Source organism: Mesoplodon bidens (assembly GCF_964165515.1).
Source record: "Mesoplodon bidens genome assembly, chromosome: 11".
Classification (NCBI taxonomy): domain Eukaryota; kingdom Metazoa; phylum Chordata; class Mammalia; order Artiodactyla; family Ziphiidae; genus Mesoplodon; species Mesoplodon bidens.
Genome location: NC_138167.1, coordinates 16487765 through 16559853, shown reverse-complemented (window position 1 = coordinate 16559853; position 72089 = coordinate 16487765). Strand labels below are relative to the sequence as shown.

Below are 72089 nucleotides of genomic sequence, written 5' to 3'. Positions count from 1 at the left end.
CTCCTTGCAGGGAAGAAACTAGAAGTTAGCATCGGAATTTTCACTTGTATTTTGCTGCATAGATTACACTTAAGTGTTTAAACACTGTTCCTGCTACACATGGCATAATGTGAATTCAGTTATGCTTACCTAACCCTATGTCTTCATAAAATCCTAAATAATGAAATTCTCCAGAAACTGATATGCATTAAATATCTCAACCAGGTGAATGCTACCTGAATTGCACTTAAGCTTCTGCTATCCAGAGTAAGGAAACTAGGTGAGCAGTAGTTCTCATAGAGTTTTATTTTACCAGGTCCAATTTCTGTATGCTGTATTGACTCCAGAGAAGGAATTATTTGCCCCAGAGGAGGATCAATCCCTTTCTCCTGACTTCTTAGGCAGGTTTAAGGCGGTCGATTCTCCATGAGGATGTTTTTCAAAAGTATCATTTTGGCAAATAATTACCATCACTAACAAGAGTAAAATCCCTGTAACAATCTTCTGAATCTCTCAAAAAAAAAAATCAAAGGAGAAAGAAACTGATGCTTAGAACAGATAATAACTTTCTCTTCCTGTTATTCCACAAACTGCCCTGCTCCACACCGAAAGAGACAAAATTTTCATTTTAAACAATGTATTTCTGTAGAGGTGAATTTCTAAAATTCTACACAATTAAGATAAAATTATTAGTTTCATATATACACTCACAGACTGGTACACATGCCCCAGCCTGTCCCAAAAGCTCCTGTGAGGTGATGAACTATGGCAGGTATGAACCAATAGTTCACACAAACTTAAAAAGCCATTCTTTGTTATTCGTAAAATTCACTCCGTTTCAAACATAGTTTTTGTTCTCTTCTAGAAGTATTTGGATATCTTACAGTTCCTAATTAAGATTTGTATGATTTGAGACAAAACAAACTTTAATAACAACTTTCAAGGTCTTTTTCTATTTTTCCACAAGTGACCTTGTGAAAGTTGTATGATGTATTCCTGAATCAAGGCCTAAATTTAAGGAGATGCAAAGGTGAGGTAATAAATGCTTTCTGAGCAAACAGTATCTTTGAACTTCCATCCAGAAGTTGATTTGGTCTAAGATTGAAGGACTCAACATCAGTTTTTAATAGCAAGCCTCTAACCTAGGGTCCCCATGTATTTACGCATCTCTCCCCTGAAGGTAAGAACTGCTAGGCTAACTGCCAAAGAGATAATAAATTGCTTTTAATTTTAACTCTTCCTTGGTTATTTTAGAAGACATTGCGTGCTTATATTCTGATTATTCATTTTCTGAACCTACCTGAGCAGTATCTGCTTGTACTGCAGTTAGTTTATCTTCTCTGACTGGTTCACCCTCAGAAGTATGCTGTCCTTACAAAAGAAGTACTATTTAGCTAATTATGATGTTATATGATATATTTCCAAGAATAAATATTTTCATGAATTATGGGATTTTCTGAAGTCAGGGGCATAAATTAATTCTGTTCACATTCCTTTGGTGGAAAATTAGTTCCATGTCTACACCTGGTCTCTAGAAAACTGGGAAATGTGTTTCAACCAGGTGGCCATATACCCAAGATGAATGGGAAAACCAGTTTGGTACACAATCTAAAAAGTAAGCATTCTTAAAGTTTTCTTTTATCTAAGAAATAAACATTTGGTTTTGCAAACTAAGCTAAAGTTTCTAGGTATTGTCTCAAAAAAAAGAAAGTAAAAGAAAGATAGGAAGAAAGAAAGAAAGAAAGAAGAAAGAAAGACTTTTTTTTTTTTTTTTTTGCGGTACGCGGGCCTCTCACTGCTGTGGCCTCTCCCGTTGCGGAGCACAGGCTCCGGACGTGCAGGCTCAGCGGCCATGGCTTGTGGGCCCAGCCGCTCCATGGCATGTGGGATCTTCGCGGACCGGGGCATGAACCCGTGTCCCCTGCATCGGCAGGCGGACTCTCAACCACTGCGCCACCAGGGAAGCCCAGAAAAACTTTTTAAAAAAATCATAATAATGTTAACATGTCCTATGGATAGTACAGAGAGCAGCCTTATCTTTATCATTCACTTTCTTATTCATCTTTGATTTATTTATTCATGTGTGGTTTTAACTAGGCAGCTTTACACATGTTTGGTGAAATACTGACTTCATTTAAAACACTTGCCTGGGATCACACATCCAAGAAAAGAACAACACCAAGAGTCAAGCCCTTGTTCTTAATCACTAACATATCAATATACTGAAGTATATATTTGCCTCCTACAATACTTATCTTCATTGCACTGTGTTAGAAAGACCTTTGAAAACAAATAACAGGACATATTTGCCTTGCGTTGGCCAGCACATGGACTTAGAAAAAAAATCTCTTGGCATCTTCTAATACCGCTTTCCCCTTAACCTTCCAATCTAAATCAACACTAAAGAGTATTATAATCATATCAAGAGAGTGATTCCACAGTATTCCTTGGGAGCCATTTCCATGTTACAAGAACAACTTATTTTCTAGTCAAAGTGCACATGGAATTGCCAGTCACATAAAGTAATACGACTTCTCCTCCAAGTGCAGTGATTGAGACATAGCCTGGTACTGATCTTGTGAGAAATATGATGAAAAAAATACCTTTCAATATGAATATAATCTAACATTAAATTTTAAAATCCAATTTTCCTACAAAATTGTGTTTATAATAGGGCTGAGTGATGTCTATGACCGTGATGAATTTTCCTTAAGATCTGAGACCATGGCATCCAGGATTTGTGTTTAATGAGAACTTGTTTTTATGCCTGCTGCACACAAAAATGGAGATTTATTAGGTTGACAAAAATAGGTAAACCCCAAAATATGTGTTCTCAAGGGGACATTTGTTGAAACTTATTGGTGTTAGAGTTAATTGGGGTCCCATGTGTGGCTGGTCTCATCAAGGTTGGATAGGACTGATTCCCTGGTTCACCTAACTACCCTGAGCATTGACTTAGAAAGTAAAATAGGCAATTACCAACAGCCACTCCCCCTGGCAGAAATCACTTTAGTACAACGGCCGTACTAATGTCATTTTATTCAACAAAGAAATAAATATTACCACATCGACTATTTTCATAACACTGTTTTGGAAGAAAATCAGTTTAACATCACATATGTAACTTGTTCTCCTTGTCATATATATGTATTTTATAAGTGTCTGCATATACACATAAATATACATATATATATTTGGTATAAAATCACTGTGTAAAAAGATTTGGCCACATTTTACATCCTGATTTTGGTGGAGAATATCAGAAAAGTAAGCCTGTAACTTGATATTTCTAACCTCCACACCAGTGTCCCTTCATCCAAGTAGAGCTCAGAGAAAAGGGAGTCTCAGTGGCAACGAAATAATGGTTTCCTGAGTAGAGACCAGGGCAGAGGCAGCAGAGGCGGATTCATAGCTCGAGCTGGCCTGCCATGAGTCAACTTCATGCATCCTGATTGCAATCCCTGGAATCTGAGCCAAAGCAGGATTTGGCAGACACTGTACCAGGGACGTGCATTCATTCTCTTAACTAATCCTCGCAACAACCTCATGAGGTCAGTACTATCACCCCCATGTCACAGGCTAGTGAGTAGTTCAGTTCTGAGACTAGCCTGACTCCAAAGCCCTTTTCTGAAACAATTTCACTATGCTACCTCTCCAGCAGTCTGGTAAACACACAGTATCATCAGGCTTTGGCTTCTGCTCTTGGCAGATTTTGTTCTCAACTCCACACACCTTTGCTCTGGATTCTGATTATTTTTTTAACTGATAACGTTTTTTAAAAGTGGTTATATTGATTCTATTGAAGTTTGTTTTTTGTTTTTTGGTTTTTTTGCGGTACGCAGGCCTCTCACTGTTGTGGCCTCTCCTGTTGCGGAACACAGGCTCCGGACGTGAAGGTTCAGCGGCCATAGCTCATGGGCCCAGCCGCTCCGTGGCATGTGGGATCTTCCCGGACCGGGGCACGATCCCGTGTCCCCTGCATCGGCAGGCGGACTCTCAACCGCTGCGCCACCAGGGAAGCCCTCTATTGAAGTTTTAATGGGAAAAAGGAGGAGGGGTATACATTGACAAAAGCATCATAAAATTTGATTGAACTTCTCGGGGTGACTTACTCTCTCCCCAGAGAGATATCCCTCTGCCTTCTCTCTCCCCCCAAATCCCATTCTTTCAGCTCTTCACCCACAGGGGCTAAAGCTACTCTTTTTAAAATAAAGCCAGGGAAGAGAGCACAGCAAAACAAAATCTCTATTCCAAAAACAAGTTCTGGGTGTCTGAGCAAGACTCCATTTATGCTGCCACTAAAATAATCTCAATGGTCAAAGCCAAAAATCTTTCTCATTATCATCAATGCCATGGGTGGGAATTGTCAACTTAGATTACAAGGTTAATTTTAGAATAAATACTTCTTTCTTTGGCCATTTCCTGATCAGCAACTCCAAATGTGCACAGTAAAAAATTAAATCAGAAGCTTGAGATTCCTGTGTTTTTAGGGAGTCATTTACAGTTAACCTAAATGAGTAAAATAGCCCTGCAGAGACTAAGGTAACTATGGTGACTGTTAAGAAGACAGATTTCTCCAGCTCCAGCTGATTGTTATTGTGAAGGTATGCAAATAAGATCTAGATTTTTCAGGAGAAAATAGAAACCCAAAGTTTTATATGAAATCTCCCTTTTTTGAGAAATCATTGCACATTTTGTAAATATTAAGCACTATATGTACCAAGTAAAATTCAGGTGACCATATTGTGACCTCTGCTATAAAAGCTGAATTTTCTGGAGTTCTGTTTCTGCACCCTGCACTCCCTCTTCCCAGGATCTTACTAATCCTGTGGCCTCAGTTACCAGCTGTGTCCCAGATCTCTCCTCTGAGGCTCTGAGTAGGGAGAATATCTAACCTTCTACTGGACATCTGGCTGGTATCTCAAACTCACCATGTCTAAAACTGAAGTTATTACCTAATCTCTCAAGTAGATCTACTCTTCCACCCAGTGTTTCTGATTTTAGTACACTGCATGACCATATGCCTAGGTGCCCAAACTAGGTACCAAACTACTCTTCTCCACACCCAATCAACTCCAAGCTCTCCACACCCAATCAACTCCAGGTCCTGTGAAGTCTTTTTTTTTTTTTGCCAATTGTATGTATGTATGTATGTATGTATGTATGTATGTATGTATGTATGTATTTCTATTGAAGTATAGTTGATTTGCAATGTTGTGTTAGTTTCTGGTATACAACATAGTGATTCAGTTATATATATATATATATATATATATATATATATGTATATATTCTTTCCCAGATTCTTTCCCCCTATATATTATTACAAAATATTAAGTATGCAATACAATAGTATGCAATACAATAATATGCAATACAATAGGTCCTTGTTGTTTATCTATTTTATATATAGTAGTATGTATATGTTAATCCCAATCTCCCAATTTATCCCTCCCCCCACTTTCCCCTTTGGTAATGGTAAATTTGTTTTCTATGTCTGTGGGTCTGTTTCTGTTTTGTAAATAAGTTCATTTGTATCTTTTTTTTTTAAGATTCCATATATAAGCCATATCATGATATTTGTCTCTCTCTCTGGCTTACTTCACTTAGTAAGGTTTATCCAGGTTTATCCATGTTGCTGTAAATGACATTATTTCATTCTTTTTTATGGCTGAGTAATACTCCATTGTATATATGTACCACATCTTCTTTGTCAACTCTTAAACACATCTCACTACCCACTTCTCTCTAGTCCCATTGTTACCACTCTAATGCAAATTGCCACCATCTCTTGAATAGATTACATTGGAGTCGCTTTTTTTTTAACTGAGGTTGGGTTTTATAGCCAGCATATAAGTGGAAAATCTTCGTCAAAATGTATGTGTCAACCCTCAGGCACATTCACAGTGAGATACTCAGACTATGGAAAGACCAACTGTAGGAAATGCAGTCCTCTAGTTCCTTCTCATTCTAAGGCATCCTCTCTTCTCACTGAGTGGATCGTCTCAAGCTATTTAAATTTTTCTCTCTTGTTCTAGCTTTTCTGTGTCTAGCAGATATAATTTAATTTTCAGAACTTAAATGTTCATATGATGCATATCCCAAAACTGTAAACACATCATCTTTAGTCTCATCCCTTCTTTCTCATGATTGAGTAATATTTCATTGGGCATATGTATACCACATTTTCTTTATGTATTCATCCATCAGTGGATACTAAGGTTGTTTCCACAACTTGGCTATTGTAAATAATGCTCCAATGAACATGGAGGTACAGTTATCTTTTCCAGTTAGCATTTCTATTTCCTTCAGATAAATACACAGAAGTGCAATTGCTGAATCATATGGTAGTTTTATTTTTAATTTTTTGGATTGTTTTCCATAGTGACTACATCAATTTAGTGTACAAAGATTCTCTTTTCTCCACATCCTCACCAACACTGGTTATTTTTAGTCTTTTTGATAATAGCCATTCTAACAGGTGTGATGTGATATCTTGTGGTGGTTTTGATTTGCATTTCCCCGATGATTAGTGCTGTTAAACACCTTTTCATATACCTGTTGGCCACCTGTATGTCTTCTTTGGAAAAATGTCTATTCCAATCCTCTGCCAATTTTTAAATCAGATTGGTTTTTTTTTTTTTTGCTATTGAGTTATATGTTTCTTATATATCATCACATATATGATTTGCAAATATTTTCTCCCATTCATAGATTGCCTTTTTATTTTGTTGATGGTTTCCTTTTCTGTGCAGGAGCTTTTTAGTTTGAAGTAGTCCCGCTTGTTTATTTTTGCTTTTGTTTTTGTTGTTAAATCCAAAAAAAAACGTTGCCAAGACTGATGTCAAGAAGTTTGTTTCCTATGTTTTCTTCTAGGAGTTTTATGGTTTCAATTCTTATGTTTAATCTTTAATCCATTTTGAGTTAATTTTTGTGTATGATATGAGAGAGTGGCTTCGTTTCATTCTTTTGCATGTGGCTGCCCAGTTTTCTCAACACAATTCATTAACAAGACTGTCCTATCCCCATTGTATATCCTTGGCTCCTTTGTCATAAATTAATTGACCATATCAGTGTGCATTTATTTCTGGGCTCTCTATTCTGTTCCATTGATCTATGTGTCTGTTTTTAATGCCAATACCATACGTTTTGATTACTATAGCTTTGTAACATAGTTTGAAATCAAAACGTGTGAGCCTCCTGCTTTGCTCTTTCTCAAGATTTCTTTGGCTGTTTGGGGTCTTTTGTGGTTCCATTCAAATTTTAGGATTATTTGTTCTATTTCTGTGAAAATGCCATTAGAGTTTTGATAGGGATTACATTGAATCTGTAGATTGCTTTGGATAGTATGGACATTTTAACAATATTAATTCTTCCAACCCATGAACACAGACTATCTTTCCATTTCTTTGTGTCTTCTTCAATTTCTTTCATTAATATCTTACAGTTTTCAGTGTATATGTCTCTTACCTCCTTGGTTAAATTGATTCCTAGTATTTTATTCTTTATATTGATTTTTTTATCCTTTAGCTTTACTGAATTCATTTATTAGTTCTAACAGTTTTTTGGTGGAGTTTTTAGGATTTTCTATATATAATGTCATGTCATCTGAAAATAGTGACAGTTTTACTTCTTCCTTTCTGATTTCCTCTTATTTCTTTTTCTTGGGAGATCATTCTCTATATCTAGTTGTGTTAATTCTATTATTACATGTATTTATTGCATCACTCTCAAAGTCCTTTAATTACTTGTTTCATAGTGACTTTCCCTGCTAGAATGTAAACTTCACAAAGTCAAGAATTCTGATCACAGTACCTGACTTACTACATTTAATTCTCCATTTTAATCTTGTTTCTGTAGTCACAACAAACCATGCATAATACACTACAGACAATGGACAAGTGAGAGCATAGAAATGAGCTATATAGGGAAAGGCATTCTCTTTACCTTAAGAAGAAAAAGATCAAATATTAATAACATGTTCATTGCTGCTCTTATAGCATTGAGAAGAAAACCGGAGATTATCTATGGAAGGGATAAAGTCTTACATTGAACCTTGTGGTTCAGAGTTCTTATTTTTTTAAACCATTTTTTAAATCAAAGTATAGTTAATTTACAATATTGTGTTAGTTTCAGGTGAATGGCAAAGTGATTCAGTTTTATATATATACATATATATATGAATATATATATTCTTCTTCAGATTCTTTTCCATTATATGTTATTATAAGATACAGAATATAGTTCCCTGTGCTATACAATAGGTCCTTGTTGCTTATCTATTTTATAGATAGCAGTGTGTATATGTTAATCCCAAACTCCTAATTTATCTCCCCTCCCTTCCACCCTGCTATCTCCTCCGGTAACCATAAGTTTGTTTTCCATGTCTGTGATGTCTGTGAGTCTATTTTTTTTTTTTGTAAATAAGTTCATTTATATCATTTTTTAGATCCCACATATAAGTGATATCATATGATATTTGTCTTTGTCTGACTTACTTCACTTAATATTATATTCTTTTTTTTTTTTTAAGTTTATTTATTTATTTTTTTAATTAGTTTCTGCTTTATAACAAAGTGAATCAGTCATACATATACATCTGTTCCCACATCCCTTCCCTCATGCATCTCCCTCCCTCCCACCCTCCCCATCCCACCCCTCCAGGCGGTCACAAAGCACCGAGCTGATCTCCCTGTGCTCTGCGGCTGCTTCCCACTATCTATCTACCTTACGTTTGGTAGTGTATACACGTCCATGCCTCTCTTTCGCCTTGTCACAGTCCACCCTTCCCCCTCCCCATATCCTCAAGTCCATTCTCAAGTAGGTCTGCGTCTTCATTCCCGTTTTGCCCCTAGGTTCTTCATGACATTTTTTTTTTAAAATTCCGTATATATGTGTTAGCATACGGTATTTGTCTTTCTCTTTCTGACTAACTTCACTCTGTATGACAGACTCTAGGTCTATCCACCTCATTACAAATAGCTCAGTTTCGTTTCTTTTTATGGCTGAGTAATATTCCATTGTATATATGTGCCACATCTTCTTTATCCATTCATCCGATGATGGACACTTAGGTTGTTTCCAGCTCCAGGCTATTGTGAATAGAGCTGCAATGAACATTTTGGTACATGTCTCTTTTTGAATTATGGTTTTCTCAGGGTATATGCCCAGTAGTGGGATTGCTGGGTCATATGGTAGTTCTATTTGTAGTTTTTTAAGGAACCTCCATACCGTTCTCCATAGTGGCTGTACCAATTCACATTCCCACCAGCAGTGCAAGAGTGTTCCCTTTTCTCCACACCCCCTCCAGCATTTATTGTTTCTACATTTCTTGATGATGGCCATTCTGACTGGTGTGAGATGATATCTCATTGTAGTTTTGATTTGCATTTCTCTAATGATTAATGATGTTGAGCATTCTTTCATGTGTTTGTTGGCAGTCTGTATATCTTCTTTGGAGAAATGCCTATTTAAGTCTTCTGCCCATTTTTGGATTGGGTTGTCTGTTTTTTTGCTATTGAGCTGCATGAGCTGTTTATAAATTTTGGAGATTAATCCTTTGTCAGTTGCTTCATTTGCAAATATTTTCTCCCATTCTGAGGGTTGTCTTTTGGTCTTCTTTATGGTTTCCTTTGCTGTGCAAAAGCTTTGAAGTTTCATTAGGTCCCATTTGTTTATCTTTGTTTTTATTTCCATTTCTCTAGGAGGTGGGTCCAAAAGGATCTTGCTGTGATTTATGTCATAGAGTGTTCTACCTATGTTTTCCTCTAAGAGTTTGATAGTTTCTGGCCTTACATTTAAGTCTTTAATCCATTTTGAGCTTATTTTTGTGTATGGTGCTAGGGAATGATCTAATCTCAAACTTTTACATGTCCCTGTCCAGTTTTCCCAGCACCACTTATTGAAGAGGCTGTCCTTTCTCCACTGTACATTCCTGCCTCCTTTATCAAAGATAAGTTGGCCATATGTGCGTGGGTTTATCTCTGGGCTTTCTATCCTGATCCACTGATCTATCTTTCTGTTTTTATGCCAGTACCAGACTGTCTTAATTACTGTAGCTTTGTAGTATAGTCTGAAGTCAGGGAGCCTGATTCCTCCAGCTCCGTTTTTCGTTCTCAAGATTGCTTTAGCTATTCGGGGCCTTTTGTTTTTCCAAACAAATTTTGAAATTTTTTGTTCTAGTTCTGTGAAAAATGCCATTGGTAGTTTGATAGGGATTGCATTGAATCTGTAGATTGCTTTGGGTAGTAGAGTCATTTTCACAATATTGATTCTTCCAATCCAGGAGCATGGTATATCTCTCCATCTATTTGTATCATCTTTAATTTCTTTCATCAGTGTCTTATAGTTTTCTGCATACAGGTCTTTTGTCTCCTTAGGTAGGTTTATTCCTAGATATTTTATTCTTTTTGTTGCAATGGTAAATGGGAGTGTTTTCTTGATTTCATTTTCAGAATTTTCATCATTAGTGTACAGGAATGCCAGAGATTTCTGTACATTAATTTTATATCCTGCTACTTTACCAAATTCATTGATTAGCTCTAGTAGTTTTTCGGTAGCATCTTTAGGATTCTCTATGTATAGTATCATGTCATCTGCAAACAGTGACAGCTTTACTTCTTCTTTTCCAATTTGGATTCCTTTTATTTCCTTTTCTTCTCTGATTGCTGTGGCTAAAACTTCCAAAACTATGTTGAATAAGAGTGGTGAGAGTGGGCAGCCTTGTCTTGTTCCTGATCTTAGTGGAAATGGTTTCAGTTTTTCACCATTGAGGACAATGTTGGCTGTGGGTTTGTCATATATGGCCTTTATTATGTTGAGGAAAGATCCCTCTATACCTACTTTCTGCAGGGTTTTTATCATAAATGGGTGTTGAATTTTGTCGAAAGCTTTCTCTGCATCTACTGAGATGATCATATGGTTTTTCTCCTTCAACTTGTTAATATGGTGTATTACATTGATTGATTTGCGTATATTGAAGAATCCTTGCATTCCTGGGATAAACCCCACTTGATCATGGTGTATGATCCTTTTAATGTGCTCTTGGATTCTGTTTGCTAGTATTTTGTTGAGGATTTTTGCATCTATGTTCATCAGTGATATTGGCCTGTAGTTTTCTTTCTTTGTGACATCCTTGCCTGGTTTTGGTATCAAGGTGATGTCGGCCTCGTAGAATGAGTTTGGGAGTGTTCCTCCCTCTGCTATATTTTGGAAGAGTTTGAGAAGGATAGGTGTTAGCTCTTCTCTAAATGTTTGATAGAATTCACCTGTGAAGCCATCTGGTCCTGGGCTTTTGTTTGATGGAAGATTTTTAATCACAGTTTCAATTTCAGTGCTTGTGATTGGTCTATTCATATTTTCTATTTCTTCCTGAGTCAGTCTTGGCAGGTTGTGCATTTCTAAGAATGTGTCCATTTCTTCCAGGTTGTCCATTTTATTGGAATAGAGTTGCTTATAGTAATCTCTCATAATCTTTTGTATTTCTGCAGTGTCAGTTGTTACTTCTCCTTTTTCATTTCTAATTCTATTGATTTGAGTCTTCTCCCTTTTTTTCTTGATGAGTCTGGCTAATGGTTTGTCAATTTTGTTTATCTTCTCAAAGAACCAGCTTTTAGTTTGGTTGATCTTTGCTATCGTTTCCTTCATTTCTTTTTCATTTATTTCTGATCTGATCTTTATGATTTCTTTCCTTCTGCTAGCTTTGGGGTATTTTTGTTCTTCTTTCTCTAATTGCTTTAGGTGCAGGGTCAGGTTGTTTACTCGAAATGCTTCCTGTTTCTTAAGGTGGGATTGTATTGCTATAAACTTCCCCCTTAGAACTGCTTTTGCTGCGTCCCATAGGTTTTGGGTCGTCGTGTCTCCATTGTCATTTGTTTCTAGGTATTTTTTAATTTCCTCTTTGATTTCTTCAGTGATCACTTCGTTATTGAGTAGTGTATTGTTTAGCCTCCATGTGTTTGTATTTTTTACACATCTTTTCCTGTAATTGATGTCTAGTCTCATAGCATTGTGGTCGGAGAAGATACTTGATACAATTTCAATTTTCTTAAAATTACCGAGGCTTGATTTGTGACCCAAGATATGATCTATCCTGGAGAATGTTCCATGAGCACTTGAGAAAAATGTGTATTCTGTTGTTTTTGGATGGAATGTCCTATAAATATCAACTAAGTCCATCTCGTTTAATGTATCATTTAAAGCTTGTGTTTCCTTATTTATTTTCATTTTGGATGATCTGTCCATTGGTGAAAGTGGGGTGTTAAAGTCCCCTACTATGATTGTGTTACTGTCGATTTCCCCTTTTATGGCTGTTAGTATTTGCCTTATGTATTGAGGTGCTCCTATGTTGGGTGCATAAATATTTACAATTGTTATATCTTCTTCTTGGATCGATCCCTTTATCGTTATGTAGTGTCCTTCCTTGTCTCTTCTAATAGTCTTTATTTTAAAGTCTATTTTGTCTGATATAAGAATTGCTACTCCAGCTTTCTTTTGATTTCCATTTGCATGGAATATCTTTTTCCATCCCTTTACTTTCAATCTGTATGTGTCTCTAGGTCTGAAGTGTGTCTCTTGTAGACAGCATATATATGGGTCTTGTTTTTGTATCCATTCAGCCACTCTGTGTCTTTTGGTGGGAGCATTTAGTCCATTTACATTTAAGGTAATTATTGATATGTATGTTCCTATTCCCATTTCCTTAATTGCTTTGGGTTCGTTATTGTAGGTATATTCCTTCTGTTGTGTTTCTTGCCTAGAGAAGTTCCTTTAGCATTTGTTGTAAAGCTGGTTTGGTGGTGCTGAACTCTCTCAGCTTTTGCTTGTCTGTAAAGGTTTTAATTTCTCCATCAAATCTGAATGAGATCCTTGCTGGGTAGAGTAATCTAGGTTGCAGGTTTCTCTCCTTCATCACTTTAATTATGTCCTGCCACTCCCTTCTGGCTTGTAGGGTTTCTGCTGAGAGATCAGCTGTTAACCTTATGGGGATTCCCTTGTGTGTTATTTGTTGTTTTTGCCTTGCTGCTTTTAATATGATTTCTTTGTGTTTAATTTTTGACAGTTTGATTAATATGTGTCTTGGTGTATTTCTCCTTGGATTTATTCTGTATGGGACTCTCTGTGCCTCCTGGACTTGATTAACTATTTCCTTTCCCATATTGGGGAAGTTTTCAACTATAATCTCTTCAAATATTTTCTCAGTCCCTTTCTTTTTCTCTTCTTCTTCTGGAACCCCTATAATTCGAATGTTGGTGCGTTTAATGTTGTCCCAGAGATCTCTGAGACTCTCCTCTGTTCTTTTCATTCTTTTTTCTTTATTTTGCTCTGCATCAGTTATTTCCACTATTTTATCTTCCACCTCACTTATCCGTTCTTCTGCCTCAGTTATTCTGCTATTGATCCCATCTAGAGTATTTTTCATTTCATTTATTGTGTTTTTAATCGATGCTTGATTCATCTTTAGTTCTTCTAGGTCCTTGTTAACTGTTTCTTGCATGTTGTCTATTCTATTTCCAAGATTATGGGTCATGGAAATAGAATCTTGGATCAGCTTTACTATCATTATTCTGAATTCTTTTTCAGGTAGACTGCCTATTACCTCTTCATTTGTTAGGTCTGGTAGGTGTTTATCTTGCTCCTTCACCTGCTGTGTGTTTTTCTGCCTTCTCATTTTGCTTATGTTACTGTGTTTGGGGTCTCCTTTTTGCCGGCTGCAGATTCGTAGTTCCCGTTGTTTTTGGTGTCTGACCCCAGTGGCTAAGGTTGTTTCAGTAGGTTGTGTAGGCTTCCTGGTGGGGGGAACTAATTCCTGTGCTCTGGTGGTTGAGGCTCGATCTTGTCTTTCTGGTGGACAGGTCCACGTCTGGTGGTGTGTTTTGGGGTGCCTATGGCCTTATTATGTTTTTAGGTAGCCTCTCTGCTAATGGGTGGGGTTGTGTTCCTGCCTTGCTAGTTGCTTGGCATAGGGTGACCCGCACTGTAGCTTGCTGGTCGTTGACTGAAGCTGGGTGCTGGTGTTGGGATGGAGATCTCTGGGAGATTTTCGCTGCTTGATATTATGTGGAGCTGGGAGGTCTCTTGTGGACCCGTGTCCTGAAGTTGGCTCTCCCACTTCAGAGGCACAGCACTGGCTCCTGGCTGCAGCACCAAGAGCCTTTCATCCACCCGGCTCAGAGTAACAGGGAGAAAAAGTAGAAAGAAAGAATTAGTAGAAGAAAGAAAGAGAGAGGGAAAGAAAGGAAGAAGGGAAGAAAGGAAGGAAGGAAGGAAGGAAGAAAGAAAGGAGGGAGGGAGGGAGGAAGGATGGAAAGAAAGAAGGAAAGAAAGGAGGGAGGGAGGGAGGAAGGAAAGGAAGAAAGACAGGAGGGAGGGAGGAAGGAAAGAAAAAGAAAGTGGAAAGAAGAAGGGTGGGAGGGAGGAAAGAAAAAGAAAGAAGGAAAGGAGGAGCGGAGGGAGGAAGGGAGGAAGGGAGAGTAGGAAAAAAAGAAAGAGCAGGTAAAGTCAAATAGAATAAAGTATGAAATATAGTAGCGTTATTAAAATTAGAAAGTAATTATTGAAAAAAAAAAAAAAAAAAACCGGACCGATAGAACCCTGAGACATATGGTGGAAGCAAAGCTATACAGAGAGAATCTTACACAGAAGATTAACCATACACATTCACAAAAAGAGAGCAGGGGGAAAAATCAAAAATCTTGCTCTCCAAGTCCACCTCCTCAATTTGGGATAATTCGTTGTAAAAAGAGGAAAAGGGCGAGAAGTCTGAAATCTTGCTCTCTAAGTCCACCTCCTTAATTTGGAATAATTCGTTGTAAAAAGAGGAAAAGGGGGGAAAGTCTTAAATCTTGTCCTCAAAGTCCACTTCCTCAATTTGGGATGATTCGCTGTCCATTCATGCACTCCACAGACGCAGGGCACATCAAATGGACCGTGGAGCTTTAATCCGCTGCCTCCGAGGCTGCACAGAGAGATTTCCCTGCCTCTGCTCTCACAGCTCCCGGGTCTCAGCCTTGGACCTGGCCCCGCCTCTGCGCGTAGGTCGCCGGAGGGCGTCCGTTCTTCGCTCAGACAGGACGGGTTTAAAGGAGCCGCTGATTCGGGGGCTCTGGCTCACTCAGGCAGAGGGGAGGGAGGGGCGCGCAGTGTGGGGCGGGCCTGCGGCGGCAGAGGCCGGCGTGACGTTGCAGCAGCCCGTGGCGCTCCGTGCGCTTTCCCGGGAAAGCCGTCCCCGGGTCTCGGGGACCCCGGCAGTGGCGGGGTGCACAGGCCCCCCGGAAGGCGGGGCGGACAGTGACCCGCGCTCGCACACAGGCCCCGCGGCGGCGGCAGCAGCGGCGGCGGCGGGCCGCGGCGGGCGGCGGCGGGCCGCGGCGGCGGGCGGCGGCGGCCCACGCCCGTCTCCGAGGTCCGTGCCTTACCCGCGGCTCGTGCCTGTCTCCGGCGCTTCCCCAAGCAGCCCTCTTAATGCCCTCTCCTCGCGCACCAGGAAACAAAAGGGAAAAAAGTCTCTTGCCTCTTCAGCAGCTCCAGACCCTTTCCCCGGACTCCCTCCGGGCTAGCCGTGGTGCACTAACCCCTTCAGGCTCTCTTCCTGCCGCCAGCCAATATTATATTCTTTAGGTCCACCTATGTTGCTGCAAATGGCATTATTTCATTCATTTTTAGGGCTGAGTAATATTCCACTGTGTATATATCCTACATCTTCTTTATTCATTCATCTATCAATGGACACTTAGGTTGCTTCCATGTCTTGGCTATCGTAACTAGTGTTGCTATGAACATGGGGGTGCATGTACCTTTTTTGAATTACAGTTTTCTCAGGATATCTGCCCAGGAGAGGGATTACAGAATCTTATGGTAACTCTATTTTTAGTTTTTTAAGGAACCTCCATACTGTTCTCCACAGTGGCTGCACCAACAGTGTAGGAGGGTTCCTTTTTCTCCACACCCTCTCCAGCATTTGTTATTTGTAGACTTTTTAATGATGGCCATTCTGACTTGTGTGAGGTGATACTTAACTGTAGTTTTGATTTACATTTCTCTAATAATTAGCAGCAGAACATTCTTTTCATGTGCCTGTTGGCCATCTGTACATCTTCTTTGGAGAAATGTCTATTTAGATCTTCTGCTCATTTTTTGATTGGGTTGATTGTTTTTTAGATATTAAGGTATATGTTACTTCTTTTTATTGAATGATAAAATGTTGGTGTGAGTGTAAAATTAGAGCTCAGGACCTTCTGAAAGTCTTTCTCCCATCTTGGAGAAACCCCGCATCCCTTTCTGTCTAGATAACTGTTCTGTTTCGTCTTCCAGCTAATCAGTTTGTGCTTTTAGCATAAATCTTAAAAGACAGCATTCAGGGATATAGGAAATAGAGAACTTTCTCTGATTCCCCTCCAAATCTTATTGCATAAATGACTGTCCTTCTTTGCACATATATCTGAAGGAAGCAGATTCATCCAGATAACATAGATCGATAAACATATATCCCATGGACATCTTTCAAATGGTTCCATTATTTCACTTCTGTTGACTCAGGGAGCAGTTTTGAAAAAGTGATTCACCACTAAAAAGCAAAGAATTGGCAAAATGTGTTCTCATGTCAGGAATAATAGGTTCAAGTGTTATATTAGTCTACTTTGAGGGGTCATTAGGAGATGATGTGTTGTTGAGAGTGCTTGTCCTTGAGACAAAACCCCAGGTGAGAGCCAAGAATTTCAGAAATTCAAAGTAATGAGAGTGGGAATGAGTGAAACAATCAGGAGGTGATCTGATGACACTTTAAAAAACTGTTTACTTGTCCTGTGTGTGGTATGACTATATGTACACATTTATAGCAGAAAATTTGTAGAACACAAATAAACAGAAAGATCACATAAATATTAATCATAATCACTACAACCTAAAGAAAACCATTGTAAGAAATTTGTTTATACCTATTCCAGTCTTCTGTTTATATATACTTCATGAGTATAAAAATTCAAGAAAAGTAAACTTCATTTTTACTCATCTTCTCTCCAATAGTAACCACTGCTCTTAGGGGAAGCTTTTAGTTGACCACTATATGTCTTATAAATAAGGCTGGAAGTTATTAAAGAGGTCAGTATAGTGCCAGGCACTATACTAAGTCCCTTACACAAATGATCTCATCCTCACTTTAGTAAGAAAAGCAAAACTTAGTTAAGCAATTGGCTTGAGGTTACATAGCTGATAAGTGGCAGATTGGACTTGCCTTCACAAGTGATGAACTTACAACCAAGCATGTGATACCTGGCACATACTGTGAATAAATAACATCTCACAGTGTAATTTGGATAATGTGAATCAGCTATTCTTGGGCTTGTTCAATCCTGGAAGAACCAGTCTCAGGGTTGCTGAGACTAGACACTGCAAACTTCAAGCTCTATCACAACCCTGTCACCCTGTTCTCACTTCTTGTCAACATGTCCTTCTGCTTGGTTTTATTGGAATTTTTATTTGCAGGGCTCACAGGGGTTATGTCAACACAAGCAAGTCGTTTTGTGAAGCAGAAAGTCATTTTCGATAATTTGGGCTCCTGTTTTTATTATTCTAGTACTTGAATTTTTTGATTAGCCATTTAACTTTTTTCCCACCACTTGAATGAATGGTTAATAAACTATATACTTAAATTTACAGACAAAGATAAGAATCAAATACGTCACTGAATCATGGAAGAGATTTTTAATCTACTTGATTCACATTGATTTATTAATATCAGATAACGAAATATGGTTTTCCCTATCTTGAATCATTAAAATATGCTTAAGTAGGTAAGGCCACCTGTACAACAAATGGCTAAAGACCTAATTAAAGATTCTAACCTTTCTAACTCTAAAATGTTAGAATCTTTCATTAGGTTTTAGTACTAAGAAGTAACAAATAAGATGAGTTATAATAAATAGTAAAAAATTAAAATAGTAAAAGTGCTAACAAGTAACAAACTATTCTATGAGAATTCTGCTCATAATTCTAACATGAAGGATATTTCGTGTGAATTTCAATTCTGCTGCTATATGGAATAATAATGTAAACATATTGATTGTAGGCTAAAACTGTAAAGTAAAAGGTTTCAAAACATTCATTTTGTGAATGTCTTTACTCCCTTTAGGAACAGTATGGAGTGTAGCTGTGTGTGTAAATAAATTAGCACATACTTGCTTATATACATACAAACACATGGGAAAAAATATATTTATAGCATTTATTGACAGGCTGATCCTGATCATATTTCAGAACCTAATGTCTTTTGCAATTTTCTTCCCATATTTGAACACTTTTACATCCATTGAATTATTTTTTATCAATTTGATAATATTTGAGGTAATTGTACAAATATGACTAAAATTAATTTCTACAACCTCATTAAAATGATAGTCTGATGATAATGGGTCAGTCAAAATTACATTCTTTCTATGTTATACTCAAAGACATCCTAGCATTTTCATAGGGAAATTTTTCAGAAAAGTAATTAAGGAAAGGAGGAACCAAGATCGATGTCTATCATCAAAATTCGATTTCTCAAGGTAGAATAAAATAGGTAGAAATAATTTTTCTTAGTGATCTAGAAATGGAAATCAAGAGAAAAAATCATACTTACTTAGGAAACCTAAAGGGATTTAGAACTTAGATATACATCCCAGTCAATTCTACGTGTAACGTACAACGGTCTGCAAAATTTATAAGGGGAACTGCTACCCCTGGATCACTTTGGAGGTGATGAAATAAGTACTGGTGACTGTGTGAGTCTAGGAGTTTGGTCAAGAGGACAAGGGCTAAATGTCCGGACTCACGTCATGATCAGCCTGTGAAGATTCTATTATCCAGGGGGGTGCTTACTTAAGCCCCAAACTGGAGGGTTTTACTTGTGATTGCTCTGGGTTGTTTGGGTAGATATTGATCGGAGATAGTGTCCTCACTGGACCTTCCCAGAAAGACTGTAAAAGGAGCCGAGAATTCTGCCTTCCATTGGAAATTCTCTGGGAAGGCCATGAGATTTCTTTCTGCTGGTTTATTCCTATGAGAAGCTACCAAAGCCTGTGATCTACCAGCTCTGAACCTCTGAGTCCCTAACGTGCACCACTCCTAGGATTACAGTTCATTGAAGAGGAATTCAAAAGTGCCAGAGAACTGAAGGAAGAATGCTCCGAGGCCGATCCCTATCTGTGACATCCCTGGGTGGGCTTCCTCGGTGGGAAGCCGGACTCCCTGTGGAGGATTTACTGCTCTTTGAAGTCGCTTGGGAAGTGACCAATAAAGGTTTGTACTGCCCCTGAGGTGGTTATTTACCAGATTCCTGAAGAATGTAGATTAGGATTTCACAGAATGCTCTCTAGTAAGAATGAATTGCCAGTGAGTGAGGAAAGTATTCAAACCGAGTATGTTTAGATTACATTTAACCTTGTCTATTTTGACGAGGTTGAAATGAAAGGCAATGAAAACTTAAACTGGTGTATGTGTTGAAGGAAGAGAAAATTGAAAATATTAGTCATGGCCAGAGAATGTGCATTTAAATTAAAATTTGAAATCCGTGTTACGACAAAACAGGAATATAGAGTTAATATTTAACTTTCTGGTCTTATGATTTTTCTCAGCAAAGAAAAGCACAATTTTGTACTTTATTTTAGGAAGAACTGTGCCTGATCAGGACCAATTAGAAACTTTAACCCCACACTCCATTAGCGATTTTATGAAATATTTAACAACATTTCTAATAATTCAAGATTATCTTGGGATTAAAGTTTTAACTTAGAACCAGTTCAGAAGGCATAATACTGAGCTCCTATTAAGAAGAATGCATGTAATTTTTTTCTTCAATACTGTATAAACATAGAAATTATAAAATAAGAAAGGAAATCAAATTGCTAAAACTAAAACAATTTCCTAATAAGGTATAGTATCACTTATGCTGGATTGGAGATGGCAAGGCAGAGAACTGTGACTTAAATGATTTTTATGATAAAGGTATCTGTAAAATTATTAAAAAACAATTCCTCGTGGATTGATATTGTCTAGTTTAAAAGTGTCGGGCTTCCCTGGTGGCGCAGTGGTTGAGAGTCCGCCTGCCGATGCAGGGGACACGGGTTTGTGCCCTGGTCCGGGAGGGTCCCACATGCCGCGGAGCGGCTGGGCCCGTAAGCCATGGCCGCCGAGCCTGCGCGTCCGGAGCCTGTGCTCCGCAACGGGAGAGGCCCCAGCAGTGAGAGGCCCGCGTACCGCAAAAAAAAAAAAAAATTTCTTTTAGAAAGTTAAATAAGCCCTTGCGCTTGATGGATCCCAAATCCTAACTTAAAAATGAGTACAAACCCAATATTGTATATCAACTATACCTCAATAAAAAAATGTTGGCTTAAGTAACATAGAAAACAATGAAGACTCGTGTCCATTCCTTCATCACTTAAAATGAACTACTAACCTGAATGATAATGGGACCTTTTCTTTTTAACAGTTGGTGGCATCTATACTGTGATTCAGACAAAGGCCAAAACAACAGCAGATGAATGGGGAGACAATTACTTTCTGCTTGGTCCATATTTTGAGCATAATATGAAGACTCAGGTGGAACAATGTGAACCTGTAAATGATGCTGTGAGAAGAGCAGTGGACGTAATGAACAAACATGGCTGCCAGGTAAAGAATACTGTCTGACACTTCATTAAGCAAGCCTTAGTAAACTGTTGTGGGAAAATGCCACCATTTACATGAACTCACAAGAAAAGGCCACTCATCTTCTTAGGGGAAAAGAGTTGGTTTAGAGAAAGATGATGAACTTGATTTTAAATAGGTTACATTTGAGGCACTTTGTGAAAACCATAATATATCCATCTAGAAGTATACTAGGTTTGGAACTCAGCAGAGGGTATAGAATAGAGATGTTTGGGGCAAAGTGATTTGTGTCTAAACTGTAATTGACATTATGGGTGTTGATAACATTATTCAGTGGAAGATTATAGACTAAGAGCAAAGGTTTTGAGCCAAATCTTGGGCAATGTGAACATGTTAGAATATCTACACAAAAAGAAGTCAGAGACTGCAAAAGCAGAAGTTCAGCTGGTGATTAGAACCAAGGATGTCCAAGTGTTAATCCTCAGAACCTGTGAATATGTTACCTTATAAAGCAGAAGGACTTTGTATTTGTGACTATGTTAAGGTTCTTGAGATGAGAAGATTATCCTGGATTATCTGGGTGGGTCCAATGTAATTACAAGGGTCCTTATAAGAAGGAGGCAGTAGAATTAGAATCAGAGATGAGACGTGACAATGGAAGCAGAAATTGGAGTGATGAGAGCTTTGAGATGGAGGAAGGAAGGGGCCACAAGTCAAGGAATGCAGGTGGCCTCTAGAAGCTGGGAAAGGCTAGAGAACAGATTCTCCCCTAGGGACTGCAAGTGGAATGCAACTCTGCTGACATGTCGGTTTTAACCCATGAGACCCGTTTCAAAGGACTTGCTCCCAAATCTGTCAGATTACAGATTTGCGTTGTTTTAAGCTACTAGGAAGGCAGTAATTTGTTGCCATCACAACAGGAATAGAGATGTCAAGACAAGGAAGGAGAGAGTTTCAAGTATAGAGGAGGGACTGAATCAACAAAGGATTGAATCGGGGTCAGCTTGGTTTAGCTATATTCAGGCCATTTGTGGTCAGCTTGCTAACTACAGCTTCAGGGTAAAAAGGAGAGTTAAATCAGATTGCAGTAGCTTGAGGAGTGAATGAGTGGTGAGATAAAGGATACAGAAGTGTGGCTATGAGATTTTTCTATGAAGAGGAAAGATAATTAAGTTGTTTCAGAGTGACATGGTTTTGAGAGTTGGTATTTTCTTAAATATCAGTGAGCACATTTATATGACAAAAGGAAATATCTAGGGGGGCAGAGAGAAGCTGAAAGTTCAGAAGGAATGGATGATTGAAGAGAGTAAGATCACTGAGGACAGGAGAGGAAACGAGATCCAAAGCGCTACTAAAAGGATCGCTCTTCACTCCTCTCACTCAAACTGGAAACAAAGGATGAATGCAAACAGAGATAAGCTGATGAAGAATTCGGGATGGTCTCACTCAGTGTTTCTGATGGTCTTAAGAGCTAAAGGTCATCTTCTGAGAGTCAGGAGGCAAGTGTTAAAATAAGAGAATATGACAAAAAACATTCAGAAAGTGTTCAAGGAATAGGGAAAAGAATTTCTAGACATTTTAAAGGTTCAGTCGTGACCTTTTTTTTTTTTTTTTTTTTAAGCTATACAGGCAAATACTCTCTTCAGAGTATAAAGATTAATCATTTTCTTTTTCTTTTCTTTTCTTTTTTTTTTTTTTGCGGTACACGGGCCTCTCACTGTTGTGGCCTCTCCCGTTGCGGAGCACAGGCTCCGGATGCGCAGGCTCAGCGGCCATGGCTCACAGGCCCAGCCGCTCCGTGGCATGTGGGATCTTCCCGGACCGGGGCACGAACCCGTGTCCCCTGCATTGGCAGGTGGACTCTCAACCACTGCTCCCCCAGGGAAGCCCAGTTGTGATTTTTTAATGGCACAAACATACACGACTGTGACTTTCTCCATCAGCTAGAGTGAAAGTGAAGGAAGTAAAATAGTTGGAGATTTGGTGTTGTTTAATTTCAGCATTTGTGCAACGGGGCAAGGTGGCACAAGTCTTAGAGGTAACTGTATGATTGACTGAATTAATTGTTGAGTTGATGAATTGTTAGCTCTGAAATGGATAGGAAAGGAAGGATGAAAGGAGAAAGATGGGGATGATGTAGGAGAAAATGGGAGGTTCCAGAAACTGGAGGTCTTGAAGGGAGGCATACACTGGGAGAAATATAGTGAGAGAAGTGGAAGTATGGTCGTTGTGGTCCAGGGATACAATACTAAGGTTGAACATTTCAGAGGAGGAACAGCTTGGATTTTGAAAAGGATAAGATTGTCATGAAGTTCTTTGAAGTCAGTAACATCAAATAGCTATGATGTAAGTGTGTAGCATACAATCCTGGATCTTAAAGTTGCCCAGAATAAGGTAGAAAAGTAACCAAGAGATTTGTAGGACAAGGAAAGTAACATTTTGCATAATGAAAATTTCAGAGATGTCTTTATATACGAATAAAGAATAAGGTTTTAAAAGTTTCAGTGTAATTTAAAAAATCCTAACTTTCCTTCCTACTCACCCCAGGAATATAGTTTCTGGGGGTGAAAAAATGAGAAGTTCTTCCTGAGATGTCCATGTGAGTGGTGATGTCTAGGAGATATATACAAGGTTTAAGGTGCAGAATATTTAGTTTAAAGGGGAACTTGAGGTCCCAGAGGGCACCATGGAAGCATATCACCGTGTGAGTAACATCGAGAATTAGGAGAGTAGGGAAGGTTGCATGTTGTACTGTTGGGATGAAATGAGTGAGATGTTAGAAGGGGTTCGCATTTGAAGCACTTGCAAAAGAAGAGGGAGGTGAAAGCCATGGTGGAACTGACTAGTCTCAAGATTCTAAATGGATTTCTGATATAAGTATGTTTCCATGTCAGGGCTGAGAATGCACTGCAAGTCAAGACAAGCTAGCTTACATTCTCTGTTCAGCACTTCACTGTGTCTTAGCTCACTGTATCATATGTCACATATTACGCAGCCAGTAGCTATTTGTTAACTGAATACATAAATCAATGAGTGTCCCAAAGGGAAAACTATTGAAAGGTTGTTTGGGGCTCAGGAAAACTCAATCTGAAAGAGTGATAAATACTGAATTACAGTGGAAGCGACTGACACATAATAAGGGTCTTTCAATGTTGACTGAGGCATGGATGGGAAAGAGACATCACCATACATTCCTGAGTCCCAAGCAAGGGAATGGTGATCAAACGGGCTTTCACGCTCTGTAAAATTCAGCCTTGGGTGGAGTCATAATGTCAATGTAAGCAGTGTAGACACATTCAGTTTACTAGAGAGGTCTGGATACCCAATGAGAGAAGCTCTTAGCTTCTGCCAACTTCAAAAAGGGTTTGAAGTGATTTATGGAATTGCCTTGCATGTAATAGGAGAATAAACATAAAATAAAGAGCATGAGTAAATTACTATAGAAAAATAGAGACCAAAGGGGAAGTTAAAACTTGGATATACAAGTGACTAAATAATTACAATTGGAAAAAATTTGAAATAGCTACTGCATTAAAACTTGCACAAGGTAAAACATTTAGGAATAAAAGAATCAATTTGATGAATGTAATAGAATTAGGTCTTGAGCTGCTAGATTAAAGAGAAAATGCATCTTGGGTAATACATTTAGTTGCGACCTCTGGCAGCAACCATATTGGGAAACACTTGGTGTCACATTTTCTTTGATAGGAGGAATAAGGGAAACTATACACATTTGTCTAGAGAAACAACTTTTTTTCTGGCAGGAAATATTGTAAGTCCTGTTGCATAAAGGAAAATAAGTGACATGGTAGACATACCCAACTGTTGTCTAGAGAAACAACTTTTTTTCTGGCAGGAAATATTGTAAGTTCTGTTGCATAAAGGAAAATAAGTGACATGGTAGACATATCCAACTCCAGGTTGTTAAAGATACAGAGCAGTTCACCTTATGACTCTATCATAAAAACATAGACCATAATATTAAATCCTAAAACCATGGGCTCAAGGTCACAGGAGGATAATGAGGGACAGAAGAACAGAGATGACATGATCTAAATACTTCATTTTAAAATAACCAAATTTAATGAAGAGCAGGAGCTTGGAGATTCTAGATGAATGGGTGCCAGCCCATTCCCTCTTCGGGCTCAAACATCAGATGCTCTGTGTTTTCATTATGGTTTCCTATATGGCTTGTGTGATCTGCTTTTGAGTTCTAAATACAGTTTTTAGCTTCTAAACCCCAATACATTGTTCTCCCTTGCCTAGTATTACTCCATGGCTGTGTGTTCTTTTATGGCAGGTGCACTTTGGAAGATGGCTCATAGAAGGGAGTCCTTATGTGGTGCTCTTTGACATAGGCTATTCAGCTTGGAACCTGGACAAGTGGAAAGGTGACCTCTGGGAAGCATGCAATGTTGGTATCCCTTATCACGACCAGGAAGCCAATGAAATGCTGATATTTGGATCACTAACTGCCTGGTTCTTGAAAGAGGTACTGTTTACTGTAGAGTCATACAACAGAGGAGAAGCACAGTCACTCTCTGTGCCCAGCCATGATCCTCTAAACTTTAAGCCAATTTTGAGATGATGCCGTTATTAATTGTCCTAAAACATTTCAAAGGAATCTGAGAAAACATTCAGCCTTCCCGTAGCTAAATACCAGCTTTTGGAACAGGGTGATAATAATGCTTATTAATATTTACCTCATGTCAGGTTCAACTAGAATGATGTGGATAAAACACCCAATTATATTCCCTGTTACGTAGATAATATTCAACATATATGCAAGAAAAAACAGTATACATCATGCACTATGTAGTTGAGTTCTAGCATCATGGGAGTAGAAAATGGCCTGAAATCTTTGATTTTGTTTATGTGTGAGTGCTTGTGTGACTTCAGTGGCTCTTAGATCTTTTAATCATTTGCTAAAGGCTGAAGTGGTCTCAGCAGTTGCTAAGGAATCCACAGCAGTGAAATAGTCCATAGATGTAAAAAAAAACCAAGAGCATTGGAAATCAGTCCTTGTTAAATGAGCCAAGCCTGTACTCAATTCCTGAAAGCATGGCAGTAGGATTTCTTCATATTCCTTTCATTACCTCAAGATGATTATGCCTCACTTAAAAATCGGAGAATGAAGAGCATCCCTAGCAAAGTGGGACTGTGGTCTAAGGACAAATCACAGAACTGTATGTTGGGAGTGTGTCCCCTTGACCAGTATAACATCTTTCTGATGAAGTCAGTCCAACAGCCATAAAGGGCTGCTTTGAGGTGAAGGGGAAGTGAAGGGGTGGTCCTATTGCTTTGTCTTGATGACACCGTAGGAGAAGAAGAGTGAGGCTGCTGACAGGATCTGGCCTAATGACAGATAGATGCAGGCTTGTTTAACATCAGTTGCTGAAACCAACTCTTCCTCTGCCAACTGCCCCAGGGCTGAGGCCAGCCTCCAAGAGCACCCACACGTGAGTGCATGTCAAGCCTTCCAGGTGATTCTGATGTACCCTAGGTATGAGAACCGCTGCCTTAGGTTAACTCTCCAGACTTCCCAATTCTCTGGGCAGGCTCCTTGAACACTGGTATTTTTCATTATCAATGCTACTCCCCCACTAGGGAAACAGTCATTAAGGGGAGTGGAATGTAAATATTAATTTTTTGTAAGGGTGAAACAAAGTAACATTTTTTTTGAAGTGCAGTTGATTTAAATATTGCATTAGTTTCAGGTATACAGCAAATTGATTGAGTTATATATATATATATTTTTTCCATTAAAGGTTATTATAAGATACTAATATAGTTCCCTGTGCTACACAGTAAATCCTTGTTGTTTATCTATTTTATATATGGTAGTGTGTATCTGTTAATTCCATATTCCTAATTTATCCCTCCTTCCAACCCTTTGGTAACCATAAGTTTGTTTTCTATGTCTGTGGGTCTGTTTCTGTTTTGTAAATAAATTCATTTGTATTATTTTTCAGATTCCACATATAAGTGATATCATATAATATTTGTCTTTCTCTCTTTGACTTACTTCACTTAGTATGATATTCTCTAGGTCCATCCCTGTTGCTGCAAATGGAAATATTTCATTCTTTTTTTATAGCTGAGTAATATTCCATTGTATATGTATACCACATCTTCTTTATCCATTCCTCTGTCGATGGACGTTTAGGTTGCTTCCATGTCTTGGCTACTGTAAATAGTGCTGCAATGAACATTGGGGTGCATGTATCTTTTCGAATTATGGTTTTCTCTGGATATATGCCCAGGAGTGGGATTGCTGGATCATATGGTAGCTATATTTTTAGTGAAACAAAGTAACTTTTAGGTTAAGAAACTGGTGCCCTGACTAGTGTTAGAATTAGACCTGGAATTAGACCTGGATCCTCAGTGTGTTATTAAATTTCTATTTGATTCTAAGCAAGTTATTAATCTCTTTCCCTAGTTCCAAATTCTTAAAATAATAGTATATCATTTAAAATGTTTTTGGCTTCAAGGAACAGAAAGTCCAAATGAGACTGACTTAAAACATGAAGTCATTTATTGTTTATTAAATAGAAGCTTGTAAGTGGGTGGTCCCAACTAATTCAGCAGCTCAGTGAATCTTCAAGGATAATATTGCTATTATTCATTCATCCATTTAATGAATATTAATTGAGTGCCTACTGTGCATTTATTCAGGAGTCCCCTCTGTGGATACAAAAATAAATTTGATCCATATTGAAAGAGAGGATTATGCCATAAACATATATGGGCTTTATGAACATGCAGCTAAATTCTATAAAACCGTTATATTTGCTAAATCTGCCTGCTTTATCTTTAGATCCCTTTAAATTGTGCTAAAATTTACAGGCATGATAACTTTCCTTATGCTATGGGCCATGAGCAAGATCAAACTACACCACCAACTTTTCTAAAAGCTTCTTTTCTGGTGTAGGTGACAGATCATGCCGATGGGAAACACATCATTGTCCAATTCCATGAATGGCAGGCTGGGACTGGACTGATTCTTTCTCGAGCTCGGAAACTTCCGATTGCTACAGTCTTTACCACTCACGCCACACTGCTTGGGAGGTATCTCTGTGCAGCAAACATCGATTTCTACAACCATCTTGATAAGGTAATTAGTCCTTCACCTTCTCCCCTCACCACCTTTCTTTCCGCTCCTTGAAGCTGAAGGATGGGATATATTGACCTTCGTCTTTCATCTGTCATCCAGATGGCAGAAATGCCCTTTTAACCAATCAATATTCATGACAAAGCCTCCCCTGAGGTGACTGAGAGCTCATATAGTTTAACTTTGTTCAGAGTGCAGTAGAGTGTAGCAGGGAGAGGCCAGACGGCTGTCCACTTTGGAGCAATAGACCCAAGATCCAAAGAGATCTTGTGGGAGTCAGACACTGAGGATGTGAGGTTAGGCTGCTGTCTACTCTGAAGCTTGGAAAATGCTGTGAGGACCCTGGATCTGCACACAGATCTGAGTGGCAGATGCATGGCAGGGAATCTAGTCATCAACTTGTTCTATGAGCCTTACTTCCTCCACCCTTCAAGTGAGCAAAGGTCAGATTTCTGCTGTGACTCTGCAGTGAGTTATAGGTGGAGCTTTGTGGGGGTCTAGTAAAACAGTTATCAAAGACAGGGATGTGGGGCTTCCTTGGTAGCGCCGTGGTTAAGAATCCGCCTGCCAATGCAGGGGACACGGGTTCGAGCCCTGGTCTGGGAAGATCCCACATGCCGCGGAGCAACTAAGCCCATGCACCGCAACTACTGAGCCTGTGCTCTAGAGCCCATGAGCCACAACTACTGAGCCTGCATGCTACAACTACTGAAGCCCACTGGCCTAGAGCCCGTTCTCCGCAACAAGAGAAGCCACCACAATGAGAAGCCCGCACACCACAACGAAGAGTAGCCCCCGCTTGCCGCAACTAGAGAAAGCCCGTGCGCAGCAACGAACACCCAACACAGCCAAAAATAAATTAATTTTTAAAAAATTTAAAAAAGAAAATAAAAGAATAAATGAAACAAAATAAATGCAGAGAGTATTAAGATGAAATTAGTACAAGATAATAAAAAAGATGAATGAAAAGATCTATGAGTAAGAAATATATCTCTGAAGAAAAGAAAAAACAGGGATGTGGATCCTTGGTGACTAAACAGTTGGGTTTGCTTATCTTAGAAGACTGCCTTATTCTATGACCCAAAGTCATTCAGTTTTGACTTCTTTCTTCTATTTTCCATCAGTTCAATCAGATTAATAAAAGTATGTTTCTCACATCATCCTGTCAGTAATAGTGATCAAGCATTTGAGTACCATAAAGTCAGGAGTTTTGCAGATTTGGTATCTATGTTGCCAATTAAGTCAATTTAGTATTTTAGGGTTCTGTTCCACTATCAGGAACATTAGGAAGTTGGAAAGTTGATTTCTAAAGACTCCCCCAGTTTAAAAAAGTTCTAGAATTCTATGAAACAGAATGCATGCTTGTGTGAGTGTGTGTAGGTTGGTGTGTGTTTGTAACATATGAATAATACTACTCAGATAACGAGAGCAGAAAAGTATCCTATCATCTCAGAGATATTTTGAGCTCAGGAAAGTTCTTTCAGACAAACTTTAACCTTTGCAAAGCAATGAATGGTCCTAAGGAGAGCCTGCCTATAAAAAGGCCAGCTGAACCTGAAGGTCAAATTGTAAACATTAGATGTATATTTAAAATAAAGTCACCAAGGAATTCAAAAATTCAGGAGATCAGGGAGATTTCCTAATGGTAGACTAATAAGGGCAAACCATGATCTGTGATAAACTCAACCACCATGTTTACTGGAGAAGAGCGGACTTTGATTTTTGTGAAAGAGAAAATATTACAGAGGCATATCAAATATTTCACAGCAGAATACTTAAGAGCATTGTATAAACAATTAATAAAAACAACCAATAATATTCATCAGATTTTATTCATCGTTTTTAAGGAACAAAACCATTATAATATATAGCTATATATTATAACTGTATCTGTTCAGTAAAAGGTCAGTGTTTATATCACACTATCTTCAAATATGATTATATATCTCCCTAGCTTAAACCCTCACTTGTTGAAATATGGAAGCTTAGTCAGACCCCAGCCCACCTCTCTAGTAAGAAGTCCTGCTCAGCAGTGACTAGTAAATAAATAACAAGTAATTAAGAACTAGGTTTTAAGTTAAAAACTCATAATCATTATTCACAGGAAAGGTCCCCATATCAATTTCTACAGCAGACCTTCCAATGCTCACAGTAGGTTTAGAAATTCAGTGAAACAGCAAAACACCAAATTATATGTATGAAAAGTTTTTAAAAGTTCAACATAAGAAATGAGTCAGAAATTAATCTTTGGTACAGGATCCACAGTCAGTTTCAGTGAGCTCGGACTCAGGCAAGTAGACATCGGGTGAAAATGAGAACAAGGATGAAAGCATTTAACTTTGATAAAAGCAGAAAGATTAGAACTATTTTACTCAAAGATATTAACTGAAAACATTTTTGGTTAATAGCCGATTCATAAGGACCTTGATGTTTGTTTATGTTTTGGCTTAAATGCATTAGTTAAAATAACATTGCAACTATTTTCAGCCAGCGTATGAATTTTCTGAGACTCTCCACGAAGATATTTCAAAATTCATTCTTATCGGTCCTGCCATTGGTCAATCGTCTCCTCAATGATAATGACTAGATACCTAATGCTTTAAATAAAAGGGGGATGGGCGTTAGTTTTCTTATGTTTAGGCCTCTCTTTTCTTGATAGCAATGGGATTTCATAGATGGGAATGTGAGGACAGGGCTGTTTTGGATTAGAAAATGGTGAAGAAAGCCATAGACAATTGTTTGGTGGATTTTTTTTTTTTTTTTTTTTTTTCTGGGTTCGCGGGCCTCTCACTGCTGTGGCCTCTCCCGTTGCAGAGCACAGGCTCCGGACGTGCAGGCTCAGCAGCCATGGCTCACGGGCCCAGCCGCTCCGCGGCATGTGGGATCCTCCCGGACTGGGGCACAAACCCGTGTCCCCTGCATCGGCAGGCAGACTCTCAACCACTGCACCACCAGGGAAGCCCTGTTTGGTGGATTTTAACTCTTTCCTCTGACCAAGTTTTGAGCCGGTCAACTTCAATTATAGGGGATCACAAGGCCTCTGCTATCCTCTCCCTGTATTTTTGCATACTTGGTTTCCTCATTTAGGAATCCTATCTTCTCACCTCTAAATAGTATTCAAATGTTAAGTGCTACCCCTATGTGAAATCACTATTCTCTACAATAACAACAACACTACTACTAAATAATAACAATAGCTGAAATTATTGAGCCCTTTCCATATGCCAGACACTTTTCTAAACATTTGATATGTGTTAACTCATTTAATTTTCCCCAAACTTAATGAAATAGGAAACATTTCATTCCAGAGTTATTTTTCTCAAACATAGACTATGTCTTTACCATACCTCTAACTGAGCCCTTTCAGTGCTTGCCATTGTATCCAGGACAAAGGCTGAATTTCTAGCCTTGTCTTCAGGGACTTCTGGGATCTGGTCCTATTACCAGGATGTCTCTCTATTATGTGCCCCATATTCTACACCCAATGCTATAGTCACATCAGATGTCCTGCTATTTTCTGCACATACAGTTTGACTTTATATATTTGTTCTTTGGGGCAACTAAATTTTTCAGTCCAAAATAACCTTTCCCCAAATTAAACTTTCATGCCTCAGTCCAAATGTCATTTTATTTATCTAATCAACTTAGAAATACAAAGATTAATAAGTCATGTTCCTTGCCCTTGAAAATCGTACATTCTAGAGGTGATATTGACAATATGAACACTTGCATAAATATGAGATACTTTTCTCTCTCCTCAGCCAGGATGAATCAGACCCTCTCTGATTCTGTACCTTACTCAGACACTTATTCATTTCTGCCCAATTTTTACCTGCTTTCTCATTCATAAGCTCTTTGAAAGCAACAAAAGTATGTAAATTACTAAACCAAATGTAGGCTGAATGAGAGATTTGGTTGAATGAATGAGACCAGCTATATAGAGCTGATCTAAGCATGCCATATAGAGCCTTGATTCAGACATTTTCAGAGAGATGGTTGCAAATATTACAGTCAAGAAAGAATGCTCTAGGAATGTCCCTGTTGTAATCTCTAGAATCATCTAATGAGTCTCTTTTAGTACATTCCTCTATATGGTGCAGTCATTATTGGGATTGCCATGTTGATTGAGCTGGAATCTACTTGATATAAAAGCAGGCAAGAGCCCAGGTGTGGAGTCAGACTGATTTGGGATCAATTTAAGGCTCTGCTAAGATACTTAATAGGAATGTGACCTTGGACCAGTTTCTTAACCCCTAAAAGTTTCCATTTTCCCCTCTGTAAGATGAAGACAAAAAATGTGTCTCTGGTTTATGAGGATTAAAAATGATATCGCTCTTAGAAGTGTCTGATATATAGACTTGAGCTTCTAATAATCTTTATTACAAAAAGCACCCTACTAATACAATGCCAGAAACTTTATATACTTTTTTGTCTTAGACACTGCTAGTTTCATATGCAGCTATAGAGACATAACATTCAGTAACTAAGCAAAATGGCAAAAGCCCGCAGCGGTTGCTAACTGTGTTAAGTAACTGTTGGGGATTTGGCTTTTTTTTTTTTTTAAAGTTAAGATACCCAGAATAATGGATGATTACACAATCTAACACACCATCTAATTAAAGTAACTCTACACTCCTTGAAGTTTCACGGTGTTGGGACTTATATAGCATGGAAAAGCATTTGTCTTTTCTCTTTGTCAGGTTTCCTTTAGTGAATAGGAAGGATAATACTTATCCTTACTTTCAGTATCAAGTTTAATGTCAGCTTTGTTTCATTGCTTATGGAAAAAATATGATAAAGACCTTGGGGAAAGGAATTAGCTCAACATTTATAAAATAAGTAAAAGGATAATTAAAATGCCAAAAAAATCAAGAATTCTCTATGATTATAGCAAAGGGGAAATATCATTTACGTAGGGGGTTAAATGGCAGTTTAGAAGCACAAATGAAGTAAACAGCACTTTCTGTAAGCGTAAGTAGCTATGTGCTTTAGTAATGGGTTTAATAGAAATTTATCATTATTTCTTTTGTAATCATAAAATTTCACACAGCCTTGAGGAAAAACAATATGAGAAATATGTGATTTTGTTTTGCTCGTGTAGAAAGATCGGTGTAAGCAAATGTGTATGTGCGTGTGTTTTGTTTTGTGTTCACAGTTTAACATAGACAAAGAGGCTGGGGAAAGGCAGATTTATCACCGGTATTGCATGGAGCGTGCCTCAGTCCATTGTGCTCATGTATTCACCACTGTTTCTGAAATAACAGCAATAGAGGCAGAACACATGCTGAAGAGAAAGCCTGGTAATTATTATCCCTGAGTTTGTCACCGATCTATGAGAATTTTGTTTGAAACAAAAATGTGTAAAATAATAATAAGAGGAAAAATTGCATTCACTATTACCACTCAAATCTTTACACTTTTTTTTTTTTTTTTGCCGTAGGCGGGCCTCTCACTGTTGTGGCCTCTCCCGTTGCGGAGCACAGGCTCCGGACGTGCAGACCCAGCGGCCATGGCTCACGGGCCCAGCCGCTCCGTGGCATGTGGAATTTTCCCAGACCGGGGCACGAACCCGTATCCCCTGCATCGGCAGGCAGACTCTCAACCACTGCGCCACCAGGGAAGCCCCTTTACACATATTTTAATTCTCATTTTCAGTAGCTTTGTTGAACACTAAGCTATATCTGGAACATAGTAGTGTACAATCTGTGCTTGTCGAATAGTCTATGCTTAAAATGCCCTAGTTCTGAACCGGGTTGTCATAATGACTTCCTGTGTGTAAGCAAGCTGAGTTGATTTTTCTATTTTAAGAAAAGGAAAGTCCAGAAAATATCAGAAATGTGAGCGATGCTACCCTAGTCCTGCATCTTAGAACATCGCCTCATTGGTCCTGTTTAGTAGAAACCTGTTGTTTTACTTCTCCCAAGATTTTCTTGTAAGTTTTTCTAGGAACTATCCCCAGACCCATCCAGAGGTTGCTAGGCCAAGAGGCATGTTCATAAGACATGACACTGTCACCTGACCACAGCTGATTGGTCCAGAGGTAGACATCTGACATAAGCTGGACCAATCAGAATGCTCTCATAAGAAGGAGTCTAAACAGATGAGTCTGTTTGAATGCACTCTTGTATAACAGAAATGTCCCCTTGGAAGCTGTTAGCAGTGTCCATTTTCCCATTATGTTGCATGAGATGCAAAAGAAGTTAAACTATAGTGAAGTACAATTAGAGACAAGATATTTTATTTATTTTTATTCTTTTAATATTTTTTAAAAATTTATACAACTTTTAAAGGTTACTTTCCACTTACAGTTATTACAAAATATTAGCTATATTCCTCTTTTTTTTTTTTTTTTTTTTGTGGTATGCGGGCCTCCCACTGTTGTGGCCTCTCCCATTGCGGAGCACAGGCTCCGGACACGCAGGCTCAGCGGCCGTGGCTCACGGGCCCAGCCGCTCCGCGGCATGTGGGATCCTCCCAGACCAGAGCTCGAACCCGTGTCCCCTGCACCGGCAGGCGGACTCTCAACCACTGCGCCACCAGGGAAGCCCCCTCTTATTGTATAACACATTCTTGAGCCTCTCTTACACCCAAGAGTTTGTACCTCCCAATCCCCCACCCCTATATTGCCCTCCCACCTCCCCATTGGTAACCACTAATTTGTTCTCTACATCTGTGAGTCCAAGCAAGAGATTTTAGACTAGAGTAGTTCTGGTTTCCACAATGCAGTTGTTCTTCAGTTTCTACAATGTTTTTCATTTACAAAATCTTTTTATAACTCAGGTGCTTTACTACCTAGAGAAAAAAAGAGAGGATCCAAGGAGCTGGATTAGCTATATGTAATTAAGAATATCAAATTTCTGGGCTTCCCTGGTGGCGCAGTGGTTGAGAGTTCGCCTGCCGACGCAGGGGACACGGGTTCGTGCCCCGGTCTGGGAAGATCCCACATGCCGCGGAGTGGCTGGGCCCGTGATCCATGGCGGCTGGGCCTGCGCTTCCGGAGCCTGTGCTCCACAACGGGAGACGCCACAGCAATGAGAGTCCCGCGTACCACACACACACAAAAAAGACACATACACCCCAATGTTCATTGTAGCACTATTTACAATAACCAGGTCATGGAAGCTACCTAAATGCCCATCCACAGACGAATGGATAAAGGAGATGTGGTACATATATATAATGGAATATTACTCAGCCATAAAAAGGAATGAAATTAGGTCATTTGTAGATACGTGGATGGATCCAAAGAGTGTCATGCAGAATGAAGTAAGTCAGAAAGAGAAAAACAAATATCGTATATTAACGCATATATGTGGAACCTAGAAAAATGGTACAGATGAACAGGTTTGCAGGGCAGAAATAGAGGCACAGATGTAGAGAACAAATGTATGGACACCAAGGGGGGCAAGTGGCAGGGGGGTGGTGGTGGTGATGGGATGAATTGGGAGATTGGGATTGACATGTATCCACTGATGTGGATAAAATGGATGACTAACAAGAACCTGCTGTATAAAAAACTAAATAAAAGAAAAAAATTAAATTATATAAACTTACAATTAAATGTTATACTAAAAACAAAATTAGTACTCAAAAGGCATCAATTCCTAATTATTTTACTACATTTTACCGTGATCAATACTCTCGTTCATGTCTACTGCATTTGTACGGTGGAAATAGTATGTAACGGTGTTACTTTGTATCTCTTTCTGATTCTGAATTCACATTATTAGCTTGAAATCAGTCATGGTGGGAGTATTTACGCCATGGAGATGGGCAAATACTACTAATAAAACATCTTTCTCTCTCTCTCTCTCTCTTTTTCCTGGAGTGCTGGATACCACTGCATGTAGGCCTCTATGTGGGAGGTTATTCTGCACTAGAAATACAGATGTTAAAAGACCTCATTGACCTAATTCTTTAGGCTAATAAACTGAGACAATTAATTTCAAGACACACCTTTTTTTTAAACTTATTTTCTTGAAGTATTATTGTTCGTTTCTGCTGTATGGCAAAGTTATTCATATATATATATATATATATATATATATATATATATATATCTTCTTTTTCACAGTCTTTTCCATTGTGGTGTATTATAAGATATTGAATATAGCTCCCTGTGCTGTACAGTAGGAACTTGTTGTTTATTCATTCTATATATAATAGTTTGCGTCTGCTAATCCCAAACTCCCAACCCGTCCTTCCCCCACTCTCCACTCCCTTGGCAGCCACAATTCTGTTCTCTATGTCTGTGAGTCTGTTTCTCTTTCGTGGATGAGTTCATTTATGTCATATTTTACATTCCACATATAAGTGATATCACACAATATTTGTCAAGACACATCTTTTGTTTTTAATTGTTTGTGAAGCAGTGAGAAAATTCCAGAGGAATTAAAGTCATAATAATGTGGGATTCATATACAGTCTTGCCTTCTCCATCTTTGTGAACAGTGCAGCTGCCTGACATAGAGAATAAGGATGTAGACACTGGAGCTAGGCTGCCTTGGCTTTAAATCCTACTTCTGTTACTCTGTACTTAATTGACCTCTCCGCAGGCCAGTTTCTTCATCTGCAAAATGGGGACAGTGAAAAGAACTTACTTCATACGGTTTAATGAAAATTAAATTAATAGGGTCTACCATAAAGTCTGGCTCAAAGTAAACCTGAGATAAATGCTATAGAAAGAGATACATTGTAAGAGGAGTTTGTCCGCTATCCTGATCAGTAGCAAATGTCCAATTACTTAGTAAAAAATCATAAGAACAGCAGTTCTTAAAAAAATTTTTTTTCACAACAAATGACCAAGAAGCCTGGGTTGATTTTGTGGAAGCATTTCAAGGGAATAACCTGTTAACTGTAAAATATTCTTCAAAGTGATAGCATACTTATACTTCTAGCTCAAATCTCCACTGCAAAAATCTTCATCGCCATGTGCTAATTTTTTTATTCCTTTTGTTTTTACTGCTACTAAATACAATAACCCATGAATTCAACTCAGTAGGTGATTTCCACCATATACTCTGAGCAGTGTCCCTCTTTCTTATCACAGACCAATATTCTGGAAAACCAAAAATGTCTCCCTGCCCAAGCAACAAAATCTTCTAGGTAGAAAGACTCAGTTATGTATTAGACCTAAAGGGCTACTTTTCCAATGTTCCATATGGACAGATCACTTCCCACACATTTGACCAAAATAAAATGACAAGAGGTAGTTTAGTGCACAGCACAGTTAAAGCTACAACAGGTGGAAGCAGACCGCACGGACACTACTGGTCCTCCTGACACGTGTGCTCTGGAACAGATTCTATGGACAACTCTGTGCCTCAGTTTCTGCCTCTGAAAATGCAGATAGGTATCCTGGCTTTATTGGTTGTTGCAGGGATTAGATGAGTTACTTGCAAGGTGTTTAGAGCAGTGCCTGGTACACAGCAAGTGATCAATAAATGAAAACTCTAACAATGACTATTTTTGCTATTCGTGTATTTCATAATACCCATCATTCAATGTTATTTCAGTCAGATAGTCCTGATTTTCTATGTCGGCAATTTATTATAAACTTTTATGAATTTTCAATTCTATGATAGTCAGTGACTAGAAATGTTAATATACACCTAACTTGATAGATTTAAAACTACTGTTTTGTTTTGTTTTTTTAAAATGCTACCCTCTCTCAAAAGAGCTTTTTTGTGATGATTTTACTTTGCTTTTCCAGATGTAATTACTCCAAATGGCTTGAATGTTAAGAAATTTTCAGCAGTGCATGAGTTTCAAAATCTCCATGCCATGTACAAGGCCAGGATCCAAGATTTTGTTCGAGGTCACTTCTATGGGTATGCTTTTCTTCACTGAAATAAAATTAGAGTGTGATGTTAGGGATCTGGGGTATAGAGAAAACAGGGTTACTAAAGTAAATGTTTATCTTTCCTAGTCTCCTTTGTACTTTAACAGAACTCATGTGTACATTTTGTTGCTGTTGCTTTATTTCATTGGAACCTGTTTTGTTTTGTTTTAGTCATCTGGACTTTGATCTTGAAAAAACGTTGTTCCTCTTCATTTCTGGGAGGTATGAGTTTTCAAACAAAGGAGCTGACATCTTCCTAGAATCCTTATCCAGGCTAAATTTCCTGCTGAGGGTAAGAATGATCTAGAACGCCGTACAGTATTTTTTTTATAGGAGGACTTTCTTCTGTGGGAAGTAAAGAACTTTCTGGCTTCTTAAATAGATTTCAAAAGAATATACGATTTTGAAGACTTAAAATGACAGCCTTATTCTAAAAGTGACTTTGGTCTTTCAATTAACATATTAGGATTGCCACACTGTTCGCTTGTGTATTTGTCTATGATATCAGGTATTTTTTAAAGAGAGCCACAAGCTTATCACATATGTGCTATTTTTTTCAAGAATCATAGGAGCAAAATTTTATTGGAAATGCTCCTAAAAGAATATTTTTATGTTAATTTTAACTTTTTCAATTTTTATTGAAATATAGTTGATTACAATGTTTCAGGTATACAACAAAGTTATTCAGTTATACACATATATAAATATATATATTCTTTTTTTACATTCTCTTCTATTATAGGTAATATATGTGCTATTTTTTTTTTTTTTTTTTTTTTTGCCGTACGTGGGCTTCTCACTGCTGTGGCCTCTCCCATTGCAGAGCACAGGCTCCAGACGCGCAGGCTCAGAGGCCATGGCTCACGGGCCCAGCTGCTCCGTGGCATGTGGGATCTTCCCGGACCGGGGCACGAACCCGTGTCCCCTGCATTGGCAGGCAGACTCTCAACCACTGCACCACCAGGGAAGCCCCTGTATGTGCTCTTTTTAAGACGACCATATAGCATCCCTTTTCCCACCTGTCCCCAAAGAATTTGTAAACAATTGAAAGATAAATATAGAGAAATCAAGCAAACAGAGAACAAAGAGAACAAAACCTCACCTTTTTTAAAACCAATAAAAACTATAATGGAAGATATGGCTTGGGTGTATGGCATCAATAGGCTAATATTGGACCTTGGTATTAAACTTCTTGGTATTAGACATCCAATCACAGGCAGCTCTGGCCATTGCCATCCTCCCCAACCAGAGCATGTCTTCAGAAGAACATGTGCAACACGGCTGACAGCCAAGCAGTTTTCCTCTGTAGAACGGGGAAGACACTCACAAAATCTATTCCTATCCCAACTGACTTGCCATACCTCTTCCTTGAGATTGAAAGTCTTGAACTGTGAAACTAGGAGAGGTCCCATCATAAAAAAACATGAAAGAGGGAAAGGAGATTCCCATCCCAACAAGGTGGAATCATTTTTTTGCTCAGGAGGGTGGGGCTTTATAGGTTCCAAACTAATCCAGCAATAAAACCTGTGCAAATAGAAGTACCGTGTCATAGCTACTGATGAAAGTTATTGGCTTATATTCGAATCCCATCACATAAAAATATAGAATAAGTAACAGGAAAATAGGGGAGACTAGTGTAGAAGTCCAATCTTATTGAGATACTGAGACAATCTAAACTTTCCTGAGCTCCATACTGCTCTCCAGTTCAGTTTTTATTTCTTGGACATAGATTTAGCCTTGCCTTAGAGCAGACATTGTACCAAGTATGCTAAAAGATTTACTAAAACCACATTAATAAAAATGCAAGCCTGTAAAATAAGATTGAAGGTCAGAAAGATTATTCAAGAATAAACTGCAGTAACCTTATTTCACAGTATTTCTTGATACGTATCTATTCAACAAGCTTTACAGATGGACTCACAACTCTATCAAATATGTATTGTGTTTAGAGACATTATTAATCAATTTATCCATACCTTTATTAATTATTCACTTTATTCTTAGATGTCAAGAAAAAGCCAGTTTCTCTTTTTCTAGACATCGAAGACAATTAGTCTTTGGAGAAATTAAAAGAAGGCATTCTCTTTCCATATAGTACATTTATTCTTTAATGGCACATTGGCTACTTGTGGGGTGAGTTTCCTATTCTATGGCTCCTGTAAATGTTCAAATAGAATATCAGGTCCTAGAGGGCAGAGACCACAGATTAGATGGTAAAGTGTCTCACATTCAGGAGTGAGTCATTTCAGAATACAAAAGCATTCATCTGTTCACAGTTTTAAGTTTATGCTTTCATTCCCACAGCTGTTTGGCATGTCATTTCCTTCTGAGAAATTCCAGGTCAATGGTATTTATTGGAATAGGAAAAGTAAGCAGATTGTAGAGTCAAAAAAACACCAGTTGACTCCCAGTTTTGCCAATAACCTCTGATAGGAGCTCAGACAAAATTTTGAAACTCTTGTGCCTCTCTTTGAAATTAATGAGGATAGTGATAGCTATTGTGCAGTTATTACCAGGCTTGGGTTAAGTTATGCATTTAAAGCACCCAACACAGTGCCTGCCACACCAAAAGTTCTGGGCACATGCTCGTTCCCTTACTTTAGGGCTAAAAAACCCAAAATGCAACATCATGAGAATCAAGACATTTAACAGAAAAATGTAAATAATCTATTTGTGCAAATCCATATAAATTAGCTATACAAAATAGAATAAACCCAAACGAAATTCTCATTAACTTTCCAACCTGAAATTTTAAAGAATATTAGCTCACATTTATGTTATTTTTTTAACCACAGAAAAGCACAGTGATATCAATAGCAATTGCTCTATATTTTAGATGATCTATGTCATGAAAATATTCTATGTGTGGATCTTTAAATTGTTAATTGACAAATCTTGATTGAATGCCATATTTAAATTAAAACTTCTGAAAAAGGCTCAAGACAGTGGGTGTAATTTTTTTGTCAATCATAAATAAGTATTCTTGTTATCTCAAGATATTCAAAGCACTCTTTTTCACGGTTTAAGGTCCATCTGTCACATGGTTTATTTTATCTTTGATAGTTGACTCTGTTGTGTTTTCTAATCCTTCATTAGGTGCATAAAAGTGACGTCACCGTGGTGGTGTTTTTCATTATGCCTGCCAAGACAAATAATTTCAATGTGGAAACCCTGAAAGGCCAGGCAGTGCGAAAACAGCTATGGTAACCTCACATCTTGTACATGTTCTCAAGCAATAGACCTAAAGGGATTTTTTTAAGTGCATGATTTCTGATCTGTTTCCTTAACCTGTTTTTTTTTTCATTAAGATTATTATAGCACACATACTACTTGGTTCTCTTCTCATTGGGCTACTAAATGTTAGATTATGTCATGCCTATAAAACTGTGTTAATATAGAAACATTGGAATGAGCTACCATGGAAGGATAAGCCCTCTATAGCTATTTTTAAAGATGGGTTGAATTTTTTTTTTTTTTTTTTTAAGGCTTCTGTTGGAAACTTACCTCCGGGGCCTCACTCTTTTTTTTTTTTTTAATTTTTTTGTTTCTTTATTTATGGCTGTGTTGGGTCTTCGTTTCTGTGCGAGGGCTTCCTCTAGTTGTGGCAAGCGGGGGCCACTCCTCATCACGGTGCGCGGGCCTCTCACTATCGTGGCCTCTCTTGTTGCGGAGCACAGGCTCCAGACGTGCAGGCTTAGTAATTGTGGCTCACGGGGCCAGCTGCTCCGCGGCATGTGGGATCTTCCCAGACTAGGGCTCGAACCCGTGTGTCCTGCATTGGCAGGCGGACTCTCAACCACTGCGCCACCAGGGAAGCCCCAAGATGGGTTGAATTTAAAACAAAATTTTATTATGGAAATGTTAAAACATATGCCAAAGGAATGAGATTAGCATAATGCTCCCCTACCTGCCCACAGCCCAGATTCAACAATTATCAGCGTATTCCCGATATTACATCGATACCTCCATCCACTCCCCTTCCCTTCCCCCCACCCTCTCCTGATTATCATCAAGCAAACAAATGTTACATTGTCTGCACTGGTCAGGGTGTTCAGCTGCCTCAGCTCTGGAGGTTTTAACTCAGGCTAAACTGGCAAATAGGAAAAGAACAGAGGAGGTGATACAAGAGAGACCTGTAATTTCAAAGACCACACTGACAGAACAGCAGCACTGTCATGACAAAGGAAGACTTAACATGGTGACGTTGTTTAAGTTGTGAACCTTTCTGCTCCTACAGGGACACTGCACATTCTGTGAAGGAAAAGTTTGGAAAGAAACTGTATGATGCATTATTAAGGTAGGGACTTGGAACGCTGAACACTTCAAACGTTTAGGGCTTCACTATTCAGACTTAACCATTTAGACATTGTATTTATTTTGTTCCAACTATAAAGGAATTAATAGCCTTTGAAGATGTTTTACATCATGTGCGCAGATTTTGTTTAATCCTTCATCTGACAAATATTTGTAAACAGTTTGCACAAATGAGAACTTATGTATATATACAGATAGGTTTTAGTTCAATGGAAATCTGATTAAGGGTGAATAGGTCAGTCTGAAGCTGAGGGAGATTTCATGAGGGTTTTTGTTTGTTTGTTTTTGCGATACGCGGGCCTCTCACTGTTGTGGCCTCTCCCGTTGCGAAGCACAGGCTCCGGACGCGCAGGCTCAGCGGCCATGGCTCATGGACCCAGCCGCTCCACAGCATGTGGGATCTTCCCGGACCGGGGCATGAACCCTTGTCCCCTGCATTGGCAGGTGGACTCTCAACCACTGCGTCACCAGGGAAGCCCCGAGGGTTTTTTTAAATAATTTATTTATTTCTGTTTGGCTGCATTGGGTCTTCGTTGCTGAGCCAGGCCTTTCTCTAGCTGCAGTGAGTGGGGACTACTCTTCTTTGTGGTGCATGGGCTTCTCGTTGCGGTGGCTTCTCTTGTTGCGGAGCACAGGCTCTAGGCGCGTGGGCTTCAGTAGTCGTGGCACATGAGCTTAGTTGCTCCGCGGTATGTGGATCTTCCCAGACCAGGGCTCGAACCCGTGTGCCCTGCATTTGCAGGCGGATTCTTAAACACAGAGCCACCAGGGAAGTCCTTCATGAGATTTTAAGTCAAAATATATATTGACTTCATGTATATTAAATATATATTTACTTATATATTAGATTAACATATATTTATTAATTAACATATTAATGTTAACTAACACATTTACTTAATAAGTAATATATAGTATTTAAATAAATAATAAATAAAATATATAAAATGTATAAGTAAAATAAAATCTAAATAAAAATCAAATTAAAATGTATTATAAAATAATAATATGTACAAAATATATGGATTTTGTTACAATATGAAGAGAAAGCTGTGTTGTCTCCTGATGCATGGTGGCAGGTGTGCATCATTTCTTGTTACTGGTAAAAATATCAACTTATAGGTGGACAAGTTATGCCCACTGTAGAACACAGTACTTAGGGGTGGGCAAAATACAATGAGAATGTCCTCCTGATCATCAACATGAATGCTTTAAAAATTAATTTCAATTTTCTTTTATGCTAGCAAAGGTGTTCTTTTATCAAACTTCCTCAAACTTTAGGAATTTGTGAGCTTCATCAGGAACCTTTGTTTGCTTTACATTTATTTTTAAATTGCTTGAAACGGTGTCTAACACATAGGAAGCAGTCAACTAGAGCCAGCTGTTTTTGTTTTTATTATTAAAACTGTTTTCCCCACAGAGGAGAAATTCCTGACATGAACAATATTTTGGATCGAGACGATCTGACAATTATGAAAAGAGCCATCTTTTCAACTCAGGTAATAAAGGAAAAAGTGCCCATCACATCCCGTAGTTGTTAAAGTCCATTTACATCAATATCTTAATGCATTGGAGTGGGCTGATTTGGGAAATTTTTAAACCTGAGAGCTAGAAAAGTCATTCTTAGGTATTTACCTAAATGACGCCTTTGTAAGTTCTCTTTCTTCAGTGTATTTTCAGTGCTCCTTTAAAAAAAATCTCGTGGAACTTGTCTTTGTATCTATTTAAAAAATTCATTTGGAACAAATATGTCCAATTGAAAAATGATGTATATTGCAATGACACCAGAAATACCTCCTAAAGTTTTCAAAAAACATAGAATTCGGAGTCACTATAGAGAAAAGGTGAATGTTTCTCAGTCGAGTGGAACTATTATAAAAAAGGAAAAATAAGTGTGTTAGGCTTGTACGGGAATCTTGTCAATAACAGCGAGGCATCAGAGGACAGCCCCCTAGTGGGAACAAGCAGAGTAGCTCATCTGGAGTCAAGCTTCCAGGACACTTACTCCAAATAAGTCCCAGGAGAGCTCAAGAAGTCTAGGCTTTTCATAGAGTGGCTGCAGGTGAAAAACACAAGTACCGTGTGTTCACAGTATGGGAAGAAATTTCTTTACCCTGTTTTCCTCCTCTTAGTGGCATGAAAGACTTTAGTGGCATCTCAGACCAGAAGGCATAAAGGTTGGATATCATGTCGCCAATGACTTATTGTTGAAATTAGTCACACTTGTTAATTCTTTTCACAAACTGACATTTTCTTCTCTCTGTTCCTTCAGCGGCAATCTTTGCCCCCCGTGACGACTCACAACATGATTGATGACTCCACCGATCCCATCCTCAGCACCATTAGAAGGATCGGGCTTTTCAACAGCCGTACAGACAGAGTCAAGGTACAACTAATTGTTTACGTGGGGCACTTCAAAATCATACAGAATAGATTTTTGAGAATTTATTAGAAGCATCCTTTTTTGGTTGTGACGTCTATCAGAAATATTGTAAATATTATTTTGTTTCCTGTCTTGAACAATTAAAGAATGACTATTTTGGTATCATTCTTAAAAACTGAAGACTATTTATGGCTCTGAGTTGTAATTTAGCTTTCATTTTCATTGTACAATACTGTCAGTAAGCATCAGGAAATGGCCTCATTTTTAATGAAACATATATAGTCTAAGAATTGCTTTAATTAATGAATCTCTGAGATTAACATGAACTGTCTTTGTTTCTTCTTGATAAAGTTCAACTTAAAAGCAGAGTTATGACGAGCTTCCAGTTTCAGAGAATATGGCTAATGATGGTTTTATGTAATTTTCTACTGGCCAATTCATTCTTTTGACTCTTGGGTTTCTATGATGACGAGGGACAGGGTTAGGTACATGAATAAGACTTGGTTTCTGCCACCGTGGAGCTTAATCTCTGTGATGTTTACTGAGAGAGTGTCATGTTCTAGGCATGGTGCTAGGCATGGGAGACAAGGGTGAACGTGGCAACAGATAATTGCTTATCCTTACTCACTTCCATTCAACAGCATTCAAGATCAAGTTGTCGCAAGCTTTTACCAATCTTTTCAAAGGGAAAGGTCTCACTGTCACTTCTTTCTTTCACCTTTAGCAGATCATATGAGTCCCTTCATACTGGCCTCGAGTATAGATTTTGACCCATTCTTACTTCTTTTCCTTCAGATTCTAAGGGTTTTTCTGGGATCTTATTTCCTCCCACATTCTGAGGAAATGTGCCCTCTTTACCCTTCTTCATACTGTAGGCTTACTAGCTCCTTCCCTTGCTGTCTACAAATATTTCTTAAATTTTTCCACATGAAAAAATCAAACTTTGCCTTAACCCTGTCTCCTCTTGATGTTTCTAAATGTTTTTCTACTCTTCTCTGCAAAGTTTCTTGGGAAAAAGTAGTCTATTCTTAAATGTATTTCTCATCCTGCACTCACTCGTTAATGTAGGTATGAGTGGATATAGTGGAGACAAATTAAGAACCTACTGCAACAGTACAGGTGAGGGATGCTTGAGGGCCTCTTCCAAAGGCCTTATCAGAAGTTCTGGAGAGAATGGAATGATGGGAGAAATGGTTGCCTGCAGAATGGACCATACTTCAGTGACCAGTGGACACTGAGAGTGAGAAAGAGGTTCATTTTTTTTTTTTTTTTTTTGCGGTACGTGGGCCTCTCACCGTTGTGGCCTCTCCCATTGCGGAGCACAGGCTACGGACACTCAGGCTCAGCGGCCATGGCTCACGGGCCCAGCGGCTCCGCGGCATGTGGGATCCTCCCGGACCGGGGCACGAACCCGTGTACCCTGCATCCGCTGGCGGACTCTCCACCACTGCGCCACCAGGGAAGCCCCGCTGTGGGTCATTTTTAAAGTCTTTATTGAATTTGTTACAATATTGCTTCTGTTTTTTTGTTTTGGTCTTTTGGCCGTGAGGCATGTGGGATCGTAGCTCCTCAACCAGGATTTGAACCCGCACCGCCTCCACTGGAAGGTGAAGTCTTAACCACTGGACCGCCAGGGAAGTCCCCACAGTGCTTCCTTTCTTAATACTAAAGATTCTTATTTGTGTGTGTGTGTGTTTTGGTTTACTGTTGACTTATTTTAAGTATCTTAGTGTTCTTACATACATTTTCCTTTATTGAACAACCTTTTCTTTGTGTTTCATCTTCATGTGTCCTTTCCACCTACCAGAAGTTTCAGGTTGGCAGGCAGATGGGTGCCTTACTCTATGAACAATTCAATGCAATGGTTTTAACAGGGATTTCCATTAATAGGGATAGGGATTCCCCAAGCAAAAGTTGCCCATTAAAGGAATCACCCAGTGGGCAGAAATGGGTTGGCGCTAGTATCCATCCCTGCTGGTCTTACAGGCTAGGAGCAGCCACTGTGATGGATGCACAGGTGAGGCACTTAGGGCTGTCAGTCAAGATCCCCAGGCCAGGATCTCTTGAAGGGAATCCGAGTGGCAAGTTCATGGCTGCCACACACATCTATAAAGGTAAGTGAAATCCTTTACGACTGTACTCACACTGCCTGGTTTTAAATCTCTGCCACTTATTCAATGTGTAAGTTTACTTAATCTACTTGTACCTCAGCCTTCTCCTTTGTAAAGTGGTGAACATATAGTCCCACTCATAGAATTGTTGGGAGGATTAAGTAAACCATAGGTACCATGTTTAACACAGTCCTTGGCACAGAGTAAATGCATAATAGATGTTAGCTTTTATTAGTACTAGTTCCAGTCCCTGGCACAGCATACTCCATATATTTTTAGAAGTGTGAACAGAGTTTGATTAGAGTAGAAGACAGAGGATTGATTTTTACCTGCAGGATTTGATAAAATGTTTTATAAAAGAGATGATATGTTAGCTACATCTTGATAGATGAGCACAAGTTCATCAGCAAATAACAGAGGGGCGGGCTCACCAGGCCAAAGAAGTAGATGAAAAGGCACAGAAATATAAAAAAGTCCATGACTTATGTAGAGTGAATGGAGAAAAAAGTTGGTCTCATACAAATTGTGTTTATGCAGTTAAACTCATGAGCATTTTCAGATATTCAATGATTAATATCATAAAGCAAACACACACAAAAGAAATAAAAGAATAGCACCTTCCTAACAATATACACTCAAAAGCACTGAGATAGACTTTGGTCGATTCACAATTAGGTATTTCATTTTATTAATAGCATCCTTTAAAAGCTTGACAGTAACCCAGGACCTGTGTTAATATAAGTACCTATTTGATCATCTGCATATTTATAGATGGCTATAGAGTGGTTCTTAACTCTCTGACTGGATTGACCAGTTTTTTATATGAATGTGACCATTTGATTCAGGTTTAAACTTGAATTTATCATCCATCCTGCCTCAGTTGCAAGGTATAGTGAGAAAAGTCTAGAAGGCAGATTTCAGGTCTGGACCCTGTGCTGCCATGCTGTGAAAGTAAACTAACTTCCTGGGACCTTACTTCCCTCCCAGGATAAATACAGTCCGACAAGTTTTTGTTTATTTGTTTTATCCCCACTGATCCAGGTACTGCTGTGAACCAGGTGCTCTGCTGGGGGACTTTGCATACAGGATCTCATTTAATCCTCCCTGTAACCTTGGGCTGACCTCTGGCATCCTTTCCTCTGCCCTGAGCTTCTGCCATTGGCTGTTCTAGGACCCAGGGCAGCTGTTTTCTTATTTTAGTCGTGCTGTCATTCTCTTTGGCTGGGAGCAAAACGAATGAGCCATGATGTTTTCATATTCCAAAATGGGCTTTGGAGAGTACAAATTTTCCTAAGTTTGGAAATGCCAAAGTAGGCACAATGCCTTTTAAATCCCCCTTTGCTGATATTTACCAACAGACTACAATGGGCTTCTGACTTGATGGTTGCCCAGGCTCAGTCAACTGTCTCTGTCTTTGGTCTCTTTTCCTAGTGCAATATTTTATATGTAATAGGAATTAAAATTATGTTTTGTGGAGGAAAGTATTTTATCCATTTTTGCTTTGCCAATCTGTGATTCTTGTGATTGAATAAACCATCACTTGTAGGTACTGGTTTTGGACATTTTTACCATTTTATTCCTTCTTGAGTTTAACATGTCTGCTATTTATGGATCTGCTGAGATATAACCAATGCTTCTAAAGTCTTAGCTTCCTTATTTCTAAAATTAGGACAATGAGAATGTCTACAGTCCCCATCACACAATGTTGCTAAGATTAAATCAGGTAATATGCGTGAAAGTGACTTATAATATATAAGGTATTAGACAACTCTTGTTGTCTAATACTTTTGTTGTTGTTGTTAAAAAAAAAAAGTTTCTTTTTCCTCTTCCTTTTCCTCTCCCTCTTTCTCTTTCTCCTTCCCAAACAGTTCAGTTCTAAATCCATTAGGTGGGTCAGCACAAGGTAGGCGTCTACACTGTAAGGGGATCATGCTGGGGTAGTCCATAGAAAGGAGTCAGAGCCCAAGCAAGGTGGGGAAGGTCCACGCAGTGGGGAGAGACACTCACAGCTGGTGTCAGAGCCAGAATGGAGTGAGAGGGAGGCCGTGGAGAGACTAGTTAAGTAGAGGGGGATTGTCTGAGTCTGTTCAGGCTGCTGTAGCAAAATACCACAGACTGGGTGTCTTCTAAACAACAGACATTTATTTCTCACAGTTCTAGGGGCTGGGAAGTCCAAGATCAAGTTGCCAGCCTGGTCATGCTCTGGTGAGGGCCCTCTTCCTGGTTCATAGATGGCAGCTTCTTACCATGTCCTCACATGGTTGAAGGGGCCAGGGAATTTCCTGGAGCCTCTTTCATAAGAGCACTAATCCCATTCATGAGGGCTCCATCCTCATGACCTAAGTACCTCTTGAAGGCCCCACCTCCAAATACCATCCGTCTTTGGGGGTTTATGATTTCAGTATATGAACTTTGGAGGGGACACAACATTCAGATCATATCAGGGATTGACCCAATATGTATTAAAGATAATGAAACTAAGTATAGATGTGTGTGTGTGTGTGTGTGTGTGTGTTGTATATTGTGTCTCTCTGACTGCTGAGAGGGCCTGTAACACCCCAATAACAATGAGCACATCTAACACCCAGGTCTTTATATCATTCTACACTAAAAGGAACCAGGACTCACTGAAGAAATTGTTACTTCTAGGGCTGTGGCAGGAAAAGTAAAAGATGAGCCTAGAACTTCTTCTTGTGTCAAAAAATCAAAGAAATGCTCAAAGAATGATGGAGATCTGTCAAAAGTTTACAGAAACCAGTTTGAAGGGGCTCCCACTGGCCAAATCAGGTACAATTTAAGTATCAAAATAAATAAAGATAGCAATGAATTAGAATACATTGAATAACACAAGGAACCATGAATCCAATACAAGTATACATTTATTGAGGAATGGGATATTTATATAGTTTCAAAATAACTCTCCCCCAAATACTTACTAATAACAAAGGAGAAACAGAAGAAGATTTTACAGTGGAGAAGCCAAAAAGACATGACTTTAATCAAGAGATCAAAGTAAACATCAGAAGTAATGAATAAAGTGTAAATCCCTTGCCACCTGATGAAATGCAGTGAGAAGAACAGAGTATCACCTCGGTGCTATACCTACCAAAGATGCATAACTTACTCTAACCATGAGGAAGCATAGGACAAGCCCAAACTGAAGATCAAATTTCAAAATAACTAGACTGTAGTCTTCAAAAGTGTTCAGGTCATGAAAGCTCAAGAAAGTCCTCAAACTCTTCCAAACTAAAGGAGACTAGAGAGAAGTGACAACTAAATGTGACATGTGACTGCGAACTGGGTTGTTTGGTTTGAACCACTGGAGAAAGTTGAATGGGATTTAAGGATTAGATGGTAGTGATGTATCAATGTTAATTTTCTGATTTTGATGCTTATAGTGTGGTTATGTAAGAGAATGTTCTTTTTTTAATTGAAGTATAGTTAATTTACAATGTTGTGTTAGTTTCATCTGTATAGCAAAGTGATTCATATATATATATATATATATATATATATATATATACATATATACATATATATATATATACATACATATATTCTTTTTGGATTCTTTTCCATTATAGGTTATTACAAGATATTGAGTCTAGTTCCCTGTGCTATACAGTAGGTCCTTGTTGTTTATCTATTTTCTATATAGTAGTGTGTATATATTAATCCCAAACTCCTAATTTATCTTTCTTCCCCCCACCACTGTCCCCTTTGGTAACCATAAATTTGCTTTCTATGTCTATGAGTCTATTTCTATTTTGTAAATAAGGTCATTTGTATCATTTTTTTAGATTCCACACATAAGTGATATCATGTTTGTCTTTATCTGACTTACTTCACTTAATATGATAATCTCTAGGTCCATTCATGTTGCTGCAAATGGCATTATTTCATTCTTTTTTTATGGCTGAGTAATATTCCATTATATGTGAGTGTGTATGTACATAAATATTAATATATATATAGTATGTATATATATATATATATATATCTTCTTTATCCATTCACCTGTTGATGGACATTTAGGTTGTTTCCATGTCTTGTCTATTGTAAATAGTGCTGCTATGAACATTGGGGTGCTTTTCAAATTATCTTTTCAAATGAGAGTTTTCTCCAGATATATGCCCAGGAGTGGAATTGCATGATTATGTAATAACTCTATTTTTAGTTTTTTAAGGGAGAATGTTCTTGTTTGTAGAAAATACATGTTAAGTATTTGTGGATGATGGACATCCAGTCAGCAATTTATACACAAATGGTTCTTGAAAAAATATTAATTCTCTTCACATTGTACTTGCAACTTTTCTGTAAATTGGGGATTTTTTCAAATTTTATATATATGTACATATATACATGTATTTATATATAATTATATATCTAATTCATATAAAATTAAATTTTAATATAATTTAAAATATATATAATTTATACATAAACATATATATAATTCTACTATTTCCCCATTTGATGAAAGTTCTCACCAAACCAGTATTCTGTTACCTGTCAGCCTCCCCCATAGCTAAGTAAGTTATTAAAAATAATTTCTAATAAATTTTTTAAATCAGATTTTAAAGTACTGGGATAATAATATAATTTATACGTTATAATTATATTATAATTTATAATTAATCATTTTAATAAATAGGAAAACTAGAACTCATTCATGTAGGTGACCAGTTAAGTAGCTATTCTATTCACAACTTTACAAGTATAGCTGGCTGTGTCTGGTCTCCGCCTTTGCAGAAAATTACAGGCTGTGCAGTCCAAGAAAGGACTCACACCAGTACATGAGAGCTAATTGCTGAATTTTCAGAAATGTTGTAGGCCAGTTTTAAACAAAACCATTGTGTAAAATTAAATTACATAAACTTAAAAAAAATCAATTATGCTAAAAAGAAAGGTAATGCTCAAAACTCATTGCATCCTAGTTGTTTACTGCATTTTCCTATTACCTATGCTCTTGAGGTTATTTATGACTATTGTACTCACATGGTGGAAATATTCTATAAGGAGGTACTGCTGCTCTTCCCATCTCCAGTTCAGTGACATCACATTGGTAGCTTGCAATTAGCCCTTAGTTCCATTTCACTTGCCTAACTTATGCCTGGGGCATATAAGGGTAGCTCCCCATTTTCCTGCTCAAGGTGGGAATAAATTGAGAAACAAGACAAGGGCCAGCAGTCAGAGAACCAAGTAAAATCTTTATTGTCAGTAAAGTCTCGGTTGGAGGAGTTTAGCATGAGAACAAAAATGGATACAATAACTCCCTATCCTCTAATCTAGGCCTGGGAACCTGAGGGAAAGTTAGTACTCAGAATAGATACTTACAGAGAATGGAGAGAGGAGAAAAAACACCCAGACATTCCCCTTTTTCTTTTTTCTTATCTCTCTCTTTCTTTCCCCAGAATCTAGAACACAAGGATCCTGTAGTATTGAAATATTGAAATAATAAAACTGTAGGAGATTTTTTGCTTTAATTTCTTCTTTCTTTTCTCTTTTTTCTCATTGGAATTTTTCTTTTTCAGTTGATTTTGCACCCAGAGTTCCTATCCTCCACCAGCCCCTTGTTACCCATGGATTATGAAGAGTTTGTCCGAGGTTGTCATCTTGGAGTATTTCCATCATACTATGAACCCTGGGGTTATACTCCAGGTATGTGACATGTATAGATTGTGAAGTGTTTTAGATTTTATTAGTATATTATTTTATGCATATGTATGTATTATTTGATATGTCATTTCTAAATGATATGTCATTTAAAACTACAAAACCAAAACCTTAGTAAAAATGGTTGGATCTATCCCAGGGGTCCATTTTATGTTTTGTAGCTCCTGACCTAAGAGTAAGGACATAATACATAATCTTTTATCTTTTATGTAAGTATAGGAAATTGTGGTTGGGCATATTTTAGGGGGTATCTGAATTGTTGCCTCATTGCATTCCAAAGAAAAAGAATGTTTTATAAATATTATATCTTCACCAGTCCTACCCATTAATATGAAGGAGAAATTAACTGCAAGGAGGTTAATATGAGAAACAATTTTTGTTTCTAAAATTGTTCTAAAATTTATTTCAGAATTTTTTTTAACTGAAAGGATATATGTATCTTTTAATTAGATAACACATTCATATGGTTTTAGACACAAATAGTATAAAGAGATGTACAGTGAGAAGTCATCTTCACACCCTTGTCTTTCAAAAACGAGGTATTTTTAACGTAGAATGCCGGTTCATTAGTAGGTATTATGCCCAATGACATAGTTCAATTCAGACCCTCCACCTGCCCCCCTTTCTGTTCGGATGGTGGATTCTCAGATCCACTATCTATTTTTCTTTTCTGGTCCTTACTAGCATGGTTGCCATTAGCATCAAGAGCCATCAATTTGTATTTGTACTGAAATGCCTAATTAGAAAAGAAACAAGTACTTTAAATATATGCCAATGCAAAGAAGACAATGATGGCTTTTCTGTCTTCTTGGTAAACAGCAATTTTCCTCCTAGTATAGATGTAATTCCATTTATAATTGTAAAAGAAAAGGCTCAGAAAACATATTTATTTATAATGAATACATTTTTCCTTCTGCATCTCAATGTCATTATAGGCCAAGTAAAGGGCAGTGGCAGTCAGGGTTAGATAGGTCATAGACTGAATTATGAAGAAGATTTTTTTCTAATCTTTACATTTTGATCCCAGAATTTTAGCATAGAATTTAAAATTCTGTATAAATTGGGTACTATAATCTTTACAATAGGAGTGACATGAAGGCTCTTCATCTTTTGACATAGGTCCTATTCTACTGTTCTAGGCTCCACCAAGAATAATTTGCCAGCAGCTGTAAAACCATTAGAACTTTTGGGGGAAGATTGAAAAAGAATTATCCATTCTTGAAACATGACAGAGAAAAGTTATTGACCTAACTCCTCCAGCTACCTCTCTTGTAGTTCTAAAAATTGTTCTCGGCACAAATTCCACTTTTGTGAAGGCAGTGTCTTCTTACCTGTGAAATGCCCGCATAGTTATCTTAAATTGCTTATAATAGAGTATCTATCTTTTGAGATACACTAAAACAATTCACTTGATGAACTTAAAACTTTGTTATAGGCTCTTATTCCTATTATTTCTAGGAAGTAACATAATTTACGATTGGAAATATTGAGAGCAAAGAAGTACAAAACCAAAGCATGAGTGACCAAGGGAATGTGGGAAGTCATTTATATTGGGTAAAGAGAATGTTATCTAACTTACAGCAGCCCTTCTGCCAGAATATCATTTTATAGGACAAAGTTAAAGTTAACATGAAATGATAGAGGAAATATATTTAGTGTGTTAAGATAAAGGTCAGCAAGTGTGTTGTGAAAAATAAGTAGATGGAAAAAGGGGTGTGAGAAATATGTACCCTATAGTGAATGAGTCATTCTCTGTTTTAAATTAACCAAAGGGGAATTCCCTGGTGGTCCAGTGGTTAGGGCTCCATGCTCTCACTGCTGAAGACCTGGGTTTGATCCCTGGTTGGGGAACTAAAATCCCACAAGCAGCATGGTGCGGCCAAAATAAATAAATAAATAAATAAATAATAAATTAACCAAAAGAAGTTGGTCCCTCCTTATTTATAGAAACAGCAAAACCTCTGGTGGTATACATTTAGCATTAGCATATTAGATACCTCTCTCTAACTTTTTTTACATAATTGTTTTATGCTGTACTAACTCTCACTCCAGAAAGTGTTAAAATCTGTGTTTTGTGTTTTGAGAAAACCCAGTGAAGATAAACGCTGACTTCATTAAATTCACTCAGTGAACATATACTGAGTTTACAAGGGTCCCTGGCATTTTATTATATGGGTGTCAATGAGTATTTACTAGAAATAAGGATCTGTGAAGTTCCATAGAATTGTGGGCAAATTTTTCTAGGGAGGAGTTCCAGAGTTTTCATCTGATTCTCAAATGGGTCAATAATCCCCATCCCACCTTCCTCTCCTCTACCGTCTTCCCCCAAATTCGGAAACCACTGTTCTCTAGAGCTAAACCAAGAGGAAATACTTGCAGAACAGGAGTACATGGGTCATGAGGAAATCTCTTTTTATCCACCCATCCCCACTAGCCAACCAAGAGAAATTCCATAATAAAATATAAATTTCATGTTAACAATTCAAACATCCTTCAGTGTGTTAACATGTCTTAAGACACATCTGATATTGTCTAAAAACAGGATTTTGACTAAAAGGTGGTAGAAGATTGAAAGAAACCATGGGTTTGCTGAGAACCCGAGAAAGTGGAAGGGGTTGGTGGCAAGAGAGGTGAATATGTTGGAGGAGCTGATTCTTTCCAAAACATATTTACTTACCCTGTAAACTTGCCAAATACTTAGTGACACAAGCTTAGAACAGAGCAAAAAACAAAGCCAGCTGGAATGAGAGAGGCAGTGTAGGGTAGGAGTTCTGAGCAAGGGCTCTGGAGCTGGGCACCTGGCTTCAAATCCCAGCTCTACCACATTGCCTGGCTTGGTGAAGTTAAGGGAGCTATTTAACCTCTCTGTGCCTCAATGTCTTCGTCTGTAAGATGGGGATAATGGTAGCCTCACTTCATAGGGTAGTTGAGAAGATTAAATTAGTTCATGCATGTAAGGAGCTTAGTACCGTGCCTGGCATAAAATAAATGTTGCTGTTACTAGGTGGACTGGGGCTTTTCCTCCTCTGCATGTGTAAGAGAATATTGTTGCTTGTTTGAAGCCAAGCCTTTGTCTATTTCCCCTGGCAGCCGAATGCACTGTGATGGGTATCCCCAGTGTGACCACCAACCTCTCTGGCTTTGGCTGTTTCATGCAGGAGCATGTGGCTGATCCCACTGCCTATGGTGAGGCTTTTCATCATGAACCCAACTGGGGGAGAAGGGACCTCTAACCAAACAAAGCACGGGGTCTTTACAGAGCCCGACTCTAATGCTATCTTGATAATTAAACTTTTTATACTTCTTGTTTAATTAAAAGTAGATTTCATTATATGGTCCATAGAAAAGATTAGAATGATATTAATATTGAACATATTGCTCAAAAGACAAACTAAAAAAGGAGTGCTAAACTTGGACAAGCATTGCCTTTTCACCTTTTTATTTTTCTGAACTGATTTGGTCCTCTATTACCTAGAAGTGACAGTCACAATAACCATGGCTTTAGAGTACATGTATTGATCAGCATAATTATTTTATAAGTTCCATGCCAAGTTATCAAAATTCACATCTAAGATGGCAGATGGTATCACCATCTATATGTCCATGCAGCCTAGCAGCAAGAAAAGTTAGAATGGGCTTCATGCTCTGCCTGGACATTGCCGATTCTCTGGTCTTTTAGAATTGCATTGTCACTGTTGTCTTTCCTTGGTTGACAGCTCTGGTCCTCACCCGTGGCTGCACGGTGGGGACACTGGGGAACCTAAAAAGCACTGAGACCCAGGTCACACCCTGGAGATTCTGGTTAGTGAGCAGCCCCAAGGACGATCATTGATCCGAGGTATCCCTGTACTGCCAGATTTTCTTTAGCAAGATCTGTTTTGTTGGCTCTGTGTTGGTGATAATTGTGAGCCATTAGAAGGAAATCACAGGAGAAATACAGTCTCAGAAGGGAAAAGATAAAGCAGAGGCAGTAGGAGAGCCAGGGAGTGGATAATCGCGCAGTTCGTGATAGACCCTAAGGAAAAGTAGAAGTGCTTTAAGGTTAGCCTTATCTTGACTTGTGCTCTGGCTTTTGTGCCCCTCAGGTATTTACATCGTTGACAGGCGATTCCGCTCACTGGATGATTCTTGCAATCAGCTGACTCAGTTTCTCTATGGATTTTGCAAACAGTCACGCCGCCAGAGGATTATTCAGAGGAACCGAACCGAGAGGCTTTCAGACCTTCTGGATTGGAGATACTTAGGCAGAGTAAGCAAGTTTATGGTACACACAGAGGATCCCTTTAAAAATCCCACTGGACGACAAAAGAATTGATTCGAGTTGTAATCTGCAAGGTCAAGTCTGTATCATCATTGTTAAGATCTCAGTGATGTTTTCACGTACTTAATATGAGTCCCTTTGAGCTTGATATGAATTCGCAAAGTCCCAACCCCAATTTTTCATATTTAGTTTGAGACCAGAACAGCCAGTCCAGCAGCATCTAGCCATGATCTTACTAATTATTCTATCACCAGGGCTTAACTTGATGCTTTACAGGTTTCATGATGAGGAAATCAAGAGAAAAGTCCCTATTTTGTTTCACTCTAAGAGAGAATATGATCACATTCCTCAACTACAGTGGGGAGTGGAAATAATCTTGTTTCTCAAAATGACAGGTACAGGAAATACCTCCTTTCAATCTGCTATTAGTTTATAAATACTCAGACTTTCATATATCTTAGCAGTGGATGATTTTTTTGTTGTTGTTGTTGTTGTACACGGGCCTCTCACTATTGTGGCCTCTCCCGTTGCGGAGCACAGGCTCTGGATGCGCAGGCTCAGTGGCCATGGCTCACGGGCCTAGCTGCTCCGCGGCATGTGGGATCCTCCCGGACCGGGGCACGAACCCACGTCCCCTGCATCGGCAGGCAGACTCTCAACCACTGCGCCACCAGGGAAGCCCAGCAGTGGATGATTTAATAAAAACTAAGTTGACTTTGCCTTCACATAATGTATCTGCTTAGATACTGCTCAACTCTGGCTGACAAATGACAGATACGGCCATCAGCTGAGTATCTACACACACTAATGCCGTAGTCACGCTCATTTCCACCCAGAAAGATTAATTTTGCTGTCTTCATTTTATAATGAAAGCAGGATGATAAGCCCCTTAGAAGCTATGTTTCTTATGTAAGGTCGGAAGCAAGATTTAAAGCCAGTGTGTCTGATTATTCAGGCCCCATCTTTTTCTCTGTGCCATACTGCTTCTCTATAGAGTAAAACCAGTGTTTTCAGTTGCCTTAGTGCTCAGTTCAGAGTTCAGTAAAGCCAGTATGTCCTTCTCCTCCAATTTTTGATAGTATTTCTTTACTTATTCCCTGAAAAATGATAAAGCTATAAACTGTCATATTTTTTCTGATTCTTAAATTTAGGATGAATAAAATCTGCCACTTAAAAATATATATATATTTATAAGTAGGAAAATAAGATTTTATATAACAACTTGGTTATTAAGATATAAATATATAAATATACATCTTTTTTAACCCATGGATTGGTTTTCTATCATAGTATTACCAGCATGCCAGGCACCTGACATTAAGCAGAGCTTTTCCAGATAAATTCCACATGGAAACCACATCGCCACCCATGGTAAATATTTTATGTATTGTTTATTTGTTTTGAAAGCTAAATGTCTTACATATGGTAAGTCCTAACATTACCTTTTATTTGGAAGTAGCTAAATTCACAAACTATTGTACTTTTTCATAGTGTTGCTACAAAGCAAATAGAGAAACTGACAAATCAGACCAACTCTAAACCCTCAGTTCAGAGTTAGCTTATACACAGGCTGAGCAGTCAGCTAATTCATGTCACTGGAGAAGCACGTTCATATGAAAACCCTCCTTGCCTTAGTGCCTGAAACCTCCCTTAGACATCCATTCTTTTGAGGGTTGTCAAAAAATAAACTGGCCTGCTCTCATTGGAAGCGAATTTGCTATCCAAGGAGATGTTTAAATGTAGGGTGACAACTTGGCAACAGTAATAGTGAATTCCAGCGCCACAGGAGAAATTGGACTAGATGAGCATTTATGCGTGGAAATTCACCAGTGACCACCAGGGAGTCTTCCTCTAATATTCCCTTAGATATTTATATTCTTTTTTTTTTTTTTTTTTAAACAAGGGTGTGTTGTTGGGAGGTGAAGAGACACTTTTTTTTTTTTTTTTTTGCGGTACACGGGCCTCTCACTGCTGTGGCCTCTCCCGTTGCAGAGCACAGGCTCCGGACGCGCAGGCTCAGCGGCCATGGCTCACGGGCCCAGCCGCTCCGCGGCATGTGGGATCTTCCCAGACCGGGGCACGAACCCATGTCCCCTGCATTGGCAGGCGGACTCTCAACCACTGCGCCACCAGGGAAGCCCGACATTTATATTCTTGAGGCTAGAGCAGATTACTTGTCATCACATTCACTTAGAAGGAAACACAGCTTGAAGTAGGGCAGTATCAGGCATTTCTCTTGAGTGGAATTAGTCCTTACAGCAGTCTACACAGCAGTCCAAGAGCTAAACCTCTCTGTTCCCTACCCACCAGGTGAAAACTTAGGTGTAAAAGATGAAACCCACATCATTGACTATGAGATCCATTTTAGCTTAGTAGTTCCACACCCCACAGGACCCAACATCTCATGTAAATCCTCACAGATAAGCTTCTATGGTCTCCACAAGGAATGTGAGCAATTACAAGAGTCATCAAATTCAAGGATTTCCAAATACTAGAGACCTTCATCAAGTATTTATAGATCCTTCAAAAGCAGACGTAATTTTCCAATCAGGAGTCACTTTCACTATAAACAATTTTGCCTAATACCTTATATTCCACCTCTATTTGGTGTCTGGGGACCAGATCTAGAAAATTAACCCAAGGGAAAATTTGCTCATAAAGAAAGTGAAAGAGTTTTGTAAATCCCTCAGTATACAAATTCCACTTCCCATGTCCATGATTCTAACAGAGTGACTTGCTTAGCTTATTTAGAGGTGGTCATTGCCCTTGATGATAATTCAGCTATATTCATTCATTTATTCAACTAATTCAAAAAATAAGTATTGAGCTCCTATGCTCCCTAAGTGTAGGATTCAGCTCTTTTTTTTTTTTTTTTTTTTTGGTATTGCTTTCAGGTAAAGTATCTGAGCCTTGAAATGAGCGTACATGTATGACATAATAATGTCTAAAAATAGTTGAAATTCAGAGTGATAAGTGCTGTAACAATTTTATACATTTGTCTTCCTGAGTGATGAAGCATCTACACTCCTAGAGAGCAGGGATCATGTTTTTCATCTTTGTTTCCTCCTGCCCCATAAGTGGTGCTTAGTATGTGTTTATCAAATGACTTATCTCAGAGCATCTTAGGTAGAAGGGCAATTGATTAAAACCTAGTGATGTTTGCTCATTAACCGAAATAAAAGGAACTGGTGGAATTTTAAGGTCAGTGAAGTGGCCTGACTTCCAGGAATCTTTCTAGTGGGTATTGTCCATGGAATATCCAGGCTGCTCATGTTCTGGAATTTGACTGAGCAAATCTGAAGGATGACATAGCAACTGATAATCTCAACAGTGTATCATGGCAGTTGATATTAAAGGCTCTGGGATGATCACAACCCTGGAACCACTCTTTACTCTACCACTTACATGCCGTTTGACCTTGGGCAAATCATTGGCCTCTTGGACCCTCAATTTTCTTCTGTCAGCGGAAAGAACAAACTGGTCAGAGATTAAATAAGATCACATGTATATAGCCCCTGGCACATTTCAGTGCTTGATAAAAGAAAACTATTTATTTAAGGAGTCTCTCTTGAGCTTGGTTGGACCAGAATCAAGATAAATCAAAGTTAATAGCCCCTGAACAGACCAAAAACATCCAACTGTGTTTTTTATTAAATGCACATGCCAAGTGTGTACATCACTGAAAAATCAAAAAGCCATTCTAATGTTTTGTGTCTTATTTTTGTCTTTGGCAGACAGAAGGGTTTAAATATCCCAGGCCTTCCTCAGTACCACCTTCTCCTTCAGGATCTCAGGTCTCTAGTCCTCAGAGCAGCGATGTGGAGGATGAGAATGAGGATGAAAGATACGATGAGGAAGAGGAGGCTGAAAGGGATCGGTTAAATATCAAGTCACCATTGTCTCTGAATCACGTTCCTCGGGGGAAGAAGAAGCTGCATGGCGAATACAAGAACTGAATTCCACTCTGGTCGAACAGGCTAATTCAGTGAGAACATAGTAAGAATGATTATTGAAAGAAATGAAAATGCCACATGTTTCATTCTCTTCTTCTCAGTATAACAATGGGATTTATTCTCTGCCTAAAAAGTGGAGGAGATTAAGTGAATGGCAATTTTGTAATTTCTAATAAAATCCAACTCCTTTTGCCCCCATCAGTTCAGGCTCTAGGAAGAGTGTTAATTAAAGGAGGAAGACTGGAGGTGTTTTTAAAATGGTTATTTTAAGCAATAAGAATTTTCATTTCCTAACGCTGATTTTTTAGTTATCATCACCATAATCCTTGGCTTAGTGTTTATACAGCTTCTATACCTGCTAAACCAATCTGCCATTTCCCCCACAAAGGATCCCGATCTTAGCTATGAATGTGTTCTACCTTTATATTTCAAGTAATTTGGTCTTTAGTGATTATTTTTATTTTTCACATGAGGCAGAACCATGAATTTATACCTAGCTTTGCAGACAATCAAAATCCATAGGACAGTAGCTATCCTAAATCCAGATGTTGATACATATTAATGCATATGTACAAGGTCACTTCTCAAGTTAATGATCGGGAGATGTTACCATCTGTACTGTACCATCTGACTGTAACAGTTTTTTTCTGTTGTTTAAAACGAAAGCCTTTTTGAAAACTTGGTCAGTCTTCCATAGGTGATAAATTGTTAAATCCATATGAATAAATATATCAATATTTAAAGATTTAACTGCGTTGATAATGTTTAAAATTCTTTTAGACATTTAAATAAGATAATATGTGCAAAAACACCTACTATAAAATAGTGCCTTATGAAGGATAACATTTAAAACTATCTTTTAAAAAAAAGTAGCAAGAAGAAAATAGAGTCTACTTAATTATAACAAGGACAATGTCTCTGAGACATTGTTGAATGATTGTAGTTAAACATATTAATGCTTTAAATGTAGTTAAACGTAAATCAGCAAAAAACAAAACAAAAAACAAAACCCAAACCCCACATTCACTCATGGATCGTTTTTTTCACGACTGAATGTTGTTACAGTTAGATCACAGTGAACACCTTGGTTGGCATATTGGTTGGCCCAGGTCTGTAGGGGCTCTAAAAAAATTTAGGTCTTCTCAGTGCTGGGTTGTTGATGGCAGTAAGGGAAGAGAAACAATGACAGTGTGTCAGATGGTGCAAGACCAGTGGAAAACTGCACTCCAGCTCTATCACCCCGTTGTTAGGGGAGAGTAGAAGAATGGCAGATACAAGCAACAACTCAGGTCAAAATGGAAGATCGTTGCAAACGTCCCTAATTTAGAGGTTTGTAAGGAAGGAAAATAAATTACCTAAAGCCTAATCCTTAAAAACTGCCCAGTGGATACCAATTAACCCAACTCTCCAAGCTCTGCAGAGATCAGAAAAAAATATGAAACAGATTTGTATTACAACCCAAATACTTATTTGTTTAAGTGCCAGAAAGGTCTCATGATAAAATGGGTTTCACTTTGGGCTTCCCTGGTGGTGCAGTGGTTGAGAGTCCGCCTGCCGATGCAGGGGACGCGGGTTCGTGCCCGGTCCGGGAAGATCCCTCATGCCGCGGAGCCTATGGGCCCGTGAGCCATGGCCGCTGAGCCTGCGCATCCGGAGCCTGTGCTCCGCAACGGGAGAGGCCACGACAGTGAGAGGCCCGCGTACCGCAAAAAAAAGGAAAAAAAAATGGGTTTCACTTTTGCAATAACCATGAAAATATATCCCTAATAAAGTGGTGCAATGTGTGTATTCAAGTGATACTCTTCATTGGTAACTGGTTGATCCACGGCTACTGAAAGCATGAGCTATACAGAAGCTATAACTTCTTAATAAAAAACTTTAAAATTCGTGTTTTTTTTTAAACGAAAGAATAGATTTTTGATTAGAAATGAGTACAAATGGTATAGGACACATGGAAATGACTGATTTGCAAACACCTGCCTTCGAGTGGCATGTGTAAGAATCAGTTTCTACCCTGCACTTGGTCCTCTATTCAGACAGCTGCTGCCACCTGACTCCAACCCCTTGCTCCAGTCACTTAGTTGTCCTTTCCCCAAGACTAAGCCTGGTGTCTAGTTGCTGTTTCCCCAATATTGACAAAGCTTGGTGAGGAACAACCAATAGGATTGTTAGGTGACTGTGTGTCTAGCACAGCACCTTATACACAGTAGTTGCATAAATGAATGGTTTTATTGGGAGAAACATAGATACAAAAAAATTGATGCTCTTAAAGTATGTATGAAAAAAGAAAAAAGAAAAAAGAATAAATAAAGAATGTATGTATCCATAAACTGGAGGACAGGAACTATAGAAAATTGTGTGTGCCTGACCAGCTGACAGCAAGACTTTTTTTATGCATTGTACCACCCTTCCTTCCATGGTAAGGGCTAGAATGAACAGAGCTGGCTTTACATATACAGATGGGAATATAAAATATTACAAGTGCTATACTAGTAGCTTTCCAGGACACAAGGAGGTCTCAGAAGAGGGATTGGTTAAGTGTACTTGAGGAGATTGAAAGCGACTTCCTAGGATGATCCTAAGTTTCTATGAAGTAATGTGGGAGATACAACTGCCCACTTCACATTGTGGTTGTAAGGATAAAATCAAATTAGACGTGAACATTTCCTTAAGGGATTTATATAGTCCAGTAGGAGGAGACCAACAGGTTACATTCCCAACTCCTCTTTCTCCTGAGGCCAAGGTAAAATAATGTAACTCAGGGTTGGTAGGATATAGACTTCTATTTCTCATCAGCAGGTAAAGAAGAAATGCTAGTTGGAGGCTGATTTTAACCTCTCACCTTCTCTCCTTGCTTAGGATCATTATGGTGGGGGAGAGGAGTCACCCACTGGGGAAATCAGGGGAACAGAGAGTAATTGAGAGCCCACCCTGGAGGCCACATAGCCACAGGGGAAGAAGGCTATAGAGGCAAAGAGTGGAAGAGCAACTGGAACGGGGTGAAAGTGGCTGCAAGTCCTATCTGGAGGTGGGGTATTCTAGTACATGGACATGCACAGGAGGCAGATATTTTCCAATTTTAAAAGACAAGCCATACAATGTGAAAAGTTTTGAGCACTGATCATTATTCATTTCAGTTTTGAACAAGATAGAAATAAAGTGAATTGCAAAGACACCCCCGGAGAGATAGAAAGTTATAGCAAACCGGGCATATGCAACTACTGGGTTAATGTGCACATCTGTATGGCAGAACAATGTTCAGGAAATTCAAGTATTGTAATATTGTAGCTGATATTATAACAGTTGTTGGTCATTTAGATAGCTTTTACAAACTGTTTTAGTGTTCTAGTTGTGGAAGAATTACTTTGTAAGATAGACTTTAAATGTATTCTGGGACTAGACACAGTATTTAAGTAGTCCATATGTACAAGTCTATGTCAGGTGAGTACATAATTCTCAATAAACTGGACATATACACTGTCTAGAGATTCCACTTTAAAATCAAACAATAATTAATGACAGGCACCTATTATAATGCCACATAGATTTTTTTTATTGCTAGCATATTATTTTTTGGGCAGATATCAATGTTACATTAACTTGAATACAGTTTCATTATTTAATTATGAAATGAGATACAGACAAATCTTATAAGCAGGGTTTTGATTACTTAACACAGTAAAATTGTAATTCCAAGTTACAGAGACATTCACATAATGATATTCTTTAGCTACTGACTAATAGCTATATACTGATGACAATAAGAATGGACAATACTTTCTACTTGTGACATTTATCAATAACAACTCTCAAGTAACTAAGTCAAAAATAATGAACATGATGGTTGTATTGTAATTCCAAGTAAATATACTATATGCCTGCTGTAGGTATGTGTGTATTTTATTTTTCAGATAGTACTGAACCTTAGTTGAGTTAAAAAAATGAATAAATTAGGCATATTACCATGCATTTTGTATCAGGGTGCCTTTATGTTATGTTCTTATGTCAAATAAAGCCTAGAGGTCTAGTCAATTAGAGTAAGTAGTGTTTGAGTCTGTGTAGCCATGGAAAATGGGTTACCTCTAAAAAACTGGTTTGTTTCTTTTGTACAAGAGCAGCATGTGTTTCCATCTGCTTATTTCCCAGTAACTTTTAGATCCTTGTTTCTAAACTGAATTTGGGGAGATGCCCAGAGAGCACAAGGGGGAGCTTCCAGCTGTAGAACCTTCCACTGGCTCCAGTCTCACCAAGGGTCCCCTCTGTCAGCAACCACACTGCAGTGTCTGATCACAGGGCTTCTTCCCAGTCATCCCTTCCCTCTTCCCTTCCTGACAACTTACCTCTCCTGGATACTGAAAGAATCACACTCTACTCTTTCCCATCTTGCCATGCTTCCCTGCCTCACCCTCCTTGGAGGTGAGAAAAGGGGGAAAAGGAGAGGAGATTCTCTGCTGAGTGATAAGACAGTGCAAGTGGGTAACAGAATGAAAAAAAGCAACTAAGAATGATTAGATCAAGATGGGTATTTGTTGTCACAAAACGAAAGAACACTCTAAAGAGTCTTCAACCTAATAATTATAAATGGGCTAAAAAATTCAAGAGTAAGACACAAGGCGATCTAAACAGGACCTGAAGCAATGGAAGAAAGCAACGATGTTCTCACTAAGAACTCAACATCACTTTAGCTTCTGAAAGAATAAAACTGGCTGCACATGTTCCTAAGATTACAAATGAACATAAAAAGGGTCCACAGGCTTTATTCACATGGTTCATGTTTTCAACAAGAATAGAACTATAATTGAATGGAATCTGGTATATTTTCACCAGTTTAGCAGACTGTCTTCTAGGAATCTGGTTTGATCAAAGTTTTCTTCTCCAGCTGTAAGGATAAAAAAAATACATAACATGAACATGTACCCTGTGTTTTATAAGAAGAAAATATAAGATGAAGAGAACCTCAGGAGATAAACATTTGCCCCCCTACATTATGTCAACTCAGGCACTCTGCTATGGAAACTACCCCCAAATTGGATTTTGATTGACTTTGTTTCAAAAATTTCCCCCTCAGCTTGGTATGCATTGAGGAATTCACATCTGACATGTGAATCTCTACAGTGAATTTAATTATTACATGGTGTGTTTGGTAGAAATCTGAAGAGGCCACATGTCTTGCTCTAAATATGCCTCATGTCTAAAATAACCCCCAGTAGAACCATTCACTTGCATCAAGGTATTGTTTCTGTATTTCCTGTTAAAATGCATTTTAGCTGTGAAAGATGACAGAGGAACACATTTGCACATATTCTCTTACAAGTTGAACTAGACGTCTGGGGTGGAAGTAAGACAGAAAGAAGGGACACTTGTTAGCTGGGCAGGATTGCACAACTTCAGAGCAGGAGGAATCACCTCTGGGGTGGGGACAGCGGACTGAGACGACAGCAGATTCCTGGGACTAAAAATGGGTTGAAGGGCTGAAACTGAGGATGGGGAAGGGAGAGGAAGCTGCCAGAGGCAAAATTCCGCTCCTCATTTTATGTAAGGTCATCTCTAGAGAAAACCACTTTCCCCTAGTTAGTTACAATATGGTCGGAGTATCTGAGTTACAGTTTAACCTGAACTGGTAGCAAACTTCAAAATACTGCAGATAATCAGCTACTCTACTTTTTAAAAAAAATTTTATTTTTCTATTTTTAATTTTTCTATTTTTATTTTAGCCCTGAGTTAAACTCCCCATATCACTTCCACTCTATGTGGACCTTAGGAAAGTATATACAGCTCAGGAAGGGTCAGTTTTCTGAGCTATAAAGATTAGCACTAATATCTGACACACAGTAGATGTTCCCATATTGTAGCTACTGTAACTGCTCTTATGGTTACCCTATAAGCAATAACCAGTTTCATCTTCCTTCATCATGTCCTCTTTCTGGTAAAAATCCATGAACCATCTGATTGATTCTCAGATAAAGAATAAGTTACCCCCTGTTCTTTATCCCAGTACTAGTATGTACCTGCAATGTGATAGTGGGCAAGCTACTCAATCTTTCTGTGCTTCTATTTCCTCATCTGTAAAGTGTAGATAATGACAGTGGGTAATCCTAGGAAGTAATTCATTTGTTATGGATTAATGAATTAATAAATGTATTAATCCATATCTAGTGCTTGGAACAGTGCCTGACCCACTGCATTATAGTAAAACCCTCAATAATTATTAGCTAGAGGGAGTAGTAACAGTAGTTGTAGTCATAGCTATAGTATGGCCATGACTCTCACAGTCTACTGTCCTACTGACTATTCACCCTGCCTTTTCACTGCAAAGGCCACTCTCATTCTTGCTTTTGTTTAATCCATTTTCTTCTCCACCTGCCACAGTGCCTGGCACCTAGCAGGCATAAATGCAGATTTGCTGAATTCAGTATTATAATCCCCTTCACTCAACCAAGTCAGCCATGGACTTTCTCTGATTTCAAAAGACCTCTTTATCCCACTCTCTTCCATTTGCTTCTCATAGGTTTTGTTTTGTTTTGTTTTTGTTTTTTTCACAACAAAGCCATAAGCTAGAAGCCAGAAAGAGCCCCCTGCTCTCTTCCCCTCCCTGATGGGGCCTGTCCAATAACAGGCAGGGAGCACACAGGCTTTCTCCACTAGCACAAGTGTCAGAGCCCAAGGCCAGCAGCCTATGCTTTGACCACCAGACTACTCACTGTATTTTGTTAAATGCATTTTAACGTTTAAATTATGTCATAAATATGGCATCATTACAATTTTTGAGAGGGAAAAATCTAGATCTGTTGAATATGCTTTGATGACCTCTACTGTTAATGCTAATAGAAAGTACGTACTTTGTTTCATTTGGCTCTTAGAGCAACCTGCCCATGGATGTCATTATTCCATTTTACCCGTAATGACACTAAGGCTCAGGGTCACCCAGCTAGTAAAGCAACAAGGCCAAGGTTTGAACCCAGTCCTATTATACTCCAAAGCCCTGGCTAATGTGCAACAAGATGCCTTAATGCAATTAGTGGTTTTAATGCTACATGGACAGAGAGCCTCTATTTGAAGAACACACCTAATCCTGGTATGGAAGAAGCTATATAGTATAGTGCAAATCACACAGGCTTAGAATCAGAACTAGCCCAATCTCTTAGGGTGAACCATAAGAAACTGCTGTGTTTGTAAGTAAAAAATGAGTGATTTTCAGCTTTTTCATTTGGTTCAAACTTTAATAGCTAGTAACTGGATTTGCGATTATTTAAACCTCTTTTGGCCTCAGTTTTTTCAAATATAAAATAATGAAGTTGTACTTTCTGGAGCTCTAACAGAAATAAAAGCTCCAGTAGGCTATGGATTATGGAATTAACATGAAATCCCTCAGTCTCATCAAAGAAATGTTTTTACGTTCTTGGGAAACACTTTAATGAGCAGCATGCTAGTATTAAAATAATAAACGTCTCTGTGAATTTCTGGTGGTGTGGGCAACCGTTAATTATTTTTTAAAATCTGAATAAATAAAAGCAACTTTGTTGTACTCAACACAGAATGCCCAAAGCACTCAAAGCTTCCCTGTCCTGTAGTTAAAAGAGGTCACTATAATTATACCTTCTTGCAGTTTCTGCAAGGAAGCCAATAGCACAGCTGCTGCCTCTGGAAGAGTTAGTAGTTGGGGATTTGGGCTTCGTCTTTCTGGAGAAACGAAAAAGTAAATACAGATTCTATTAGCATTTAAATATTCATATAGATAAATCCTATTCCAGTATGCTATAATACTAGAAAATCTCTGTGAAATACCTCTGTGAACCCTCAGCAAAGAGCCCCTTACACAGAATGATTTTTACAAGTTGAAACATTTCACACTTCCCTTAGACATTACTTACAACTGGTTATGTTGTGTATTACCGGGAATGGAAGAAAATTTAAACTATATACTACAGAGAATTTCATGAAAGCAAGGAGGATTAAGATAAAGAACCCATGAGAAATCTCCCCCTCAGAGCTTAAAATGGGATGTCTGGGCTGAAAGGTTTAGATGGGACCCTGCCTGGAGCCTGGACTATCTTCTCTCTTGTTCCTTTCCAAAGCAGTTTGAGAAAGTAATCTACATTCTTGGCCACATGTAAGTCAATTATTTGACTGAAGGAGAATCTGCAAAATATTCAAAACTATTTCAAATCTAAGCTGACAGAAGACAAACCGTCCTGATTCAACACAAACCATGATTTTTAATTTGGGAGCTGCTGAAGTGGGAAAACAGAACTTACCCTCCTACGGTAAAAAAATGGTTAATTACACTGCAGTCTTGAAGAAGGTAAGCAAAAATTTGATAAGCACCTATGTGCTCAACACAGTGGTATTTTTCAAAATGAGTCTACTTGGTATTTTTAACAATCTTGAACGTTTATCAAAATGAATGGTATTGTTATTTTTTAATCCAATGGCATGGAAAGGTTTATCACGAAACATAGTCTCTGGCTCCATCCTTAAAGGCCCCCACTTCTTCACTATGTCTGGTTTTGAACCTTTTGATAGTTCTTTTTAGTAATATAATAGAGCTGTTTGAAGTTTTTAGGCAAATCACTATTTTAATAATGATGATGATACCAACATTGGCAACAAAAGAGAAATCTTGTAAAGATCATGCCCTAAACGGGAGGCCCATTTCTTGGGCGGGGCAGGCGCACAGCTCTCATATCCATCCTGACGCCCTGGAGCGGAACCCCGGCCCCCGACGCCCATCTCCATCCTGGCGGGGCGTTGCGATCCCCAGCTCCGCCGCTGCCGGCGGGGCCGGCGGGGCCGGGCGGGGCCGGCTCACCCCCGGGAAGGCCCACGGGCCAGCCTTCTCGGAGGCGGAGCGCGCCCCTCCGGTCCTGCGCGGTCCTCTGTAGCCCGCGGCCCCCTCACCCCCGCGCACTCACCGGGCGGCGGCCGGTCGGCGAGGTCCTTCCTCCGGCTCTGGTCGGAGATGAAGCGGCGTCCCTCTGCCAAGGCGAGACACGGGCTCAGCGCCCTCCCGGCCCGATCGATCGGGGTTCCGGGGCCGGGAGCGGGCGGGGCCGGGTGCCCCCGGTCCGGTGCGTGCGCGCGGGACTGCCGGGGTTGGGGCGCCGGCGCGGATGAGGGAGGAGACCACGGGTGAAGCCCGCACGCCCCCCGCCCCCGGGCCCCCGAGTGCGCTTCGGAGGGGGCGGCGATCTCGCTCACCAGCCAGGGCGGGGCGGTGTGTCCCCGGAAATCCCAGTCTCCCTTTGGGCAAGAGCCAGCAACCCTCCGGTTTAGGGTGGAGGATTTCTGATAATCCTCCCCCCGCCTCCCGACCTTTCTCCTTGATTAACTGAGACCAGGACGACCTCGATTATTTATGGGAACAAACTCGATAGGATTCTCTCCCCACAGCTCTACATCTATCCCACCGATTCACGCACCCCTACGGATCTCCCTCTATTGCTGTCGGAAGAGCAAAGTATTTGGAACGTACGTGCACCCTTCAGGTAGAGCATAGCTTGAGGAGTCCAGTTCCTTCTCTCAAAGAGTCTCTATAACCCGGGGAGAAGAGGAAAGCAGTTAGTAAGGCGTTGCTGCCCAGCCCACTATTAGGAAAAAAAAAGAAGGGAGGGGAGGGAAAGAAAGAAAGGGATGGAAGGAGGGAGAATATATTAGGAAAAGAAGGGAAGAAAGAGAGAGAAAGAAAGAGAGAGGGAGGAAGGCAGGCAGGCAGGCAGGCAGGCACACAGCGCACGGAGTCCCAATTTTTGCGTTTGATTACCTGCGGAGCACTGTTGGAATTTCCCATGAAAGAAAACACCAGGAAAAGAGTCAAGGTTGTTACCACCAGACTTCTGAATCCCTGTATGAAAAGATCAAAGAAAGTCGTTTCTGTGCCTCTATAGGATCTTTTGCTTCCTTCCCTGGCGCCTGGACAACTACAAATCCCTTACTTTTTGCTATGTTCTGTTTTAGCGCTCAGAGTGTGGGCAGAAGGGGGTTCCCCAGTTTATCGTCTAGTTAATCCACAAAGAGTTCTTTTTCTAAAAAAATTAATTAGAAATATATTATTTTTATTCTTGAACCCAAATGAGGATTTGGGTGAATTAGTGAAACTTTTTCTTTGTAAAATTAAATGATTCTGATATTTTAAAGGCATAACGTTTAACTATCCTTTAGCCTCTGAAACACTTATTAAACATAAAAGAGGTAAAAAGCTATACAGCTTTTTAATAAAATAGCTAAAAAATCTCAAGTATATAAAACCTTTACTTACCTTCATGTTCTACACCTTTCCAGTAGCTGCAATAACTATAACTTAACCTCTGAGTTTTCTAATTTTGTTCTGAAGGTGGGGCTTTTAAATCTTAGTGTCAAGGATCCCTCCTGATTTTGCATAGAGCTAGTGTCCACAGGGACTTCCTGTCAGTCTTCAAGATTGAGAGGATCTGATGACTCCTCCAGGGAGATTCAGTTGCAGGAAGTAGAGGAATGATTGATGGGTGAATATCATTTAGTGTCCACATCAGCCAGGAGATATTCTGAAAGTACCAGCATCATGGCCTTTGATTTTCCTATTAGCTTCCCAAGGCAGTATTATTATTATTATTATTATTGAAAATGATTAATAACCCCAGGCAGAATCAAAAGTAAATGAACAAAGTAAGAAAACTTGTCTTGGGTAACTAACTAGCTATCAAGCTAACACTGGTGAGTAAAGATGAATCCTTTGGGTAGAAATGAAAAGGTTAGGGAATCTCAATGGATTTGGACATCAGTCATTCACTTAATTATCCATTCAATTATTTAACAAGTATTTATGGAATGCCTACTATGTAACAGACATCCTTCCTTTTAGTTCAAGGGACACAGCCACGTATTAAAAAGACAAGTCTCTGCTTTGATCATGCTTATCTTCTAGTCGGGGGCGGGGGGGGGAACACTCCAAACCGGTAAATAAGGTAATTACAGAATTTTAAAATGCTTTATAAAGGAAAAGTAAGCAAAACGATGTGATAAGGTAAGTGGTGGGCTACTTTAGGGAAGGTAAGAATAAAAGGGGGTCTGGAAAGATAAGGTGGGATAAACTGGGGTGGGAATCGGTATTGCTGACATTCTCAGGCAGAAGAAAAATACAAAATCTTGGGATGGCAAGGAGCTTGGCTTCTTTGAAGAACAGGAAGGAGACCAATGGAGCTAAAGCTGTGTGGGTGTCAGGGGAGGACACTGTAAATTGAGGTTGGAGAGTAAGAAATGGCAACTTGGTTATAAGCAAAAGATGATGATGGCTTCGATTAGGGGAGTCCTTGCAAGGAATGGAGAGCTGTAATGAATTTGGGAGGCAGAAAACATGGACTTGTGGATAAACCGTATATGAGAGTTTAAGAAAAATACATCAAGGATGACTCTTAGATTTTTGGTTTAATCACTGGGTGCATGATGAAACTCTTTATTGAAATTGGAGAGACTTCATAAAGAAGCAGTTAAGAGAGGGAAATAAAGAGTTGTCTTTGGACATATTAAAATTAAAATGTATATTAGACATCCAAGGAGAAATGTGAAGTAGGCAGTTGCAGATGCAAAACTCTAGAGCTCAGCAAACAGGTCAGCAGCCTATAGATTTTTTTTTTTTCTAAAGGCAGGAATTATCAGATTTAAGAATCTTGAGAATTTTAAGGCAGGAAAAAATTGGGATTGAAAAAATACTTAGGGAGTGAATGGAGTTGAAGAGAGGAAGAGATAGAGCTCTGAGAACAAACCTACGGAGATTGAGCAGAGGGAAAGTCAGCAAAGGAAGCTGAACTGAAGCAGTGGGAAAGAAAAATTCCAGGAGAATGAGGCCATGGGAGCTGGGAGACT

The 72089-nt window shown here is 38.8% G+C and overlaps 2 protein-coding genes across 5 annotated transcripts; one reads left to right on the top strand and one right to left on the bottom strand.

Moving 5' to 3' along the window:
- The first annotated feature begins 18811 nt into the window (after nt 1-18811).
- Nucleotides 18812-60964, top strand: GYS2 (glycogen synthase 2). 3 transcript variants are annotated; one of them, XM_081248533.1, is made up of 16 exons: nt 18813-19254; nt 20444-20625; nt 24902-25093; nt 27533-27715; nt 32868-33012; nt 37425-37542; nt 37725-37845; nt 40650-40756; nt 41791-41850; nt 43288-43366; nt 44140-44253; nt 51896-52022; nt 55128-55223; nt 56123-56286; nt 57589-57669; nt 60033-60963. In XM_081248533.1, the coding sequence occupies exons 1-16, from the start codon at nt 19137-19139 to the stop codon at nt 60252-60254; spliced, it is 2109 nt and encodes a 702-aa protein (XP_081104659.1). In that variant the 5' UTR covers nt 18813-19136; the 3' UTR covers nt 60255-60963. The 3 variants fall into 3 exon arrangements, with proteins under 3 accessions (XP_081104661.1, XP_081104659.1, XP_081104660.1); XM_081248535.1 differs by lacking the exon at nt 27533-27715 and having other exon boundaries at nt 18812-19254; nt 60033-60964; XM_081248534.1 differs by lacking the exon at nt 55128-55223.
- Nucleotides 60965-61783: 819 nt separating this feature from the next.
- SPX (spexin hormone) lies at nt 61784-70657 on the bottom strand. 2 transcript variants are annotated; one of them, XM_081248536.1, is made up of 6 exons: nt 70507-70657; nt 70012-70092; nt 69724-69781; nt 69164-69226; nt 67848-67931; nt 61784-65130 (listed from the first exon to the last, which is right to left on the bottom strand). In XM_081248536.1, exons 1-6 carry the CDS (start codon nt 70510-70512, stop codon nt 65072-65074), a joined length of 351 nt encoding a protein of 116 aa, XP_081104662.1. In that variant the 5' UTR covers nt 70513-70657; the 3' UTR covers nt 61784-65071. The 2 variants fall into 2 exon arrangements, with proteins under 2 accessions (XP_081104662.1, XP_081104663.1); XM_081248537.1 differs by lacking the exon at nt 70507-70657 and adding an exon at nt 70184-70266.
- Between the last annotated feature and the right edge of the window lie 1432 nt (nt 70658-72089).

Excerpts from the sequence above, each read along its gene's own strand:
- GYS2 (XM_081248533.1), top strand. The coding sequence starts at position 19,137 with ATGCTCCGAGGCCGATCCCTATCTGTGACATCCCTGGGTGGGCTTCCT. Across the intron at positions 40,757-41,790 it reads GCAGTGCGAAAACAGCTATG|GGACACTGCACATTCTGTGA; the intron begins GTAACCTCACAT and ends CTGCTCCTACAG. Across the intron at positions 52,023-55,127 it reads ACCCTGGGGTTATACTCCAG|CCGAATGCACTGTGATGGGT; the intron begins GTATGTGACATG and ends TTCCCCTGGCAG.
- SPX (XM_081248536.1), bottom strand. Across the intron at positions 69,227-69,723 it reads GCTCTACCTGAAGGGTGCAC|AGGGACGCCGCTTCATCTCC; the intron begins GTACGTTCCAAA and ends TCGCCTTGGCAG. Across the intron at positions 65,131-67,847 it reads CTTGCAGAAACTGCAAGAAG|CTGGAGAAGAAAACTTTGAT; the intron begins GTATAATTATAG and ends TTATCCTTACAG.